At 46.5% G+C, this 70,232-nt stretch overlaps 2 protein-coding genes across 4 annotated transcripts; one reads left to right on the top strand and one right to left on the bottom strand.

Annotated features, from left to right (window-relative positions):
* The first annotated feature begins 14,045 nt into the window (after positions 1 to 14,045).
* Positions 14,046 to 51,721, top strand: Cmtm4 (CKLF like MARVEL transmembrane domain containing 4). The gene is made up of 4 exons (XM_055620944.1): positions 14,046 to 14,298; positions 47,605 to 47,781; positions 49,109 to 49,207; positions 50,865 to 51,721. The coding sequence occupies exons 1-4, from the start codon at positions 14,113 to 14,115 to the stop codon at positions 51,027 to 51,029; spliced, it is 627 nt and encodes a 208-aa protein (XP_055476919.1). The 5' UTR covers positions 14,046 to 14,112; the 3' UTR covers positions 51,030 to 51,721.
* A 6,174-nt stretch (positions 51,722 to 57,895) lies between these two features.
* Cmtm3 (CKLF like MARVEL transmembrane domain containing 3) lies at positions 57,896 to 65,742 on the bottom strand. 3 transcript variants are annotated; one of them, XM_055620946.1, is made up of 6 exons: positions 65,680 to 65,742; positions 65,016 to 65,225; positions 62,287 to 62,442; positions 61,286 to 61,417; positions 60,782 to 60,902; positions 57,896 to 59,409 (listed from the first exon to the last, which is right to left on the bottom strand). In XM_055620946.1, exons 2-6 carry the CDS (start codon positions 65,160 to 65,162, stop codon positions 59,375 to 59,377), a joined length of 591 nt encoding a protein of 196 aa, XP_055476921.1. In that variant the 5' UTR covers positions 65,163 to 65,225; positions 65,680 to 65,742; the 3' UTR covers positions 57,896 to 59,374. The 3 variants fall into 3 exon arrangements, with proteins under 3 accessions (XP_055476921.1, XP_055476920.1, XP_055476922.1); XM_055620945.1 differs by lacking the exon at positions 65,680 to 65,742 and adding an exon at positions 65,467 to 65,479; XM_055620947.1 differs by lacking the exon at positions 65,680 to 65,742 and adding an exon at positions 65,467 to 65,479 and having other exon boundaries at positions 61,286 to 61,381.
* Positions 65,743 to 70,232: the final 4,490 nt, after the last annotated feature.

Below are 70,232 nucleotides of genomic sequence, written 5' to 3'. Positions count from 1 at the left end.
GCAGGTGCAGAGTCATTTCCGGCAGGTGAGAGTCAAACAGCCTGGCTTCGCGTGTCAGCCACTGTGAAAGGACAAAAGCACCCTCCTGCAGGACGTCAGAGCTGAAACAGGACAAGACAGGCAAAGCTGTGAAGGTTGACCAGGCTCAGGATGTGATGATTAATATTGACTGTCCTTTGAGGAGATCTAGTATCACTTAGGAGACAAGCCTCTGCGAGCCTGTAAGGGATTATCTTAATTATGTTAACTGAGATGGGATAACTCATCCAGTTCCCTGGGCTGGCATTCAGGATTTCATAAAAAAGAAATCTGCCAGGGTATGCTGACAACATGTCTTTAATTATAGCACTCAGGAGGCAGAGGCAAGGAAATCTATGAATTTTGAGGTCAACCTGGTCTGCAATATGAGTTCCAGGCCAACCAGGACCCAGTCTCAAAAACAAAGGGCTGGGAGTGTGGATACAGAGATGGCTCAGCAGTTAAGAGTCATGGCTGCTCTCCTGGAGGACCTGGTTCGATTCCCAGCACCCACATGGCAGCTCATAACCATCTATAACTCTAGTTCCAGGGGATTCAACACCCTCTTCTGGCTTCTGTGGGTTCTAGGCATGCATGTGGTATGCTTACCTAAATGAAGCCAAAACACCTATACACATGATAAAATAATAAAGAGATTTAAAAAAAAAAAAAAAAAAAAGAAAGAAAGAAAGAAAGCCAATCGCTCAATCATCTTTCTCTGTTTACTGACTGTGGGTGCAACATCTCAGGTGCCTCAAACTCCTCCTGCTAGTCATTATTCACCACAATGGACTGTAGATGATGGACTACCAGCCCTTCAATTATAAGTTGAAATAAATCCTCTCTTCCCTAACTTGCTCTTGTTTGGGCTATTCACATGGTTGTATTGCTATCAGGTATGGGTGTGTGGACCAGAGAGGAGTGACTCAGCCACGTGACAGTCTACCGATGGATGGGCACCTATATAAAGATTGAGGGTAGTAGTGTGGCTGGGAGAACGTGGCATATAAGGACACTGGACCAGACAATTCACGAAGAATGATCAGGGATTTCTTTCAGTGCTAGAGGAGGGAGGAAGGATGGGCGGGATAATCAAAAGACAGCACACTGCAGTGAACCCTGGGGTGTTAGATGGGAACAAGAAGAGCCAATGTAACCCAGTTTTCTTGCTGTTTGCTGGGGATTTTGTTTTGTTTTCCAGACAGGGTTTCTCTGTGTAGCCTTGGATATTTTGGACTGTGTAGACCAGACCAGGCTGGCTTTGAATTCACAGAGATCCACCTGCCTCTGCCTCTGCCTCCCTGAATGCTGGGATTACAGGCGTGTGCCACCATGCCCAGCATGAACTCAGTTTTCAATACTCAGGCAGAAAGGCAATTAGACAAAAGTGTGGCCCTATCTTAACATCCTGTGCTGAAAGGGCCTGGAAGGAGCAGCAGAGGCCATATATACCAAGCAAGGCAGCTGCTTCAGCATACACAAGGCCCTGGGTTCAGTTCCCAGAACAAGGAAAAGGGAGGAAGAAAGAAGAAATATGGAGGGAGGAAAAGAGAAGAATAAAAGGAGGAAAGGAAATTCCAAGTTTTCCCCAAGAAATAGGGAAGGAGGAAAGGAGGAAAAGAGAAGAAGAAATAGAAGGAGGAAAGGAAATTCCAAGTTTTCACTACTCTAAGGGGCAGTTGTAGTAGCTTTGGATTTGCAAAGATTTTTGAGCCAGTTGATTCCCTTGGCCCCCTTAGTCCCCAGAGCATCATACGCTCTGTGGAGTGCTGAGAATCTGCCCCTAGCATGAGTCCAATGTACATGACAGTTTGAGAACCTCTACATTCTAGAGAAGACCACCAGGGTAGGATTCTTACCAGCTCAGTCCAGGTCCAGTACCAAGCCAGTCATTGCTGTGGAAGGGTCTTTTTGTTTCTTCCTGGGTGGGCCTCACTGTTCCAGAACGCCGGGAGCATTGCCGTTAGCAACAGTATCGGATGCTGAGCGAAATCACCATGACTGCACAGTTAGTCCCCAAAGCTGGTTCTCATGCAAAAGCCTGCTGGTCCCAGCAGCCCACAGCCCAGCGCCTGGCACATGGAGTGAGTCATCAGTAGATGCTGGGTTGTGGGTGTCGCCTGCTGGTTACCTCAATAGCTTCCTAAGGTTCCCATGGCTACATTAGTCACCATTTGGCCCAGTGGGACACCAGTCTTGGGGATGAGTGAAGTCAGTTTGCCCTTTTCCTTGTGGTCACACTTCTGGCCTTTGCCCAGAAGGAAGAGAAGAATGGCAACCATGAGAATTCCTCTGCCAGCACCAAATACCAGCAAGGTATGGAGGTGCCCAGGAACACAAAGTGAGGTCGGTCTCCCAAAGGTGGGATGCCATTGGAGGCTGATGAGGGGTGAAGATGAATTGGTTTGAGTTATCCTTGGTCACTGAAGGAATGTCAAACTGGAAAATCCCGGCAAGCACTATTTTTAGAGAAGACTCGGAAAGCATTTTTCTATCCAAAGGGACTTTTTTTTTTTTTTTTAACAGAAAAAGCAGTTAACTCTAACCCTTAAACCAACCACTCCTGCCTGGAAGTCTCCAGACCCTGGCCCCTCCCCTAGTCATGTGGGAATGTTGCTGGAGGAATGTGCCACTGCCACAGAGGAGACTTTAATCTCTCAGATACAAAGATGGCTACCCTCCTCCTTTGAAAGGCCTTTGGAAAGCAGAATCCTTTTTCCTCATCTGCCTGGTTCATGCTTGATGCTGGTAATTGTGTTTTGAAGTCCCCCTTCCCCCCTTCTGGTGGTGGAACTCTATCCTGGAGCTTTGTGCAAGCATTTCTACCACTGAGACTCCATCTATGTTTCATTTTGAGAAACATAGTTTCCCTAGCTGCCTTTGAACTCACTCTGCCTCAAGCTTGTCATCTTACTGTCTCGGCCTCCTAAGAAGATTACAGGCCTGTGCCCCAGACAGTTTAATAATAAATGTTTTTTTTTTTCAAAAAAGAATTTAATTATTTGCATGTGTGTCTGTGGGAGTGTGTGCACTTGAGTGCAGGTGTCCTTGGCACTTGTAACTCCCCTTGTAACTGGAGTTACAGATGGTTGTGAGTTACCTTACAAGTGCAACAAGAATTGAGTTTGAGTCTTCTGCAAGGGCAGTATGTACTCTCCTTTTTTTCTTTCTTCCTTCTCTCATATATTACATCATGACTGCAGACTTCTTTTTTTTTTCTGAGACAGAATCTTGTTATATGTTTCAAGCTGATTTCAAACTCACAGTCATCCTCCTGCCTTAGTATCACAAGTAACTAGGATTATAGCTGTGCTTCACCATGCCAGCTTTAATAACATTTTTTTTTTTTTTTTGCAGGCCAGCCTTGTCTACAAAGTGATTTCTAGGACAGCCAGGGCTACACACAAAGAAACCTATATATCTTTGAAAAACCAAAGATAGATAGATAGATAGATAGATAGATAGATAGATAGATAGATAGATAGATAGATAAAAGATTTCTTTTTACTTTATGGCTTGCCTGCCTAGATATATGCCTATGCACCATATCTGTGCCTGGTGCCTTCAGAAGTCGAAGAGGGCATTAGATCTATCTCCTGGAACTGGAGTTACAGACAGTTGTTAGCTGCCATGTGGGTACTGGGAACTGAACCTGAGTCCTCTGCGAGGGCAGCCAGTGCTCTTAACCACTGAGTTGCCCCTCTAGTCTCTTTAACGACAGTCTTCTCATCCTGTACTTTATTCTTGAAACCTACTTGCCACTAGTCTGTATTTTTCTTCAGAAGCTGAAGTCTCTCGAGGCTCCTGCTGCTTTATGGAGTTCAACATGGTAGGTGATATCAGCTGCCTCCTCAAAGCCATAGGGACACCTCTCCTGCCTCCAACACTCACAAGGATGTGGCAGGGCATGGCCTGGGCAAGAAAAGAAGAGGGAGGCTCTTACCTCACCATGGTCCAGCACTCCCTCAAAGACAGGATTCATGGGGGGTCAGAATCTAGGTGAGTATTTTGTTTCATGGAATTTGGAATCTAAACTTGTAGATTTGGTGATTTGAAGCAGAGAAGGTTATGAATTCTGATGCTCGAGGAAGCTGTGTGGCTGTGTGTGTGTGTGTGTGTGTGTGTGTGTGTGTGTGTGTGTGTGTGTAGAGATACAGTAAGGAATTCCAAAGTCCCAGATTTAGAGGTAGTCACCTTTGAAAGGACTTAAGCAAGAAGCTGAGGGGGCTTGAGACAACACCAGGCTTGATCTAGGAGAACTGAAGCATTGCTTTCAGTAAGGGTGCTATGGGGTGACCAAGGTCTGCAGTTAGCTGAGTGAAGAGGAAAAGGTGAATGATTAAGAGATTGTTCAGGCTCTCACTGCTTGAATGGAGGAAGACTTACCGCTCCCCCACTTGTAAGGCATGGGTGTGATATCCTCTCTCTCTCCCTCACTCTTCTCTCTCCCTCCCTCCCTCCCTCCCTCTCAGTTCCATCTTGGTTATTCTGAGCAGTTCATTCTAGATCCACTGATAGAATAAGATAGGAGCCTGCTTTCTGGCAGGATCTTCCCTCCCTCTGGCAGCTTGGAATAAAGTAGCATCTGGGTTCTTCATCAGCCTCATCCGAATCTGCTTACACTGAGTCAGCCCTAGACTTGTGGATCAGTCCCTGCAACAGGGACCTATCCAAGTGCTGCCTGCTTCTCCATCAGTTACTAGCCGACACACAGAGGCACACACAGAGGCACAGCTACTGCTAGGGACTCCTGATGTATTACAATCCGCCACTGAAGATGGGATCATAATACCAGGTTTTGTCTACTATTTAAGGATCTGTGTGGGATTCCCAACAACACCCCTCGGAAGTCTGTGAACTTCTGTTAAAAATCAGAAGAGAAAAATTTGAGTCTGTCTCTGGAACTAAAAATAAACTTAGGCGAGTGTCCAGGAACAGAGCACAGTTAATAAGTACTGGAGAAAAGCCTCCAGTTTTGCTTCTGCTCTAGCCATCTCCTGTATGGAAGCCAGAGAGAGTCCCAAGAGGCAGGCCACTGGGCTGCTCTAGTGCCAAACACTCTTCCGATTGGAGCCCACCCTCTGACTTCCCTCAAAAGGTCCGTGCTGAGGTTCACCTTCTAGCCTCATCTGATTGTCCTCCCTTCGAGTCTGCACTCGCTCCCCACCTATATCTTTCTATAATTATCTTTTTTCTTTCTCTCTCCTTCCTTCCTTTCTTTTTCTTTTTCTTCCTCCTTCCCTCCCTTCCTTCCTCCTCCTCCTTTTCTTCTTTTGTTTTTTGATTTTTGATTTTTGTTTTTTGATTTTTTTTTTTTTTTTTTTTTTTTTTTTAGAGACAGGGTTTCTCTGTGTTGCCCTGGCTGTCCTGGAACTCTCTTTGTAGATCAGGCTGGCCTCAAACTCACAGATATCCATCTGCCTTCACTTTCCAAGTGCTGGGATTAAAGGCATGTGCCTCCACACCTGGCAATTGCATTTATTTTCATTTTTTTAAGATTTGTTTTATGTGTGAGTGTTTTGCCTGCAGGTGTGTGCATGTGTATCACGCGGCATGCCTGATGCTTGTGGAGACCAGAAGAGGGCATTAGATGCTGAAGTTGCCGATGGTTGTGAGCCAGCCCATGGATGCTGGGAATCAAATCTGGGCTGCTCTGCAAGAGCCAATAGTGCTCCTTTCGCTGCTGATTTTGTGTCCAGCCCTTGTTTATTTGTTTATGTGTCCATCAAAAGACATCTCACTGGCGCTGGCCCTCCTTTCACCATTAAATCCCAGTCATCAGGTTTGGCAGCAAGCACCCTTATTTGCTGAGCCATCTTGCCAGCCCTCTCTGGATCTCACTGTGTATCCCTGGCTGGATTAGAACTTGCCTTGTAGACCATTCTGTCCCTGAACCCTCAGACCTCTGTCTCTGCATCTCCAGGTGCTGGGATTAAAGGTGGCCATCATCATGCTCACCCTCTCTGGTTTTTGTTTGTTTGTTTGTTTTGTTTTTGTTTTTGTTTTTGTTTTTGAGACAAGGCTTGAACTGGTTCTTCCTCCCAGGAGTTGGAATTGTAGGTATGCTCCACTATACCCTGCCACACTCTAGACTGTCTCCAGGGCACTTTGCTTTGTCTCATTTCTGAGCCTTTTCGTATATTCTTCTCTTTGTCCAAATGCTTTTCCACCAGCTCTCATAGATGCTCATATTTCAGATCTCAGCTGAAAGTAGCACCAGGATGTGAAGTCCTTTTGGTGGTGATGCATAGAGCTTCGTGAGCATCCTTCTCTGCCAGCATTCAACACACACCCTCCTGTACTCATTAGCCACAATACCTGCTCTCCCTGTCCCTGTTGACAGAGACTTTGCTTCATTTATGACCAATCTGCAAGAATGGAACCTGGAGCCTTGGGCATACTAGGCAAACTCTCCACCACTGAGCTGCATCCAGCCACTGAGGTGGCTTTTAAACAGTTGCTTTTAATTCCACATTATATGTGCACTTGGTTGAGAGTATGAAATAGCTCTATTAATACAAGGACTGTCACCCCATGACATTTCCTGTTCCCAGGGGGCACAACTCTTTAAATTGTAACTGATTCATCTTTATGTTTCTTCGACCAAGGGGCTGGAAGTGATCCTTTCACTGTTCTGAGCATTGGGGGAAGGAGAGTGCTTCAAAATAAAACACTCATGCTCTTCAGTTCTTGAAAATGTAACTGAATGACCATTTTATGTTGTTGTTTTTTTTCCTGTCTCCATTTCCTGTGTTCTAAGTTCATGAAAGTTTTTTCCTTGGACTTTGTCTCTACGTCATATTATTTACTATTCAAAAGCATTATGTATTGATACATATAAACCATAAATATAACATATAAAAATACAATTTATCTCACTCCTTTGAAGTGTGTCATTCAATGACACTAAGTACACTGATAATGTATATGATCATCACCACTATCTAGTTCTAGAACTTTCTCATCATTCAACTGGAAACTCCATAGCTAATAAATAATTGTTCCCTGTTGGCCATTGCTTAGTCCCTTGCAAATAATTACTCTGCTTTTTCTTCCTATGGGTTTGGCTATTCTGAATATTTCATACACATAAGATAATGCACTATGTGGTCTTTTGGATCTGGCTACTTTCACTTAGCATGTTTTTAAAGTTCATCCAAGTTTTAGCAAATGTCAGGTGTTCGTTTGTTTGTTTGCTTTTTTTTTTTTTTTTTTTTTGGAAACAAAGTCTCACTCTCTGTGTTCCTCTATCTCCTGAAACTCTCTATGTAAACCAGGCTGGCTTCAAACCCCTGCCTCTGCTTCTCAAGTGCTGGGATTAAAGATGTACACCACCGTGCCTGGCTTTTTAAATGACAAATTCTTCATCATGTAGTGATGCTATATTTTGTTGAAATGCTAATGGACACGGGTTCACCACCTTCTGACTCCTATAGTCATTGCTGCCATAAACACTGCAAGTTTTACTGCAGCACCTGCTGTTGATTGTTTCAAGTATTTACCCAAGAGTGAAACTGCCACACAATGTCTGTGTGTGTGTGGGGGGGGGGGAGTTGTTGCTGCTGCTGCTGCTGCTGCTGATAGTATGGTGTATGTACGCACATACCAAGGCACATGTATGGAGGTCACAGGACAACTTTCAGGAGTTGGTTCTCTACTTTTACCATGTGGGACTCTCTTGTGAGAGTGTTGGTGTCTTAAAAAACTCAGTTATGTTGTGTAAACATGTTTTTGTTTTAATCCCAGGTGTGGTATAAGGGGCTGCCTCAGACTCTCCACAGGAGCTGAGTATTTGCCTCAAGTGCGCTTTAGTAGAGCTGTGATTCTGCCAGCTAAAGATAGTTCAATTCTGGAGACTCTAGTAAGGGTATAAAAGGACCTGAGCCCCAAGAAAGGAGGCATGGCTGGTGCTCCTGCTGATTCCTGCTCCTGCTGCTGTTGCTGGCTTGCCAAGTGGTCAGGAGAAGAGACGAAAAGAAATTGGAGATATCCTGATGAAATGAGGATTGGACTTGCCCCAAGGCACTCAACGGCCCAAATCACCTAAGTAGTCTAAAAAGATTTCAACTAAGATTTTAATGCCCCCTCTCCCTACTAACCTTCTGTCCCTACCTGGTGTTGGGGTGTTGGAAGGGATTCGGGTGGCAAAGGGTGGTAGATATAAGAATAAAATAGCCTAAACCAGTATGCCTACAGGACTCTGAGCTCAAACTCAGTTTATCAGGCTTGGTGGCTGGTGCTTTTACGGGTTGAGCCATCACATTGACCCTGTTTTTGTTTGGGGGGTTGGTTTTGTCTGTTTATTCGTTATTGGTTTTTTTTTTTTTTTTTTTTTAAGACAATGTCTCTCTGCCTAGACCTGGCTGTCCTGGAATTTGCTTGTAGACCAGGATGGCCTGGAGCTCACAGAGATCCACCTGCCTCTTCCTCATAGGTTCAGGATTAAAGGCATGTGCTACCACACCAGAATGCTTTAGTTTTTTAGATTTATCTTAATTTTGTATGTGTTTCAGTGTTTTGCCTGTGTATATGTATGCACAGCATGTCATCCCTGGTGACTGCAGAGATCTGAGAGGTTATCAGATTTCCTAAATCCGGAGTTACAGATAGTTGGCAATCATCCTGTGGGTTCTGGGAACCAAACTTAGGCCCTCTGGAAGAAAAATAAGTTTTCTTAACTAAGAAGCCATCTCTCCAGTACCTGTTTGTTTGTTGGGGAGGTTTATGAATATGTGTGGGTTTGTTCACATGAGTGCAGCGTCCTGCGGAGTCCAGCAGAGGGCATCAAATCCCCTGGACTGGTGTTCTAAGCGTTTGTGGGCCCCTCCCTACTGTATGGGTATAGGGGTGCTAGAAACTGAACTTTGGATCCTCTAGGAACCATCCCTGCTCTTGGCTGCTGAGACATCTCTCCTGCCTCTTTGGTTTGTTTCTGAGAGGAAGTCTCACTATTTCCTCCAGCTTGTCTTGAATTCATGGTCTCTAGAAATTCTTGTGTCTCAGCTTGCCAGATAGCTGGGCTTCCCAGCATGCTCCTAGTTCTATGAAAGTTCTATGTAATTGTTTGGAGAATTGCTAATCTGTTCGTTATGGTGGCTGCATCATTTTCTGTTCCTACCAGTGGTATGTGTGGTCCCAATTTTTCATAATCTCACTGGTCTTCTTGATAGGGCCTTATTCTATAGAACTCAATATGTAGCCGAGGCTAGCCTAGGACCTCATGGCCATACTTTAGCCTCAACCTCTGAGTGCCTGATCATATGTATGTATGTATATACACACATATATATGTATATATATACATACATATATATGTATATTTATAAATTATATATATACTTTGTCCAGTTCTGCTTTTCTTAATTTTGTTATCCTTGCAAGGATGAAATGGTTTTGATTTGCATTTTCTTTATACATAATGACACTGAGTATCTTTTCATGAGTTTGTCCAAGGTTTTTCACTCTTAAAATTCTCTTTTGTAGGCCTTCTTTCCTTCCTTCCTTCCTTCCTTCCTTCCTTCCTTCCTTCCTTCCTTCCTTCCTTCTTTCCTTCCTTCCTCTTTCTTTCTTTCTTTCTTTCTTTCTTTCTTTCTTTCTTTCTTTCTTTCTTTCTCTCTCTCTCTCCCTCCCTCCCTCCCTCCCTCCCTCCCTCTCTTTCTTTCTTTCTTTCTTTCTTTCTTTCTTTCTTTCTTTCTTTCTTTCCTTCACTTTGAGATTCTCCTGCCTCATCCTCCTCAGTGCTTGGGACTATAAATATTTGTCACCATGCCCTTCTTGGCACTGTCTTCTTTTAATTTTAATTTTTTGAGACAAGTTCTCACACTGACCTCTGGCTATCCTAGAGTCTCTAAGTATCTCATATTGGCTTGCAAAGCAGTGGTCTCTTGAGTGCTGGGTGGGGTAACAGGTACAAGCCACTACCACACCCAAATTTTTTTTTTTTTTTTTGTGATATTAGTAGACCCCTGTCCCAGAACTAGGTATGAAGACAAGGCTGACTTTAAACTAGTGGTTCTCAAATTGTGGATTGCGACCCCCAGTTGTGAGGTCTTGTATCAGATCTTTGCATTACGATTCATAATGGTAGCAAAACTACAGTTATAAAGTAGCAACAAAATAATTTTATGGTTGAGGGTCGTGACAACATAAAGAACTGTATTAAAGGTTGCAGCATTAGGAAAGTTGGGAACAACTGGTTCAAGGCTTAAACTGAGGCAATACTCCTGCCGATGCATCCTGAGTGAAAAATTATAGGCACCCTATCTGTGTCTAATCTTTTATGATTACAAATTTCCTCTGCAAATATTTATGATACATGTTATGTTTTCATATACACAAATATAATATGTTTATAAAATGGCACATACACATTTTAATAACTTATTATTTTGCAGACATCACTTAGTTCATTGCTTAGTCCAAACACACACGTAAACATGTAATCATATGCTTTACATGTCTTCTTGCCAAGAAATAAGAAGGTGATTTTTCTTGTTTCAACTTCTGTTACATGATTGGTGTTCCTTAAATGTTCAGTGGCCTTTAGCCATCATATTTCAAAGCTAATTGGTCCTCTAGAGCTCATGTGAAGGTCTGTAGCTTAGGTAATATTTCTCAGCTATCAACTCAGTACTGGGGAGAAATGGCCAGCTGTATCTAGAGGGACCTTTATTGCCAATCTCTGTAGGTCTTCCTTCTTGGCTATCTAAACTGTCTAGATAAGAGTTGAGGTCTTGGGCCAGGCACTGTGGCACATGTCTGTAATCCCAGCACTCTGGGAGGGAGAGACAGGCAGATATCTGTGAGTTCGAGGCCAGCCTGGTCTACAAATCAGATTCAGGACAACCAAGGCTACACAGAGAAACCCTGTCTCAGGAAAAATAAAAGAGTTGCAGTCTTAGCTTTCATGATCTCTTGCGAAAGAAGCCTGGGACTCTCTACATTTAATAAGCAAACTTTCACCTAATTCACCCTAATTTTCAGCAAGGTACCCTGGCTTGCCCCTTACTGTGCCTAGTCATCTCTGTTTAAGAGATGCCTACCCCCAATGCCAGTGATGCTTCATAGCTTGCCATGCTAGTCTGATGACCTGAGTTTGAGTTCGGATCCCCACAATCCACATATAAGACAGACATACCAGGAGCACAGGTGTCTGTAATCCTGGCATGACCCTAAAGCCTTCTACTGGAAATGGGAGGTGCAGACAGGAGAACTGGCCAGAAGCTGTTGAGCCGTGTAGCCTGGTGTTCGCATTAGCGAACAATGAAAGAAATTTTGTCTCAAACAAGGTGGAAAGTGAGGTCTAACCCCTGAGGTTGACCTGGACATTTGTGTTGTGGGCCGAGCACCTGAACTCTCACACACATCTCCTAGATAAATGATATTTATTTATTTGGTTTTTCGAGACAGGGTTTCTCTGTAGCTCTGGCTATCCTGGATTCGCTTTATAGACCAGGCTGGCTTCGAACTCACAGAGAGCTGCCTGCCTCTGCCCCCCTGAGTGCTGGGGTTAAAGGCATGCGCCGCCACACCTGGCGTAAATGATTTTTTTTTAAAGGGACCCTCTTGAACCTCTTTTACTTGGACCCGCTATCACGGGCCACATTCCCACCACAACGGTGAAGACAGCGGCCGAGCTTATTGAGAAGTGCCTCACAGGCCGGCAGCAATGTCCACACCAAGTGCGTGCACACATATCACTGTTATTCCCTGCAAGATGCTGCACAGGAATCTAGCAGCTGTGCCACACATAAGCAGGTTCAGAGAGGTTCCTCCGTCTTGCTCCTGGAGCAGGAGAGAATGGACAGAATTTGTTCCCGAGGCCCCAGTCCTGCACCGTGGAGAAGGTAGATGCTGACACCAGGAAAAGGCTGACGCTTCTGGTCTTTGGCAGTCCCTCCGACCTGCAGGCCATTCAGCAGTGGGCATGAATTTGAAAATACCATCTTTTCTGCCATGCTGTAATATTTTCAATAAACCTGGAGATAATACTCTCTCTCTCAAAGACTACAACTTGTCTTAAGGGGTATGGAAGAGGATCCAGGGATCCTTTAATACTTTTTCAAAGCTTTTAATGGATCGCCTTGTAGTTTTCCTGCTGTCACCCCTACTTCTAGCCTTTTCTGGCCCCCCTGAGCCTTTGGTTCTGATATGTAATCTGGGCTGCATTTCAGCCTTTCCCACTGGCAGCTTGGAGCTCTGTTCTCTTAGAGGTGCTGTATCAGTTACTGCTGTCCAGCTTCCAGTATTTCGCTGTCATTGTCTCCTTTCCCATTCTTTGTCTCTGTGGTTTCATGGGCTCCTGTAGCTGCCCTTTCAGCAGGAGTTTAAGAGAGAGTTGTTTGCCTTCAAATTCTAAAAAGGCTGTTGTTACATTTATTCTTGGTGTGGCGGGACTCTGGTGCGTGTTTTTGGAGGTCAGAGGACCACTTGCAAGAATTGGTTCTCTTCATTCACCTTGTGGGTCACAGGAACTAAACAGAAGTGACCCACTTGGTGGCAAGTACCTCTACCCACCCAGCATCCCTGTCCTCAATTCTTAGCATATTGCTTAACTTACAGTCAGTCAAATAATTTAAGTATTGAAGCTATTGTCCTTTCATCTTTGGAAAAAGTCTGAATCTGTGTTTTGTTTTACTCAGTGAATATTTGCGTGCTCTTGGACAAGCCACTTCTACTCTGGTACTTTTGTCTCTGCTTGTGTAAAACAGGAATGATTATAACACCTCATCCAGTACCTTCCCCAGGGCCCGGAGCAGAGAAAGCTCTGTATTCAGAGTGCTGAAAGGTTCAATGTCAAAGTGACAATTCTTAGAAAGTCAGTGTTTTACTTAAGCTTAAAATTAGTCTTCACACTTGAATGACAAATTGGCCTATAATTAATGCCTCCAGGGCAAAATTTGTGTTTCATCTAGCTTGATACTTAGAGGTAGCAAAATCTTTTCTTAGCCAAGATAGGAAACTAGAATTAGTTGCCAAGGACCTACTGTGTGCTCATGCCCCTTCCTACGCCAGGCCACTGGGTCCCAAATTGACACAGAGGTTGTTCCTCTGGCATAGAATTGGCCTGTCTCAGGGTGCCCAGGGCGGGAAGGCACACACACGCACCCTGTTTTGTCTCACACAGCTGTAGTCAGGTCCAGTTTGTACCAGGCACAGTGCCTGGTAGTAGGCAGAATTAGCCGATCTTTATTACATTTATTTATTCAGCGTGTGTAGCGGGGTGGGCATGTGGCGGTCAGAGGGCCAATTCGAGGGACTAGGTTCTTTGCATCATGTGGGTCTCGGGATCAAACTCGGGTCATTAAGTTTGGTGGCAAGCGCCTTTACCCATCGAGCCAACTCACCCTTCAGAATAGCCTATCTCTGTTTTAAAGATTTATTTTCTGTATTTATGTGTCCGTGTGTCTGTGTGCGTGTTTGGGAGGATATGAGCACGTGAATGCAGGTGCCAGCCAAGGCCTGAAGAGGATGTCGAATTCTCTGTGAGCCACAGGAACGCGCTTTACCAATCATCTCTCTAGCCCCAGTCCTAGTTTTCACTGGGAAGTCCTCCAGAATACCTGCTGACGATCCCACTTTCTCTAAATCAGACTCTGAAGCTGCGGGCGGAGAAGGCAGCTGTGACTTCTTGGTCAGCCTTTCCCCCCTTTCCCCCTCTCCCGCTCCACTAGGCCTTTCCTTGCCAGGGCAGCCAGAGACCACCCGGATGCCAGGCGGGATGCCCAGCAGGTGAGGGCGTGGCGGGGGCGTGACTAAGGCTCTCCGCCGGCTCCGCCCAGCCCGCAACGCCCTCCTCTCCCCGACGACCCCCGCCCCCAGCCCTCAGGGCCCCGCCCCTCCCCGCGCCGGCCGCAGTCTCCGCCCCCTCCGGGCCGGCGCGCGGCTCCCGCCTCCTTCCCTCGGCGCCCGCTCCCGCCTCCCTCCCTTTCCGCTGCCGAGGCGGCGGGAGCCGAGCCCCAGCGGACCGAGCCGCGGGAGCAGAGGCGGCAGCGGCGGCGGCGGCGGCGGGGCAGTCAGGCGCCGGCGATGCGGCGGCCGCTCTGAGCCCGCCCGCTCCAGGCGCCGGGGGAACCGGCCGCGCGGGGCGGCAGCATGCGGGGCGGCGAGGAGCTGGACGGCTTCGAGGGCGAGGCCTCGAGCACCTCCATGATCTCGGGCGCCAGCAGCCCGTACCAGCCCACCACCGAGCCGGTGAGCCAGCGCCGCGGGCTGGCCGGCCTGCGCTGCGACCCCGACTACCTGCGCGGAGCGCTCGGCCGCCTCAAGGTCGCCCAAGTGGTAGGTGCCGGGCGGGGCTCCAGGTACGGGCGGGCGGGTCGGCGGCCTAGCCCGCGCCTTCCTTCCCCGCACCCGGCCACGGGGGACAGGCCCGGCGGGCCAGAGCCAGGTCCGGGCTGCGCGGCCCCCGCCCCACGCACCCTGTACTCCAAGGTCCTCGGGCTGTGGTCCCTGCCCCTCTGGGGACCACGCCCTCGGCCAGAGGCTGCCCTGTGCGGCTCCGAAGCCTCAGGGGTGCCAGGTTCTTGCACACCTGCTCCGGGGCCTACCTGTTCCCTCCCCGCTTCATCGGCGAGGTTGGTGCGCAGAGCCGGTTGCGAGGGCCGTGCTATCCCCCTAACTACTACTGTGCTTAGCAACTTGTAGCAGGTTTTCCGGTTCGCGAAACCCCCAGACGGTCCTCTGCTAACCGAGGCTGGGGGCTGTGGCATGGTTTCCTCCCTGGCGCCTAGCAGGGTGCCCAGCAGATGGTGGACGCTCAATAAATATTTGTTGAATGGAGGCATGTAGCCCAGATGCAGTGGGGGAGTCCAGATTACCCACAAAGCCTCCAGTCTTTACTGCGGACGGACGTTTGCTTCCTCCTTAGCATCCCGTAGTCCTCGACTCAGCACTGGTGGCTTGTTGGGACTGCCCAATTGGTACCCAGAGTTAAGTCACTCTGGGAGGGCGGCCAGTTTGGGAGGTAGCAGATACGGGAGAACTTTCTGTTGGACTTAGGCATCATAGAGCACATTTTTTAGGATCCACAATTTTTTTTTTTTTTTCTTAACCCCCAGAGTGTTTGGTTCAGGGACTTGTGGATTCTGTTGCTGTTTTGTGGTTTTGTAGCAGGTCTGTCTGGGTAGTGGTTTAACTCTATTGTGGAAAGGGCATGGTCCAGCTGAGAAAAACCTTTGTATCCCTCCTCCTCCCTGTCACAGGTAGCCTTCCACTGGGGCCTCAAAACTTTATAGACTTCTCAGCCAGACAGAAGCTGTTTGCACAGAACTGCAACATACTTGCGCTTTCTTTCCAGGAGCATTGGTCCAATTGTGCTTATTAGCTGAGTGCATCTATTAACCTTTCTTGGGAGAAATATCATGTGTGAACACTGTTTAAATAAAAGTCCCCGTGTTTGGAGGGTTTTCTCTGTGGGTGGAAGGCTTGGTCTTCTGCTACATAGTTTTGAAGGGCTTTAATGAGAAATAAGTGGGGTAGAAGTTATCTATCTTTAAATTTTAAACCGATCTTAATCCAGTAATCTGGAATGTTCTCAAGGATGTATTTTGTTTCTGTGTTAGGTGTTGCTGCTAGCAAAGAGAATGTAGGTGTGTGGAGAAGTATGTAATCCTCTTTTTAAAAGAGGCAGCTAGCTAGCTAATGTTTGAGAACAGTGCAGATAATCAAAAGGGCAGGGCTGAACATGGAGCCTGGTGGACTACGAGGCCTAGTAAGGACCTTGCTTATTTTACTCAGTAGGCCTTCGGAAGTAGATAGAACTTGCTTCTGGTGAACTCTTAACTTGCCCCGCAGAACGGAGACGGAGTGGTTTGTGTTGAGTGTTGCTTATCAGCTCACTGCTTGGACTTTGCCATCTCCATGAGTAGGAGCAGGAGCAGGAGCCAACCATGTCTACCCCTCTAGAAAGGTGGTGTGGTTGTGTGGTAGGACTTGCTTTTCATGTGGTAGGTCTTTAGGGGCCAGCCTTTAAAATGTGCACTGGCAAGTGAAGGAAAGGCCCCTTGAATGACGTGGCAGTCAGATGGCCCCACGCCTTTGGCTTCTCAGCTTTGCTAAACGTTAGGGCTTTTAGGGCGACCCACCTTCCCTCAAGAAAACAGATTCCAAGAAATTAGACTTTAAACTTAAACTGGAAAACAAACAAGACCTTATGAGGGTGCTTCTAGGATGTGCACGGCTCAGACGCCAACCAGGGAGAAGAGCAAGTACTAATTCTTTGACGTCAGTAAAATTTGCCTTCTAAAAGGCGTAGTATGTGTAGACACGACCTGTAGAGCCTTGCTTTTCCCACACTGGGTCCAGCATTGCTAACCGCCCTAGGCCTCTACACAATCGGGAGACTCAGACCTTCTGCCACTTAATTAGGTTTTAATAGGATTCCCCAGGCGATCCTCATGCGCATATTGACTTAGTGTCACACTGGAGGCTGGAGAGATGGCTTGCTAATTAGGATCCATTGTTATTCTTACAGAGGACTTGGGTTCAGTTCCTAGCACCCAGGGCTGGTTCCCACAGCTGCTTGTAAGTCTAGCTCTAGGGGATCTGATGCCATCTCCTGGCCTCAGTGCTACATTGGTGTCATATACTCATGCAGACCCACATAAATTAAAAAAAATAAATAAATCTTAAAAAAAAAAATTCCAGAAAACTGGTAGTGGGCTACTAGGACTTGTCTCTGTCGATGGGCAGAAGACTTCCTCCCTTAAAAGAGGGAGGGAGTAAACTTTACCCTAGGCCTTTGATTTTGAAATCTCTAAACCCGCCCTAACTCTTTGCTCAGTAATAATAGCATATGAGGGAAAATGACTTGATTGAGCGTTTTAGGAATTGTAAGAATTAAGGAGTTAGCTGGGTGCAGTGGTGAACACCTGTAATCTCAGCACTGGGAGGCAGAGGCAGGCAGATCTTTGTGAGTTTGAGGGCCGCCTGGTACCAAGAGAATCCAGGACAGCCAAGGTTACACAGAGAAACCTTGTCTCCAAAAAACAAAAACAAACAAACAAACAAAGAATTAATAGCTTAAAGTAACCTGAGGTGCTTTCTTAGCTGATTCAGAAGCAACTATGAGTATTTGCATTTCAGGGTTGGATATTGTAACGTTTTTTACTTGGCAGTTTGTAACCTCAAGCCAGTCAACACAGTCGGTGATTGTTTTATTGTACTCTTGAGCTGTGTGGGATGTGATGGTAAAACAGACAAAAAACCCAACCTGGATTTTTGCTAAAGCCAAACGGGAACACAAAGAAACTATATGTAGCATAAAACGCCACATTTACACAGCTTCAACTCTGATAAACCCTGGCTGTAGCTACTGCTTGGAGCCTATGTCTCAGATCCCACACTTACACTAGAAGGTCTGGGCCAGTTGAGGTTTAGTTGCCATAGACTCTGGTGTCCTCTCTTTTGGGGAGCTGGTCTAAAGACCAGGCACCAGGGCTGGGGAGATAGCTGGCAGTAGAACCTTGCCTCACAAGTCTGAGGATGTGTTTAGTTCTTAGCACGCATGTAAAAAGCTGAGTATGGTAGCCTGTGCTTGTAAACCCAGCACCGGAGAGGCAGAGACAGGCAAACTGGAGCTTGCTGTCGGCCTTGATGGGCAAGCTCTAGCTCTCAGTGAACGTACCTGTGGAGGTCAGAGGCTGACTCTGGAGTTGGTTCTCTCCTCTACCCTTATGTGGGCTCCCAGGATGGAACGAAGATCATCAGGCTTGCATCATCAGGTAGAAAGCACCTTTACTTACTGATCCGTATCACCAGGCCCAGGCTCACCCTTTCTAATAAATGCTGACAGGAAACTTGAACAAAAAGGGAACTTCATTCTGGAATAGACTGACTGTGAGCTAACTTCCTACCTGATGCAAAGGAACAAATGCTTTCCCCAGGGGGTCAGGCAGTGATGGCTGCTCTTCATTCATATTTAACACATACCAAAAGCTCTAACTGGTGCAAACAAGGATGGATGGATGGAAGGATGGATGATGGATGGGTAGGTGGATGGATGAATGGGGTGATTGGGTGGATAGGGTCAGTGGGTGTGGATGGATGGGTGTTGGGGTGGGTGGATATAGACTGGAACTTATGTGTAGGTGGCATGAACAACTCTGTAGATAATTATCTGGCAAGACGCTAGAATTAATAAGTGAATTGACAAGGTTATCATATGTAAGATCAACATGTAAAAATCAACCATATTTCTGTATTCTAGCAATACATTACTAGAAATTCAAATTAGAAAAGCCTGGTGTAGGAGTTGGAGCAATGGGTCAGTGGTTAAGAACGCTGAATGCTCTTCTTTAGGACCCGGTTCGATTCCTAGAATCCACATGACAGTTCACGTATGCCTGGTTTAGTGGCTCACACCTGTAAGCCCAATATTTGGAGGCTGAGATGGGAAAGTTACCATAAGTTTGATGCTAGCCTGTACTGAAGAATAAAACTGTCCAACTGTCTTACCAGAAAGAATAAGGAGGAAGAAAAAGAGGAGGAAAAGAAGAAGAAGAAAAGAAAAATAATAAAACAGTTGCTAGCTCTGAAAAGAATGAAATACTTGGAAATCTATCAAAATATGTAGATGTTCACTCTGAAAACTATAAATCACTGGAGAAAGAAATTATAGGTGACCTACATAAATGGACAGACACTGCATAATGGCTGAAAGATGTAGTCTTAACACATTCCAAAAACTCAGCAAGGTTTTTTTCTTTGTTTTGTTTTTTTGGTTTTTTAGAGACAGGGTTTCTCTGTGTAGCCCTGGCTGTTCTGGCCCGGGTGGCCTCAAACTCAGAGGTCTACCTGCCTCTGCCTCCCCGAGTGCTGGGATTAAAGGCTTGTGCCAGCACCACCGGGCTCGGCAAAATTTTTATGTAGAGAAAAGCTGGATCTAGAATTCATGTGGAAAGTCAGTGGCTCCACAGGTGTGGCTGGGAGAGGTGTTTGAGTGTTGGGCAGGGTGGGAGGAAGTTTCCTCAGGGAATGGACTTTGTGTCTCTTATCAGTCACGAGTCTTAGGAGTTACTTTTCAAGTCTCACCACTGCAGATCTGCAAAGCCCTGGGCTCATTGTCACTCCTGTTTGAGAATCCTGTGGTCCGAATGCTACTTCCCCATCCCCGTGATCTAATGCTAATTGTTAAGCAGAACAGAGCCTTAGCAGGGTGAGGTACTCACTTCTCAGCACCGGGCAGTCTGAGGCAAGAGAATAAGGAGTTTGAGGATAGCCTGGGCTAAAAAAAAAATATTGAAAAGATTAAGGTTTAGGAAGTCCTGAGAGCTTAGTCCTCAGGGATGGTGTCAGTATCTTTGTAAGAACGGATAAAGGTTGCCCTCTCCATTTTATGTGGGTGCACAGAAGATGCCAACTGTAGGAAATGGGCTGTCACCAGAAGCAAAATCTGCTGATGCCTTCATCTAGGACTTTGCTAGTTCCAGAGCAGTAAGCAATACATTCTTACTGTTTTTATCTTAGCCAGTCTAGGGTACTTTGTTATAGTAATATGATTAGACTAAGACAGCTTTATCTTTCTTTCTCTGGGTCAGAGAAACGGGTGGCTGAGGCCGTGAGTGGCAGGGAGACATTTTTTGCTATATATTACCCTGTGTGAAGATTGTTCAGTCAGCAAAGCACTTGCGTGCAGGCGTGGAAGCTTGAGTTTTAAATGGCTCCCCAGAAGCCACTTAAAAACAAAATGAAATAAAAACCGGGGTGTGGTGCTGTGCACTGGTAATCCCGGCACTCAGGAGGTGCTCATCCCTGGGGCTCCCTGACTTGCCAGCCTAATCTGCAGGTTTCGGGCCAGTGAGAGACCCTCAGAAACTATGTGGGCAGTGTGGAAGGAATGACACCCCAGGTTGACCTCTGGCCTCCACACACAAATGCACACACATCTACACAAATATGAGTAGCTGTTGGCATACAGCTCCACACAAACATTTAAAAACTAACTGGCACCAGCTCTACCACAGTGCAGATCAATTTTAAAGCTGACATATCAGCCATAATCTGTAGTTTTCCCTTTACCCTCCTTTTTAATTTGACGGCCCTTGGGGAGAATGACGTGGATAATACTGAACACTTGAACAAACTTGAAGCTTACATTTTTTTTTCAATACATTTTCTTGAAAGGTGCGGTGGCTCACACCTTTAATTCTAGCACTCAGGAGGTAGAGGCAGGCAGATCTGAGTTTGAGACCAGCCAGGTCTACATAGCAAGTTCCAGGGTGGCCAAGGGCTACAAGAACAAAATACATTTTCCTATAAAATTATAGCTGGTGCTACTTAAGCTAATGGAAAACTTGTATTTGAAAGGAATCTTATCCTTTAAATTATATATATATCTACATATACTTAATCTACCTATTTATCATCTATCCTTTTGGTTTGTTTTATTTATTTATTTATTTATTTATTTATTTATTTATTTATATATTTTTTTTTGAGACAGTCCTTCCTAGACTTGCTTTGTAGAACAGGTTGGTGTTGAACTCACAGCCATCTACTGCCTCTGCCTCCCTGAGTGCTGGGATCACAGGGATGGGCCACCATGCTTGGCTAATAATAATAAAAACTCTGTAACTTTATTTAAGTGATTTGTTTTGTTTTGGTGCTAGGATTAAAGGTGTTCACCACCATGTCCAGCAAACTAACTTTAGAGGCTATTAGAAAAAAAAAAAATCATCATCTTAGTGTGAAAGACTCAGATGGACAGAATCTTAGAAAGTGAGTGTGTGTGTGTGTGTGTGTGTGTGTGTAGGTAAGGCTTACCAATGTGGCTAGTTTGGTTAGAGTTTGCTCTGGGATCTCCTCTGCCCTCTCTTTTTCCCTTCCTAGTGCAGGGATCACAGGTGGATTGCCCGCCCACCTGGCATTTACATGGTAGGCAAGCCACTCTACCCTGCTCTGGCTGGCATTTACATGTTAAGGACCCAAACTCTAGTCCGCATGCTTGCCTTTTACCCACTGACCCATTGTCCCCGTCCTGGGATTTTTGTTTCTGAAAGGTTGCTAAGCACCTCAGGAGCAAGTCGGCAGTGCTGGTTTCTAGGGTTTTCATTGTTTTCTTGTTAGTTTGACCACATCGTAAACGTCCTCATGGGTAGCCTGGACGCTTCTTTTGAATTGTTGTTACTGGTTTTGCTGTAGTTAAATTTCCAGGGGTGCAGTTACTACGTCCATCGAAGGGCAGTTTCTAAACATTGCAAAACCAGGCTTGTTTAACACGTCTCATAACATATGTGAGGTCTCTGTGTGTCCCTGGTCTCCACTGTGCTTATCCACACAGACAGAGACTGGCAGCGGTGAGGCCTGCAAGTCCTTATGGCTTCCCCGGGTTGCCAGGCGCCATCAATTCTTTCATGACAGCCCTGGAGGAGCTGTGTTCCTAACTAGACATGCCTACAGTTCTCAGTCCCCGGAGGAGGAACAAGGGTGGGCTTTGTGAGCACCTTCTCTCTCCCCAGGTGCGTCCCTCTCCTGCTCAAATGACTGCGGCTGTATGGTTGGAGTATGTCGCCAAAGTTGATGTGTTCCGGCTTTTGTTTCTTAGCGCCATAGTGTGGGGAGGTGGAGTCTGGTGGGGAGTGTTTGGATCCTGGGTGCAGAACACCATGAATAGGTTACTGCTTCTTTCCAGTGAGATCTCTGCTCAGAGACTAGATTAGTTTCTGTGAGAACTGGTTGTTGCAAAGAGAAGCTACATACTGCCCCCCACCCCATCTCCTACACAAGTCTGCTTATCCCTTCTTCCCACCAGGATGGTAGCATGAGGGGTTAAAGTCAGAATGAGGGGCTGAACACTAATTATATTTTCAGGTCTAGTATGATATAAACCAAAGCATAATGAGGTACTTCCCCCCCCCCCCCCCCCCCCCCCGCTTTGACTGGAGTTTTTCTAATATTGATTATTTTGTGTTGATAGGGAGGGAGCCTTGGTTCTTTGTTATTGACTTGGAGGTGTGTTAGGGGTAGAGCTCAGGGCCTCATGCATTTGCTAAGGGAATAAGGCTGAGCTACAGCCCTGCCCTTCCTCAGCATTTTGATTCGCATCCTTCTACCTCAGGCTTGGCACTTGGGGTTTACTACTCTGCCGTTATTCCCTCTGTGAAAACTGCCCTGTTGGCTCTGTTCTTCAGATTACTGCTTGAGAGCCCTTCTCCTCCCTCCTGGCCCCTGAGGACAGCCCCACTCCGTGTCCCCACTCAACCTGCTGAAATCCTTGTCAGCTCTATGAGAATAAGTTTTTGTTTTAAGTGTTTTGTTGTGGTCCTGGTGCCTGGCACATCATGAGGCACTGGATAAGCAGATAGATATACATATTTGTGTGATGAGAGAGAGAGAGAGAAAAAAAAAACCTGAGGATTATTACTCAGCATAGCTTATAAGGTCAAGGTATTTAAAAACAAGGAATTTGTAAGGGGAAATTAATGTATCTTCATAAACTGCCAGACTGTGTTTTAAGTGGAAACTTAGGGAGAAAGCATGGAAATAAATGCATTCTAATGGCTTTTTCTTTTTCAAACGTTTTTTGTGAAGAGTGTCTACTGCTCCTGGGAAACTGAAGCTTTTGCTTAGAAGACAGATTTTTGTAAAAGTGGGGGAAACCATAGGAAGCTTTGCCAAGCTGTTTGCTTAGAGAAGTGTAAAATGAAAACCAGAGCTCCTGTAATTATTATTGGAGTTGTCTGCTTTCTGATAACTGTGTTTAGAAAGGGAGCTTCAAATGCCAGGCTGGGGTCCTTTGGTACCCCTTGGGGTTGAGTGGATGCTTGCAGCCAAAATTGAAGGTTCAGAGTCATGATGGCTCTTAGAAAACCTTCTTATTAAAAGCAAAAAATTAGCTCCAGCGGCCTGGGGAGTGCCATAGGCAGTGATATAGTCCAGAGTTTGTCTCAGGAGGCTGGAGTTGTGGCTCAGTGGTACAGTGCTTTCCTAACATGAGCAAGGCCCTGGCTTCCATTCTTAGTGACATACGCACATGCACAAATACATATGCATGCCCTTCACAGGTGTGAAGGGACCATTAACAAACACCTAAGATTGTCGGAGGTTCACCACACTATGGCTAGTTCTGCGTAATTTCTTTACTGCCATCTCAGTTTGATGATGGGGCCCAATAGAAGCCTTCATTTTTGTGGTTTTCCATTGATTCCAGTGTAGCTATGAAAAACAGTGTAAGGCTCAAAGATTTCAGTGCCAGTGGGAAAGACAGAGAGGTGTGGAGGGAGGGAGGGAAGGAGAGAGAGAGAGAAGCAAGCAAGCTGGCAAGTTAGCCAGACCTGGGCCAAGGGCTCTTCTTGCAGAAACCTTTCATCTGTGCACACCCAGGGGTTTGTGAATGTGTATTACTTGAGAGTTAGACCTGTGTGTTGTGGCAGAAGCAGCTCAGGTGGTAAGGGCTTGCTTGTCACACAAGCTGGATGGCCTGAGTTCAATTCTAGGGTTTTACTTTGAAGGAAAGACTGAAATTTTGAAAGCTGTCCTGTGACCTCTAGAATGAGAGCTATGGCACACACACACACACGGAGCAACAGTAAACAATATAACTTCAAAAGAATTTTATAATCTAGTTGCTCTTATGGGCATCAGGGGTCAAATCCCAGGCCTCCTGCATGCCAGGCCAGTGCTTTACAGTTGAGGTCCATATCCAGTCCACTATCTTTGCCTCCTTAAAGCTCCACTGAGATTGCTGGTAAGGAGGACAAGGGAAAACAGACTCCATTAACCTCCCTGTCCTTGATGGCCAGAGAATCAGGGACCTCTGGAGCCTAAACCTCAGCCTAAATCCTGCCGTTACACACTTTCCATGCCTTTTCTGAATTGAGATTGTTAGTTTTAAAGATTTTTTTTTTTTTTTAAGATGGTGGTTACAAAATATAGGCAGTTCTATTAGCGAGGAAACCAGTAAGATGTTATTTCCCACGTCTTCTTCCACAAGTGAATTATCATAGATGGTGAGACCACTCTGGCTTTTTGTCAGAAATCATTTTCAGTTAAACAAATTAGCTACATACAATCTAACCAATCATAAAGTAGCTCCAAGTGCAAGTTCCATAGAACTGGATAATTTAGAAACTCAATTCTGACAAGATTTAGTTTTTCATTTCAAAACTGTGTCAGTTTTGTCCTGAGATATTGTGAGGGCTATGCTTTTACCCATACTCATTAGGCTCTTCAGATTCCATCCATCCCTTGTCTCTTTCCTCCAGCCTGAAGCATTGCCCCTACATAGCTTGTCTGCTGGACTAGCATCCTTCATGGTCTTGAGCTCCCCACTATAGATTTTCTGTTTATCCCTGGTCACTTTAATTCATAAGTTAGATGCTCACTGCTGTGCATAAGCCTGTGCCCTTAGAGCCTTAGCCTGACCTTGTTGGGCCTGAGTAACCTGAGGGAGACCTAAACAGTCAGGAGTCCAGATGAGTGGTTATCTGCCACCAGAGTTCCACCAAAGGCTGAGCAGAAGGAGCCAGGCCTGGCACTCAGCTGTGGGCAGTGCTTGGTAAACGTTAGCCATTATTGTGACCTCCATGGCTCCTGCCTCAACCGACCCAGTTCTGACCTAGCTTCTTTTCCTTTCAAGTTCCCTCTGTATAAAGTTCCTAGTTCCTGCTCAGTGGCATTAGTGACACACTGCTGCTGAATGTCCCCCATCCCAACCTGTCAGGCCTGCAGGTGAATGGGTGAGGCAGGGACCTGTATCTTCAGAAATTTCTGCCAGCTCTCCAGGCCCAGCCCTCCCCTACTGGTTTTCATTTCTTGACTGATGACCTGTATCCTGTGATGTCCTATGATAAAGCACTAGCTTGAATTGTATATTTCTTTCTCTCTCTGTTGGTAGCTGGGCTTTCTGGACAATAAAGTGTACCCATGATTTGCTGGTGAGTTATGCACAGCCACATGGCAGAGGTAGCATTTTTTCTGTTCATTGTCCTTATGGGGAACCCCTGACTGCTTGGCAAGTTTCGTCTCCTCGGTTGTTAAAAGTCTGAAAAAGTCCCAAGTCCAGGAAGAAAAGATATACCTGATTCATGCTGACCCCAGCAGCATGATACCATATGTTCAGGGTGACTCTACAGTTAGAATCGCTGAGTCACAGGAGCAGCTGTGTGTGCCCCTTCCTGTGTGTGCTTACGGGTGAGGAATCTGGCTCCCCCCCCCCTTGCCAGATGTGGGACAGTTGGGTAAATTTTGATAGGGCCCTTGCACCATACAAGGCATGTGCTCTACTCTCCCACCCATCTAAACCTCCCAGCCTCCTCCTTATCTTAATTATCCATGATATGATTGTGGGGAAGACTGATGAATTACAGTCTTGGGTATTTTTAGCATAGTAGCTTAGGAAGCACCATACATGAGAGGTCAAGTCTTGTCTGTGATGTTCTGTGTAAAGGGCTGGCATTGAACTAGCCCAGTAGAGGACTGCCTTGGATGTGAATGTCTAGGAACAGGGAGCGTGGAAGGTTCCAGGGTTTGGACTGCAGTAACTCCTTGCTATTTGTAGGCAGATTTTACTTTTTTTTTTTTTTCCCTCTTCTATGCTAGTAAAGCAAAAGCATACTAGTGAGGCAGAAAACATCTATATTCCTCATAGAATATGTTTGTGGAATTGAAGCTGGGGAAATGAATAAATTGTTGTCCATGGCTGTGTGTGGGTCTTGAAGTGTGGGCTGGTGGGCTGGGGAGGAGGTTTTGGTAGTATAGCCAGGGTGGTCCTACACATGTCCCCTGTGTCACCTTCACTACATATCTGGGAAAGCCTCAGCTGTCGGTCTGGACTCTGGAGGCCCAAGGGCTGCTAGGCTAGGAGCCCACAAAGAATGAGTGATTGCCAGGAAGTCCCAGGGGAGTCCGTAGGACCAGGGGTTTGTCAAAACACCTATGTTCCATTTGTAGTTCCATAGGTAGCTTGCAGGATTTGTTTTGTTTTTAAATGACCAGATCAGCATAACTGAAGAGTTTTAAAAAAGGAAAAAAAAGAAAAGAAAATTTAACAAATGCAGAATCTAGCCAGACTGGTTCAGCTGTCTCATTCTCAACATCCTGCTGTAAGTAGCTATTGCTACTTACAATAAAATAAAAGTTGGGCATGTTGTGCATTACATGCTTCGTTTGCCTGAGGATGAAGGAAGGCTGAGGGCAGCTTGCATGCTCTGGTCACCCTGGCACTAGGTGGCATCTGCTGGGAGGAAGGGCTGCCTGTTGTCTCGAGGGGTTGTGCTTTTGTTTGCTTATTCCTTCTGAGACAGAGTCTCAGTATGTAGCTCAGGCTGGCCCCCAGTTCTAAATACTCCTGCCTCAGCACCCTGAGTATTGGGATTACAGACTTGCTATGCCTACCTTTCCCATCTGTTTTCCATTGGCTTACAGGTTCTGTAGGGAGCAGTGATGTCAAGCACTCTACCAACAGCTTGTTTCTTTGTCTGTTTTTCCTTTAGCAGCTTCTGTCTTACTTATCTAATAGGGAGATTTATTATACAGACATAGCTTGGGCATGGTGTTAAGCCAGGAAAGTAAGTTCTTAACTAAACAAAGATGTAAACTGTAGGTATCTTCCAGATATGCTATTTAAAACAGATTTATTTTGAATTAATAAACATCTGGCACCTTGCAGCATTTTCTTGGCTCTGTGCAGATGCTAGTGCATTCAGTTGACCACAGAATGTTCCTGTTGTTGAAATGAAAACATTCAGTGCCATCCCCTCCCCCCTTTTTGGGGAGACAGGGTCTTTCCATGTAATCCTGGAGCTTGTCAGGCTGGCCTGAAACTCAAGGAGATCCTCCTGCCTCTCTGCCTCCTCCTGAGTGCTGGGATTAAAGGTGTTTTTTCTGTTACTCTTTTTGTTGTTGTTTTTGTTTTTTATGTTTTTTTTTAAAGATTTGTTTATTTTTTATGTATATGAATGCTCTATATGCATGTACACCTGCATGCCAGAAGAGGGCATCAGATCCCAGTATAGATGGTCATGAGCCACCATGTTGTTGCTTGGAATTGAACTCAGGACCTCTCTAAGAGTAGACAGTGCTCTTAACCATTGAGCCATCTCTCTAGCCCCTTTCTGTTACTCTTAAACCTAAGTTGTGGGGTGGGATGTAGCTTAGTGGTAGAGCTCTTGCCTAGTGTGCACAAAGCACTGGGTTCAATCCCTGGTACCCTATCAAGAAATCCCTAAGTTATCAGAACATTTGTTGAAAAAAAATCAATGTTATGTCATAAGTAGTAGAGTGGGTATAAACAGATTATAAAATTTCCACTTGAGTGTGTATAAGGAGCTCCTTCCTTTCCTGCCGTGTTCCCCTCTATTTTGCTGTTTCCTAGGCTAGCCTTGAACTCTTGGACTCAAGCAATCCTGTCTCAGCCTCCCAAATAGTTGGAGCCCCAGGGGTTAACCCTACCTTTGTGGGTCACCAGGCTGTTTTGAGGTTACACTCAGTGTGGCTGGCCTGTGCTGCTCAGGTACACGCACACTTGTTGGTTACAGGCTTCAGTGGAGGAAACACTCACAGGGTCTTGTGGCAGGAGTTGAGCCACTGCTCATTCTTTCTGTAGGACTCATTTCTTCTCTCTGACTGCATGGTCAAGAGCACCATGTGTCTCCTGAGCTCCAGGGGCCCATATCTCCCTTCAGCACATTGGATGATGCATTTGATAGAGGTCTCAGCTCTGCCCATCTTTGCTCTGGTCTGAGGGCACAAGATACTTCATTCTCTGCCAGCCTGGCCAGCTTCTGGAAGATGTCCATCCCAGGCTTGTGTGGTGGAGGCTTCTGAGGACTGCTGTGGACTGAGAACGTAGAGGCAAGGCTAAGGGCCTGTGTCACTGTGGTGGTACTGATCGTCTTAGGTAGCTGAGGGCTGGCTACCATCAGCCTGAAAGTGTCTTGTGAGAGTATTAAGGATTGACGGAAGGTGCTGTTCTTAGGAAGGTGCCACTTGCTGTCAACCCAGCAGGGGAGAATGCTATGTTTTTAAGTGAGTGTAATGAACTCAGGGAGGATTCTGGGAAACCTTGCTGCCTTGGCTTGTTGCAGAAGGAGCACAGCCTTGCTCGGAATGCTGTATTAAGAGGCCCGTGGAGCAAAGCACGTTTGCAGCATGAGGCTTTGTTCAGTGGAGGGCAGTGTGCAGAGTGTGCCCCGCTCTCATATGTGTTTCCCATTTTACAGACAACTCTGAAAGCTCAGAGGAATGGAAGAGGAACGGTTAGGTAGAGTTTAGGCGTCCCAGTTTTTTAACTCTACCTGTAATGTGCCGTGATAGGTGATGCATTTTAAATGTTTGGCCCTGGCTGTCTGCCATCCCCCGCACTAACCTGCTCTTGGTGGCTAAATCCCAATGAGCACGAGGCCGGCTCTCTTTAGATCTGGCTGTGTCAAGTCAGAGTTGCCTGGCCAGCCTGGGTATGGGATCTACCCCTTCGTGTGTAACCTGTCAGGGTCAAGGTCCTGAGCATGACACATTGTGTGAGGAGTCACTCCTTCTGGGGTGAATGAATAAATGACAGGCTCCAGAAGGGGTGAGGGAATGTGTGGGTCACTGGCCTTACTGCTGCTGTCTTCCACACACCTCTTCAGCTTTGCTGCTCTCCAGCTCCTCCCAGGTACCTGCCTCACTCCAGCTGCCTTTGCTGCTTGCCTGACTGCTCATCCTCTGTGTTCTGGGCTCCCTAGGTTACTGCTTGAAGCCACTCCAGTTTCTCCTGTGCTGCTCCAGCCTCACATCTGGTGAAGCGTCTCTAGGGATCCGCGGCTGCACAGGGCTGACAAGGTTCCTTCATGTCAGGGGCCTCAGAGTCGAGCGAGTTTGTATTAGGAGTAGCACACTGTACCCAGCTATAAACCACATAGTAGGAAGACAGTCTCTCTCTCTCTCTCTCTCTTTTCCAAGACAGGGTTTCTGTGTGTAGCTTTGGCTGTTCTACACTTTTGCTAGACTAGGCTAGCCTTGAACTCATAGAGATCCACTTGCCTCTGCCTCCCTGAGTGCTGGGATTACAGGTGTGTGCGCCTGGCTGAAAACAACCTCTTAAAGGATTTGTGTCTTTAAAAAAATCAGGCTAATGTAGAAAAAGATGTTTTTAAAGTAAAAATGGCCAGTTTTCTCAGCTTTCAAGGATGGCCTCCTCAAGGCGTGTATTGTCTTAGCCTTATTCTTGTGTGCAGGTTACTGGGATGAGATACTACAGATACTGTGTTATAACTTATCCGTGGATATGACACAGCCTGAAAATAAATTTACATTATTTCTCTCAAGAACTCTCCATTGATAGCCTGGCCCAGTGGCACACACCTGTAATCACAGCACTCGGGTAGGCAGAGGCAGGCGGATCTCTGTGAGTTCAAGGCCAGCCTGGTATATAGAGTGAGTGAAGGACAGCCAAGGGCTACACAAGAGACGCTGCCACAAACAAACAAACTCTTTCTGTGGAGCTGGCTGGGGAGCTGGCTCTGTGGGTAATGTGCCTGCTGTGACTGCATTCACAGAGCAGCCAGGACACAGTAGCATACCTCTAACTCTGGGCCCGGGGACGGGTGGATTGCTAACTCATTGGCCACCTAGTCTAGCTGAGCTGATGGGAGACCCTTTCCCAAAAAATGAAGGGGAAGGATGATTGAGGAAAGACACTGGATGTGGATGGTGACCTCCACGTGTGCTGACCACACGTGTGCACTCATACATGAGCATACAGCCACACGAACACTTCCATACAACAGACACGCACACACAGAATTTCCTATTGAAATTCAGAATGTATGTAGCAGCGACCCCAGCTGTATGTATTGACTCTGTTTCACACATATATGTATATACTAATATGCATATATATATATATATATATATATATATATATATATATATATATATAATACAATTTCTCCTCTGGAGCTGGGCAGTGGTAGCACATGCCCTTAATCCCAGCACTTGGGAGGCAGAGGCAGGCAGAACTCTGAATTCAAGGCCAACCTGGTCTACAGAGTGAGTTCCAGGACAACCAAGGCTACACAGAGAAACCTTGATTGGAAAGCAATAAATAAATAATTTTTTTTTCTCCCACTGTGGTTTTTATCTTTCATTCTGTGGATTCCTTTGCGTGGAAGCTTTATGTCTTGATATAGTACTGATTCTCTATGTGAACTTGTGTTTGCTGAACTCTTGGTGTCTTAGTCAAGAAGCCATTAGCAAATCCAGTCTCATGAAGCTTCTACAGTCCCTCCTAAGGGTTTAATAGTGCTAGTTTATGCCGGGGCCTTTACCCCTCAGCATGTCTGCATTCTTGCTGATTGACTGTTTACTGGCTGAAAGCAATTATGAAAGAAAGAATGTTATTGTGTTTGTTAGCGTCCTCCCCTGTGGTAACTTCAGGGCCCTGTTGTATGCACATTTGAGATCGCTCTGTCTTAGCAAGTTGGGCCTTTTGTTGTAATGCAGCATCCCCTTTTCTTCATGGCAATTTTCAGTGTGAAGTGTTTTGTTTTGGTTTTTTTTGTCTGATGTTAAGAGAGTCAATAGAAAGCCTAGGACTCACGTTTATATAAATGCTAGCAGCATCTGGTCTCTTCACAGTTCCCTTTTGCTTCCCCAGATTCACAGAAAACGTACCACAGAGAGTTAAAATTTTGTACTTAGCTATCAGGCATATTTTTTTTAAAAAGGAGGATTATGAATTACTTACTCAGGTGTTTTAATTTGTATTTATTTATTGTTGTTTTTTTTTATTTGTATTTTTTTGAGACAAGGTCACTATGTAGCACTGTGCAGACCAGGCTGGCCTCAAGCTCATGGATTTCTGTCTGCCACTGCCTCCCTAGGGTGGTATTAAAGGTATGTGCCACCAAACCTGGCACTTGGACTTTTTTGAGATACGGTGTCATTGGGCCTCGTCTGGGCTCTACATGAGCTCTGAGACTTGTGCATATCTGTACACACTTGTGCATATCTGTAAAAAAAGAAACCATTTCTGAAGGGTCCCTTTCCGAGAGCTGTAGGCGCCTACATCTGCTGCTCAGTGCCTGGGGTCTGAATACAAGAAATGAGGGAATAGCGTCCTGACTTTTCTTGTCTGTGGATACTGGTGGGAAAATTGTCCCTGACTGCTGGCTTGGTCCTCTTAAACTTACTTCCAGATTCCTGCTCTGAAAACCTGTTCCCAGGCAGCAGTCAGTGGGGAGGCAGACTGCCGTTGGACATGCTTCATTAACTGAACTGGAATGTCCAAGTTGTGATAATTGGATCCTGTCTAATTTGTTTTTATTGTGTGTAATTGACAGTTTGTTGGCTTGCTTTGCCTTGTGGTGCTGTGATTTTTTTTTTGTTGATGTTGTTATTTTGTTTTTATAGTAAGCAAATGTTTTACATATCACTCTTGGATGGGTGTGGCTTGTGCTAGGAATCATGAAAAATAATATCTTAATAAGGCTGGAGTTTAATGTTAATATCTGTATATTAATGAATGGGTTTCCACGGTGAAAATCAAGCTTTCTAGAGAGGACTGGTGACCCCTCCCTGAGTCTCCCTACCAGAAACAATCTTGTTCCTGCTGTAAGTTCTGGAAGTGATGCAGATCATCAGGCCTGTTTTCACTTGGCTGCCCTGCCCTCCCCTGCCACATACTTTTGCTGCTGAATCTTTGAACCTTCAGCTCATGCAGGCCAGAGTTCAGTGGCTCCCAGGAGGCTGCTGGGGCCAGGTGCTTGTGACTTCTCCTGTTGGGTGTTTCAGATCTCCGATCCATAAATAGTGCAGGCGACAGGCCAGTTCTGCAGGTTTTCTCTAATGGTTTTTAGAAATGTCTGTGGCCTCACCTGAGCCTGTGCTTCGGGCTGACACTGATTATAACTCATTAGAGATGTCCTGTTACCTGTGGACATGGTTTAGTGGTTGTGTCATAGGTGTTCTGTTGGTTGCTGGATCAGCCATTGCTCAGCCGTCTTACTGTCGGGCAGAGCAGGGAAGCAGCTGGACATACTTCCAGGAACAGGGCACAGGTGGAGGCTCCCGTTGGTTCGAAGCAGGTGACTGGAGAGGAGCCAAGTCCCAGGGTGGTGTGTGCTGAGTGCTTTGAGGACTCAGAGAAGCCTGGAGCCACGGAAGGACATTCCCCAAAGGAGCCCTCAACTTTGTAACTCCTTTTAAATTTACTATGTTAAAGAAGTCTTATAAGTAATACCATTCAATTTTTAAAAAAAAGAAAAAGAAAAAATACCAGTAAGGCAGAAGACAGATTTCCTGGAACGTCACTAATCTTAGATGAGCACTTGGCTATCATGTGCAGAGCCTTTTGTCTATTTGTGTGTTTAGGCATGTGCTGGAGATAGGACCCTGGGCCTCAGTGCATGCTAAATATACATTCTATCACTGAGCTGTTGAAACTCCCTCAGTTTCAGCTGACCCTGCCAATCATTAATTCTGCGTCCACATGGCTTTGCTTTCCCCACAGCCTAAATATTATCATCTCACTTGGAGCCTTATAAATATGGCCTTATCCACTTAGTATGGGATTAATCCTTGTTACAAGGGTTGGCAATCCATTCCTCTTTCCTGCTGAGTAGCCATCTATTTGATGGCTTCACCATCACTTGCTTATCTATTTACTGAAGAGCATTTGGGTTGTCTGTAGATTTGGGTGGTCATGAATACTCGTATAACAGGTGTGTGTGGTTATAATTTTTATTTCTCTGGGGGTAATATTGAGGAGACAGCCAGGCCATATGCTATGAGTATGTTTACCTTCATGAGAAGCTACCAAACCGTTTCCAGAGGCTGCGCCGTTTTGCCTCCTTCTTAGCGTGAGTCACAGTCACCTGGAATCCTGGCCATCACCTGGTGCCTTTAGAGTTGGAGACACTGGAGTTAGCAGATTCGAAGAGCTGGATCGGTGGCTTGAACTTGCATTTCCCTCATGGTTGATCAGTGTTGGGGATGATGTGCTTATGTCACCTGCATTTTTTTTGGAGTAGGGACATGTGTCACTACATATGAGTGGCGGTCAGAAGCAGCATGCGAGCATCTCTCCTACCCTGTAGGTAATTAAAAAAAAACATTTTGGCTTTTTAAAATGTATTTTGTAAGAGTTTTGTCTGCGGGCACGTGTGTGTACTGCATGTGTGCCTGGTGCCTGCAGGAGTCAGGAGGCGGGAACTGGAGTTACAGACGGTTCTGAACCACATGTGTGAGCTGGGAACTGAACCTGCTCCTCTGCAGCCACCCAGCCATCTTGTGATATTTTAAAGCAGATCTCAGATGTTGTAACCCTAAGTGGACATGTCTGCCAGCTGAGAACCTTTCCAACAGCTGCAGTGTCTGTAGCACTCTTAAAGTAGTAACTCCTTCATGTCATCTACTAACTGACATATTCCTACTTTGTGCCTCTTAAGTACCATTTTGCTTTGTCTGAATTAGGATCCGAACAAGACCCATTTGTTTTTGTGTTTTGTTTTTTTTTTTTCTTGTTTGTTTGGTTTGTTTTTTGTTTTTTTAAAAGTTATTTTGACTGGGTGTGATGGCACATGCCCTTAATTCCAGCATTTATGCAGAGGCATGGCAGACTGGATCTTTGTGAGTTCAAGGCCAGCCTGATTTGCATAGTGAGTTTGGATCCCTTGGTTCTGGAATTGCAGGTGGTTTTTAGTGCCTACCTGATATGGGTACCGGACATTGAACCTGAGTGCTGTAAGAGCAGGAACCACTCCGTCATCTCTCCCGCCCCTATTTCTTAGTCGCCGGCTGTAGCAGCTCCCGTCTTTGGCATTGCATCAGGGGAGGGACAGCATAGGGGGCAGTTAGAAGACCACTTTGGGTTGGATCTCACTTCTGTGGAGCCACGGTCACTTGTTTGCTGCCCAGTGTCTGGGGAGTCTCACTGCACTTGGCGTCTGTGGCTTCAGATACGGGCCTTCACACTTGCAGAGCAAATGTCCCCCAGACACCTTGGTGCCAATCCTTCATTGATGAAATGCGGCCACTCATCAAGTGTATGTCCCACATATTGGTGATGGGTGGAGTCCCCTTCCTGCATGATTTTCCCCTGTTCTTCATTTGTCACCTCCTCTGACCTGGTAAACGCTAGGGCACGGAGAGCTGTGTGCATGCTCTCACTTGTGTGTGTCCCACTGCAGCCATGGCAACAGGCAGCAGTAACCGCTGTCTCATGCGTAGTGAGAACAATACTGACTATTCGATGACTGGTAGATTTTTTTAAGATCCCCGCAACCCTTTACATAAGGGCTTGCGCAGCCGTTGGTGGTCATGGCCCCGTTAGTTGTTTCACATGGGCATGAGAGCAGTTTCGTTTTCTTTTGTTTCTCTGTCTAGCCCTGGCTTCTGTGGAACTCGCTCTGTAGACCAGGCTGGCCTCAATCGCACAGAGAGGCCTGCCTCTGCATCCTGAGTGCTGGGATTAAAGGCTTTCACCACCATGCCTGGCGAGAGGAGGTTTGACATTATCTGTTGATATGTTTGGTTGTCACGCCTGTAAATAGATGGACAGTAGCACTCCTTCTGGGGCCAGGCCCGGGCTGCTGCTGAGTATCATACTGCAATCAAGATGCCTTTGCAACAAAGAATGATCCAGTCTAATTTGTCAGCAGGGTTAAGTTTGGGAAACCTTGTTCTGGAACATAACCCATGCTATATGAGGAATTTGGAAGGTTCCCAGTGACCAAGTGTGTAATTAGAGCAAGGACTATTTATGGGAACTGAAACCAGGAGGCTGAGGCAGGCAGGTTTCTGAGTTGGAGGCCAGCCAGGGCTATCTAGTGAGACGCTGTCTTCAAACAAAGACATACCATACTTTAGTGTGCTAAAGACAAGAGCATTTTCTGATATAATTGTGGAATAATTGCCCAAATGAGGAAGCTGACACTGATGGGTTAGTGTTTGTGATTCTGTAGACTTCATTCCTGCTCCCCTGATTGTCTCAAAGCTCCTTCTTAAAAGGAAGTCTTGACTTGAATGTTGAGTTTAGCATCATGTCCCTTTAATCTCCTTGTTTCTGGAATAGTTTGTCAGCTCTTGTGTTTCATGCCGTTGACATTTGGAAAGATACAGGCCAGTTATTTTGTAGAATGGCCCTCAATTTGGGTTTGTTGACGTTTTCTGCTGTTTGGATTCTGGTCACTTTGTGGTGCTGTCAGGAAGACCACAGAAATGATGACGCATTCCCTTTAGTGATCCCAGCCTTCTGAAAGTGACGGCTGCCAGGCCTCCCTACTGCCAAGCTGTGCCTTTCTTATGTTCTTAATAATATTTTTTATGGAGGATACTGTTAGACTCTGTAAGTCTTTCTTAAACTTTCATGTGTTTGAATGGCACATAATCATTCTTACTCAAATCAAGTATTTTTGTGATGGCTGCCAGAAGGTAATTTTAATCTACCCTTTTTTCCATTCCATGTGAGTTGAATTTTGACTATAAGGAAGAATCCGGAACTTGGATCCAGCACACTCGTCTCTCAAATGCTGGGCTTACAGGCATATGCCAGTTCCCTCATATCTTTACTGGTATCTACCTAAACCCATGAGCTTTATTCCTAAACTTAATACTTTGTTTGGTGCTGGGGACCGTATCACTGAGCTGAACTCCCAGCCCCCATTATGTTTTTTGAAGTGCAAATTGTCTCAGATTTGGCCAGTGTAAGTTCTCATGTTCTCTTCTTTCTCTGTGCACAGGATGTGCAGGACATTTCGGCTCTCCTACCACAGTCCTCGGATGGTCAGGAAGCTCTGGTTCCTTTAAATACATAAATTAAAAAAAAAAAAAAAGATAGTATTTAGAGACGAAGTTTTGGCTATGCCCCTCACACTGTGCCTAGCTTTCTCCCTCTCCCTTGTCCTCCCTCCCTTTCTCTCTCCCACTCTCCCTTCTTCCTTCTTTCTGCTTCAGATCAGTTTCACTGAGAAACCTTTGTTCTCTGTGATAGGAAAGAATATTAAAGATATCAGTTCCAGTGCTCCCGAGGACTGCAAAGCATTCATGTGACTGGGTTTGACTTCAGCTCTGCTGGTAATGAGATGTAGGGCAGGTTGCTAGACATCTTTGCCTCATTTTCCTTAGTAATAAGGTAGAACTTAAAAACTGATTGGCCAGCAAGATGGTCTAGTGGGTAAAGACAGTTGCTGTCAATCCTGATCACCTGCTGCGTGGCTTGTCCACTGACATCCCTGCTTCCTGTGCTGCTGCTAGCCCTCTCCCCCATAAGTAAGTAAGTAAGTAAATAAAATGTTTTAGAAAAATTAAAACCACTATAACCCTCACAGGTTCTTGTTGGTCACCAGCTTAGCTGAATAAAACATGAGCTCCAAGTTAGTGAAAGACCCTGTCTGTAGGAAATAAGGCAGCAATCAATAGAGGGCACCTGACATCTTCCTGGGTTCTGCACATGTATGCATACACACACATATCATAATCTTGGGAATGTGTCTCAATGACTGAATGCAAGCCTACCATGTGGGAGGCCCTGGGTTTAGACCCCAATACTGAAAAAAAACAAATAAAAACAAAAGCCCCAAGAACACCAAGAAGCTTCTGTTTGGAAGAGGCAAATGGTTGCACATTCAACTAGGAATTTTATGGTCTATGAATTAGACCATAGTCAAAAACAGTCGACTGATCCTGAGTTTTGAAGCACTGATAAAGAGTAAATTAAAGAGGACAGTGTTTCTGAGTGCTCATTTCAGCATAGTGCACGGCCCCTGCAGAAGCTGGACTTTACTAAGGCTGCAATGTCAAACAGCGCTGAATGGTAGGCAAGAGGTCAAAGTCTTGCATACAGAGGCTTCATGCTCAGCAGGCTGCTAGCTGGAACCCTTCCTCAGTGGATCAGGCAGAGATGCTGGAGCCACAAGGGCAATGGGGGGGCGATAGTAAGCTGGGCTTAGCCTCGACATACATGCACCTCTTAGAACAGTTCACTGTTTACCAGAGTCTAGCTTACATGTGACACTGCCTGCTGACTTCTGGTCAGTGAGCAAAGCAGTGTCCTGTTTTCACTTGGTTAAGGAGCGTGCCAGAGCTGGTGGGGTGACATTGGATATTTGGGATTACGTAGGAAAGAAAGAGGGGAGACTTTGCTTTCAGATCCTATACGGATGATGGATGCTACCTTCTGAGCTTTTAGCCTCACCCATGAAGAAGCTGGGACCACAAGAAGGAGGCGGTGGGAAGGACTCCCATGTCAACATCTCTGAACATGCTCAGCAGGTCTGGTTTGAAGGCATTTTGCTTTCTGTGTCCTCTGCAAGTGTGTTGTTTTGCTCCACTACTAATCTAAACGGTCTGGAAATGTAGCTTTTGGGGCAGAGTGGCATTTGCCATAAAACTCTGTGGGTATTCTCTTGGCAAGAAAGATGCTCACCGCCCTGTGGCTCTCTGAAATTGTGTGCAACTATATCGTCAGACCACAGAAGATCTTCCAGGTTTCCTTTCAAAAACAAGAAAGAATATTTAGCATAACACTCTTTGTATTCTCTAAGGAGTTGAATATCCCAAAATAAGCCTGTTGTAACTTGCTGAGACTGCTCCCCTGTGGCCAGCCTTATTGACAAGCAGCTCACGGGCTGAATGTGTACGCCAGTGCTTGCTCGTGCTACAAGTATGGATGGCTACATTTAAAAAGTAATGCATTTTTTAAAGCTCCGCTTTTATGGCTCTAGGAGACCAACGCTAAATTTATTTATATAGTGGAACCTGCCTTGAAAAGCCTGTCACAATACTGGTTGAGTTGGCTTTGGTGGCAAGTAATAGCTTCCTAGGTCACTAGCCGCCTGCATCCTTCTTAATGCGCCTTGAATGCCCTGAGCCTTTGGCAGCTTCTCTTTTTTGTCCTCATCTCCATCTTAATAATAAGGAACTCATTTGCTTCTGCCTTTTGGCTCTTTTGCTCTGCTAATTGCTACTGATTAATTGCTTCTCTCTCTCTTTCTGTCTCTCTCTCTCTCTCTCTCTCTCTCTGTGTGTGTGTGTGTGTGTTTGTTGGGAAGATTAAGGCCTAGGGGACCATCCCAACTCTTTAAAGAGCAGATGCTTGGCCTTTCATGCAGTTTACTGGTTTCTTCTCTTTTTGTTTTTTTCCTCTTTTCTTTCTGTTGTTGTTTGTGTCTGTTTTGAGATGGGGTTTCAATTGCATCTTAAGGTGGCTTGAAACTCACTATGTAGGCTAGGCTTACCTTGAACTTGAAATTTTTTTGCCTCAGCCTGCCCAGAGCTGGCAGTTCAGATGAGCACCACATTGACCAGCACCCTTTCATTTGTTTTTGTTTGTTTGTTTTTGAGACAGGCTTTCTTTGTGTAGCCTCTGGAACTTATGTGTCATGGAACTTGCTCTGCATATCAGGCTGTCCTTGAACTCAGAGATCTTCCTGCTTCTGCCGTCCTATTGCTGGGATTAAAGGTGTGTGCCACTACACTAGGCCTCCTTTGCAACTCTGTTTGCTTATGTTTGTTTGTATGTTTATTTTTAGATTTATTTATTTTATTCATGAGTGCTTGATCTACATGTACGCCTGACTTGCATGCCAGAAAAGGGCATCATATTCCATTACAGATGGTTGTGAGTCACCATGTGGTTGCCAGGAATTGAACTTGGAACCTCTGGAAGTGCTCTTAACCACTGAGCCATCTCTCCAGCCCCAACCTTTGCAATGCTTAAATCCATATATTTGGCACTTTTTATTTACCTGGAGAATAATGGAGAACCCAGACTTAACCTGTGGAAATAATGATTGCAGGTTAACTATCTTTCACTTGCTGTAAGCTCCATTGTTTTGGAACCAAAAAAATACCCGCTGGCTATGCTTCTGTCCGAGCGGTGGAGAGAACACTGTTACAGATCTGCCTTCCTCAGGAGACAGTCTCCATAAGACGGAACTACACATGGATTTTCTATCTTAGAAAAACAGAGGCTTCTGCACAAAGCAATTGCCAACTGGACAGGATCCTGGCAGACAAGCCTCTGGGTGTGTTTATGAGGAGGTTCTAGATAGGTTAATTGAGGTGGGCCCCCCTAAGTGTGGGTGGCCCCATTCCATGGGCTGGACAGCAGCAGCATCCTTCTCTCTGCTTCCTGACTGAATGCCATGTGACCAGCCATCTCCACTTGATGTACCATGAGCCAAAGCAAAGCCTTGTTTCCTTACCTTGCTTTTGTTAGGTATTTTGTGAGTCATAGCAAAGGTAAAGCTAATGCTGTGAGCTGATGGTGGCCTGTGTTGAGAATACAGGCTATGTTTACTCTCAAAGAGGCCTCTTCCTGAGAGAGGTGTAATGAAGTACAAGTGGGCAGCCTTCAAACCTGATCCTCCGCCTCCTGGGTGTTGAGATGATGGGTGCATGCCACCTCAGCTGGGAACAGTTGAATTCTGAGCATGATAGAATTACCTCCACTTGCTTCTGAAGCCCATGTAGATGCTGCTGCTGGTGGTGCTGGTGGTGTGTGTGTTCACTCATTGCCATCCTGCTGGCTTAGTAGGTTTCTGTGCTTCACTGTAAATTGTGCATGAGCTGACAGGTTGAGTGCTAACCAGTACATGCTGCTTGTGTTTTTCCTTTATACACTGCTACATAGTTTTAGTAAGCATGCTGAGAGGGGTGGCGGGTGTTCAAGACACACAATCCAAGGATCAGATAGAGGAAAGCAGGCCTGACTGCGCATTTCAGAACTGTGATGATGCTGATGGGCTGTGAGCACCTCAAGACCAGGGCTGTAGTTAAGGTGGATATGGCCTTGGGCTTAGCCTGAGAAATCCCAGAGCTGTGTGGCCACAGTGTGTGAGTTTTGGGAGTTCCTTCACAGCTGCAGGGCCTGTGTGGCACTGTGATCACAGCCGCAGTGTCCTGGTATATAAATCAGTTCCCAGCAGGGAGTCATTTTAGCATCTTAGGCTTCTTGTGTAGAGTAGGACTTTAAAAAATGTTGCAAGTGCTATAATTTTTGTGGGCTTATATCTCACGTTGTGATTAATCAGATCCTTTGAAAAGCTGACCGGATAGCTTTCTAAATAGTCTAAATAGAATTTAGACTATTCTTGCAGGTACCTCAGAAGGTGGTAGGGCCAGTGTCTTCCATGGCGGTTTTTGCCATCGGGCTTGAGAGGGAATGGGCCTGGCCTTTTGCTGTGGGCACACTTGGTCAGCTTGAGGTACATTGGTAGGTGGGAAATGGGTATCTGTGTGTCATCAAGCAGGCTCTGGAGAGGATGGACTCTTCCGATAAAGAAATTGAATCAACATAGATACACAGAACAGCTCTCATTTTCCATTAAAGTTTTTTGTTTCATTTTAAAATATTCATGAATGGTTTCACAGTGAATAAGGATTGGTTCTAGGAGGCCATTATTTAGCTCATAAGTAAACCAATTTTTAAAAAAGTATTAGGACCAAGAATGGTGTTCATTGGTAGAGTGCTTGCCTAGATTAATCTCCAGTAGTGTGGGTAGCACATGCTTATAATTCCAGCACTCAGGAGGTAGAGGTAGGAGGATTCAGAAATCAAGGCCATCTTTGGCTTTATAGTGAGTTTAAGGCTAGCCTGGACTACATGAGACCCTGTCTTCATGAAAAAAAAAAAAAAAGTGTTCATACATAGAACATCATTTTTTTTAATTAAAAAACACACTGTTTGGAAAATAAAAGTTGAAAGCAATAAAAAGCAGGGAAAGGTATCACTTGTCTGTAATTCCAACACTTGAAAAGCCAAGGCTAGAGAATCTTGAATCAGAGGCCAGCCTGAGGTACATAGTAAGAGACTGTCTCAAACCAACCGAACAACCCAGCAACAAAAACAACAGCAACCATTGACCTATCCATAGTCTACCACGTAGTCGAACTGTTTGCTAACCGCACGTCCCGAGCACAGGGTTTATAGGCATGTGCTGCCAGGCTCAGTTCTGTGCAGAATGGGAGAACGTACCCAGCCCAGCATGCCAGGCAAGCACTCTATCAACTGAGCTGCATCTCCAACCCTGCACACTGTCTTTAAAAAATACCCAGTTACTATAGGTTAAATGTTAGTGACCGCTAAGAACCAGTATTTTCTTATTTTATTGTAGATCTCCCTTAAGCTTAAGGGCATGCAACCTACCTTTTATGTGTGTGTAGTTGTATGTACCTGTAATCATGTCTCTGACATATGAACACATTGTAAGTGTATGAATGTGAATTCTAAGTGCATATCTTTACCCACACATTCATACACCACATAAGTGTTTAAAATAATAAAAGAAAAGTCTTTGGTTCTCTCGTCCCTCAGTCAGTCCCACTCCATCAAAGTCTGTTTTTCACTGCTTAACATGAATGTTTCAGTGTATGTAAGAATGCTTGTGAATAGACACCTTCATACGTGTGAGATTTACTGTCAGTATAATGTGTTAAATTTTATTTCCTATTGTGTACATGAATGTGTGTGATGGGGTATATGAGTGTGGTCACACGAGTACCAGGGGATAGATGTGGTGGTCGGAGGACATCTTTTGGGGGTGAGTTCTCTCCTTCCACCAGGGGGTCGTGGAATCAAATTTGCAAGGCAAGTGTTTTTAACCTGCTGAAACATCTCACTGATTTTTTTTTTTTTTTTTTTTAATAGGATAGCCCAGGCTGGCTTCCATTTTGTGATCCCCTTCTTCTACCTATTCCTCATATCCTATTGATTCACCACCAAACTTAGTTTTGTTTGTTTGTAACCTAGGCTGGTCTCAGACTAGCTATGTAACTGAGGATAACCTTGAACTCTTCATCTTCCTGCCTCTGTCTCCTAGATGCTGGGATTACAGACATGCTCCACCTCACTCAGCTTTGTTACTTTCCTAGGTATCCCCTGGATGTCTTTTACCATTAGCACATGTAATCCCACCCACTTCTCTGCCTCAAGCTCCTTACTGCTCTGAGACTTCGCTGTGTGTGTTGAGGAGAGGAAGGGCCCTGTTACATTGACTGATGGATGGATATATGTAGGAGTCATCAGAACACTGGTTTCTTCTGGCTGTTTGTGAGTTGGAGGTAGCCTGTGTACCATCTTACTGAGGAATGTTGGGCTGCTGGTTCAGAATCTGTGGAAACCCCGAGGTGCAGCCTAGCAGGTGGAGGCACAGATTGGCACCCTCTCACACACGCTCGCTCTTTGTGATACTGCTGTAGGACTATGCCCCTCACGCCTGGTTTCCACCCGGAAGGAGAGTGGCTGCAGAGTAGGCTTGCGGCTATCTGAACTATGTTTTGGAGTATACCCCTAAGACAAGAGACTCCATATCTCAGGTTCCAAGCACAGCAAGAGTCTCCTAATGCTTGGGATGGGCAGCAGAACATCCCACGCAATTTGATGGCTCCACAGTATTCAGGCCCTATTTGTCCTCCACTACTCACATGCTTTCTAGTGGGCATAGAGGATGCATAACCATTTTTGAGAAAGACAGCTAACCTCAAATTCAATACGACCCTCACTTCCAACTTCCAGTTAGCTATACCCCTTGAATGTCTCTGCTGTTCCCTTATCATTTGCCACAAGGAGCATTGTTTGGAATGGAAGGAGGTGGCATTCTGAGTGGATTGCAATTAAAATAGCTTGCTTTCATAGGCTTTGCGAAAGCACAGCCATGTGAGTGCATTGCTGGGATCCCTTCCAGGACTTTGCAAGGGGCAGAAGCAAGTGAGGCACTCTGAAGCAGTCCTTCATCTTCTAGAATAAACCTGCAGCTCCACCATGTGCCGGCACAGAAGAGAGCTGTTTGTCCGGGGGAAGCCCTTAACAGTTACATTCAGAGCCTTCTCACCATTTTGAAAGCATTATTAGAGCTGGCAACATGGCTCTGGGTAAAGGTGCTTGCTGCCAACATGATGACCTGAGTTCAGTCCCCAGGTCTCACATGGTAGGAGAACCAATTCCAACAATTTGTCTTCCTCTCCCTGGCAAATGCTCACACATGCGCACGCATACACATGCATACACACACATACACACACATACACACACACACACACACCCCACAAACATGAATGTAATAAAACTTAAAAAAAATTAAAGTATTAATATAACTTGACCAGCTAGGCCTTCCCCTTTTCTCCCTTCCTCTGTTTTGATGTTGACAGGCATAGCTACGGGTAGTAGAGACCTGACAACCTTGTCAACATCAACTTAACCAATCAACTTTGAAAATATCCTGTCACCTGTTAGGTCCTACATAGGAATGGCAGCCAGATCCTTCTGAGGAGCAAAAGCTGTAGCTTTCCTCATTTATATTTCATACCTGTCATAGCTTTTAGATGTGTAAGGTTTTACATCTGCAAGATTGGTGCCACTCCAGCGGCTTAATTCTTTTGTTGTTTTGCTATTGGGGGCCTCCCAGCTCAACTGGCTGCATCTTTACCTCCTTCTTGTTGGCTAATAGATGGCTTTACTCCACAGGCGATGATTATATGCCACGTGCTGGAAGACATTTTGACATTTTCTGTGCCTATTCCCATCCCGTCCTCACTCCCAAAAATACACTGCCAATAATGGCAGAATTTTAGAAAAAAAAATTTTTTTTTTTTTTTTTTTGAGACAGGGTTTCTTTGTGTAGCCTTGGCTGTCCTGGACCCTGTACATCAGGCTGGCCTTGAACTCACAAAGGTCCTCCTGCCTCTGCCTCCCTGAGTGCTGAGATTAAAGGCATGTGCTACCACCATCTGGCTTAAAAAAATCATCTAAAAAGCTTTTCATTAGGGATAGTTTAAGTTATGCTAGGTATAGAGTCTTTACATGCAAATACTGTTTAATCATTAAAAATGTTTCTCTTTATTTAGAAATACCTGTGGATACTATTAAGAAAGAGTAGGCTAAAAAAAAGTAACATTTATAATACATGTGTTCTGTGTATGTATTTTAACATTAAAAAAAATATGTTTTGAGTTGGAGGGGATGTCTCAGTGGTTAAGAGCATTGGCTGCTCTCTCAGAAGATGCAGGTTCAATTCCCAGCACCCACTTGGTAGCTTATAATTGTCTGTAACTCCAGTTCCAGGGGATCTGATACCCGCTTTTGGCCTTCCCAGGCACCAGGCACACATGTAGTATGTAGAGATACATGCAGGCAAAAATACCCATGTGCATAAAAAAAGATAAAAATTTTTGAATTATAAGTTAAATGTTTTTGTGTATACCCGCATGAGCCTATGTGTAGCACCTATGGGTAAGCCCTCAGAAACCAGGCAGTGTTGGATCCCCTGAAGCTGGAGTCCTAGGCAGTTGTGAGCCACCTGATGTGAGTGTTGGGAACCAAACAGACCCTGGGTCATATACAAGAACAGTAACCACTCTCAACTGTTGAGCTACCTCGCCAGTCTCTGTAACATGCTTTTATTCCCTTATGGATTATTATTGTTCCTAGAAACTACTTTGTATGATTTTTTTTTGTATTTGAAACACACTGATGTGTATATAGCAGTCAGCTTTCACTTTGAACAGGAGGAATTAATAGGAGGATGTAGAGGAAGGAAGGAAGAACTGCAGAGACCAGGCTATGAATGCTGGCCCTGCCTCCTGCTCCCTGTTTACCTCATAAGACTTGTTTTCTCATCTGTAATATCGGCTAATGCCTATACTGAACGTGTTGTGTTAATGGAAACCAATGAAAATGCCCATATAGTTCTTGATTCTTGTTAACTAGTTAGTAGCAGGTACTGCTTGCTAATATGAATATCAATGTATTATTTCTGGATAACTAATTACTCCCCGAGCCTTGTGGCCTGAGACAATGGTCCTTTGTTTTCTCCCAGCGTCTTCTTGAGAAGGAATTCTAGAGTGGAGTGGGTTAGCTGAGGCTTTGTGCTCCTAGACAAGGTGTTGGCTTCCAGGGTGGCTTTTCACCTGGCTATCAGCAGAAAGCTTTAGGTTTTAGCTCTCTCTGTAGCTATGACCTACTGCAGCTCATTGTCCCCAGAGGGAGTAACCCCAGAGTGAGAAAGGATAAGGCAGCCTCCACAGTGGCTTTTTTGATATGAAAATCAAATAACTGTGAAATCAAGTAACAGCTCAGCCCTCTGTTTAGTGCTGCAGGCACAAGAATATCAGGGAAATATGGATGATTGGAGGTTAGATCCCATGTTCCTGTTGGCCTCTGGCAACCTGAGATCTAAGTATAGATTGCCTGGTTCTTTCTGCCATAGCTGTGTGTGAGTGCGCAGGCCTAGCCCTAGCCCTAGCCCTAGGCACCCCAGCTTTTCTTCCAGCCTTATGTCATTTCAGCCTTATGTCCCAAACGAAAGTCATGACTCTCCCCATCCATTTCTTCCAGTGTCATTCTGTCAGCCACTCAGGCAAAAACTCAAGAATTATGTTGGTCTTGTTTCTTTTCACATCTCATCACCAAATCCCATGGGCTTTTCCCTGAATGTATGTCCAGAATTCATCCTGCTCACCCTCTGGGCTGTCACCTCCTTGGTCTGTGCTACTCACCCCTTCATGTTATCTCAGAGGCTCTCCTCCTGTTCTAGAGCCTCTGCAGAGCTCCTCTCTGTGCTCTCTTCTCCCTACAGGAGCCTTATATCATATTGTGCCTAAGTAGTATTTGCCAGGTACTGAAAGAAAGAGCCACAGGACTACTGCATTCCCAAATCTTGGCTCTGTGCATCTAGCCTTCCTTCCTGGGCATCTCTCTGATGCTCACCATACTTCAGCCCCGAAGGATTTGTTCCAGACAGCTTCCCCTTTTGGGCCTCCTTTTGCTTCCCCCAGCCCTTTGCAGCCAAGCCTCCCACGGCCACACAAGTCTGCAGCTTCTACAAGCTACCCGCTGCTATCTTTAATCACCTCCAGTGCTTTACTCTTTCTCCTTTCTTATCACCAAATTAGCTTCCCTTTTTAACTTCTGAACATTTATTAGGCTACAAGCAGGGGATTCTTGTCTGTTGTATTCATTGCTGCAATGAATGGCCTTTGTATACCCTTGAATCATTTTTATTTTAAGAATGCAGGAATTATCTTTCTACACAAATGTGGCCCAAGTTAGGGAACCAGAAACATTTTGAAACTCATCAGTATGCTGTGTTATTTCTTGTCCAAGATTATTTAGATTTGATCACAGGGGCGAAAAAAGAAAAACATCATTTTTGAGTTTCCCTTTTGTGAGTGAACCGAGTTGATGAAAGTTAGATATGCAATTCAGAGGGAAAATTAAGGTCTGTGCTGTGGAGAGTTAGAAGTATGTGCTTAGATGTCCATCTTAATTTATTTTGTTTCATTTCTGTTGGACTAAGAAAACTTGTATCAATCATGTGAAATGCTGGGGTTCTGAAAGGTGTGATTTTGGAATGACTCAAGTTTTTTGGTTTTCTATCTAAGAGAAAAATCCCCTTTCTCTTAGCCATTTTTAAAATAGAATAAATTTTTATAGTCACTGTAGCCATCCTGCTACACAATAGATCTCTTGGGTGAATTTTGTATCCCTTAACTAACAAGCCTGTATCCTGTGTTGTTGCCCTGAAATAGCAAAGCAAGCTGATCATGCATGTTAGGAAAAGGTGGCTTTGGCAATGGGAAAGACAGGGCCAACCTTCTTATTACCGTGGCTGGGGCAAGGGGCTGTCTGACAAATTCAGAAAGGATAGCTGTGGCTCACCAAACCCCCTGTTGGCTCTGTGCACATTACCGTGCTTAGTGCCATAGGAGGTGGCCTGACGCTGCTGTCAAACACCTAGACAGTGTAAGAGCAGAGTAACATCAGGTCTGGCAGGGAAAACCACAGGGAGGGCTTGGGGAAGAAGGATTTTCAGGAAGGTTGGAAAGGTGTGAATGAGACTTGAGGAGAGAAGGGTAAGCGCTGAGCTTCCCATTTTGAACCATCCCAAGGGAATGCAGCACTGCTGGCTCTGGAGGACCTTGGAACAGCTTGCCTCTGCTTCCTTGACCAGTGTCTCAGTGTGGGGCTGGATCTGGTAGAGGATTGACATGGACACCTATGTGAATAGAGGCTTGGAGCCCAAGGCTCATCAGTCATTAGGCACCCTTGCTTGGAGGGCCTTTAACACAGCCTGGGACCCCCTTCTCCTGGACTCTAGATGTCCATATGGTCATGTCCACTGGTATCTATTTAGTTTTATGATCTCTGAACTTTTGGATACAATGCTAGAATGTTACTTTAGCTTTTCAGAAGAAGTCGCTTTTATTGAAAGATATAAAACATTTTTAAAGTAAACTGCCAGCCCACCTATTGATGAAATCCAGTGACCCACATTCCAAAAGCACACAAGCTAATGAAGATGGACTTTTTGTCTTTAACATGTGATAGCCAGCTTATCTTTAGGGACATTAAAAGGGTAGCTAACACATTGCAGAGATAATTCCTTTCTTCCTTCTTCCAGAGGGCCTATGGCTCCCAAGAGAGGCCACACCATGCCTGGCTGGTTTCATTATAGCAGTGGAGGGGGACTTCACTGTTTTCTTTAGGAACTAAGCCTTCTGTTCCGATTCCTCTACCTGTTTCTGCCTGTGAGTTGAAGCAGGTCATGTTTCTGTCCATCACACTGAGGAGAACCCTCCTGCCGTTCAGGTGTATTTGACACAGCAGGTATGCCTGTCCCTAGATGTGTACTAAGTGTATACATGCATGTGTTTCTAATTTTCTTCTAGATTCTGGCCCTGATTGCATTTATCTGCATCGAGACCATCATGGAGTGCTCCCCATGCGAAGGCCTCTACTTTTTCGAGTTTGTAAGCTGCAGTGCATTTGTGGTGACTGGGGTCTTGCTGATTCTCTTCAGCCTCAACCTTTATGTAAGGATCCCCCAGATCAACTGGAACCTGACAGTGAGTATATGCTGCCTGTCTACTTGCGAGAGGATTGGCTGCTGCTGGACTCTCATGGAAAATCGGAATCTCTCGTGTCATGTTTAGTTCTAGCTCGTTTTGGTGCTTAAACATTCCCTCATAACCCAGCTGTGACAACTTTAGTTTCCTTATACAAGCAAAGTGAATCCTAACTCAATTCATAATAGAATTGAGTTGGTCCTTTCAAGGATGTCATTTATATTTACACTCATCTGGAGGATTGGTTATGTTGCTATTTGCAGAATATGGGAAAGAAAACAGAATTAATACATTTGCATATTTTTCAGATTAGACCTAAGAACTGTTTATAAAAATATTGACTCTTTTGGTTGTAACAGTTCACATCTGTGAGCCTAGCACTTTGGAGACAGCATTACCACTATCTCCAAGGCCTTCCAGAAGGAATTCTAGACTTAGCAGGGTAACATAATAAGACCTTGTCCTAAAAAACAAAACAATCCCAAAACAACCAAAATATTGATTCTGAAAGAATTAACAATATGAGTGAAAATGCCAGTAACTTGTAAACCTCAAGGGGATCGTCAGGTGCAGAGCCACTGAAGGCTGCAGGTTTGACCAGAGGGTCTGCAGTGGGCATGCCACTGTTTTGGGTTCTTAGCCCTGTTTGGACCCTCTTGTCAATTAGCCTGAGATGCTCAGAAATGGTCAGTACCGGTGACATAGAAGCTTGAAAGTCTGGTAAGAAAATGTGTTTTCATGTTTTAGGATGCCACACAAGAGAGAGAATAATGGGAGGTTGCCCCAGTTTCAGTACCTTTGGGTTTTTGGGAAGTTTGACCTAACCCAAATGATATGAGAACTTTTTTTTTTTAAAGTGATACTGAGCCAGGGATGCTGATGCACATCTTTAATCCCAGCACTTGGGGGAAGAGGTAGGCAGATCTCTGAGTCAAGGCCAGCCTGTTCTACATAGCAAGCTCCAGGCCAGCTAAGGATCTGTATCGAGACCTTATCTCAAAAAGTAGAATAAAGTAAAAAGATGATGCTAGAAGGCTGTGGGTAGCTCAGTGGTGGCTTGTATACATAAAGGACGTGGTTTAATGCCCAGCACTGCAAACAAATAAATTAACCCAAACTCTGGATGGTATGCAGGGTTGCCAGTTTTGGGTGGTCTTTAAGTCAAGACTTGGTAATGCCACAGGAAACGGAGTGTTGTGAACCATCACTGCTCAATTCCTGTGACACTGAGACTGATGTCTGGAGGACCCAGAAATGGCTTCACGGGCCTAGTTGGAAAGTTCTTTGGTTGCTTTGCACATGACTCTACTTTTCCATTTTTCTTTAGGATTTGGTCAACACTGGACTCAGCACTTTCTTTTTCTTTATTGCCTCAATTGTATTGGCTGCTTTAAACCACAAAACCGGAGCGGAAATTGCTGCTGTGGTAAGCAGACTGGATTGGCTCAAATCAGGCTGAGTTTTCACCTTCTGAGACTTGCCCTCCTCTGTTCCCTGGCCTGTGGCCTATTTATTTCCTCTCCTTTAGTGTGTCCTATCCTGACCTTGGGGTTCCAAGAGATGAGGGGTGGAGGTCAGATACTAGAAAGGGCTCACTTTCCATGCTCTGTTTCCGCCTTGCTGTTGACTTATAAAGAACATGTGCCACTTTTGTGGGGGGTGGGGGAGGGTAAGAGGGTAAGAACTACTGAAATGGAGGTTCAGCAGATAAAAGGTACTTGCTGCCAAGCCTGATGACCTAAGTCCCATCCCCAGGTCTCACATGGGAGGAAAGAACTGGCTCCTACAAATAGCCCTCTTATATCCACCTCTGTGTCATGGCACACCCCCCAACACACAAAATTGTAAATGTAATAAGCAATTTTTTGAAAACTACAAAACTGACTGCTCTTCCCACACAATCAGGATTCCGTCAAGCTTGACTAAATAATTAAACCTCACTTCACGTCCTGGTACTGCCCCGGTGAGAGGCAGGAGGAGGCTGCAGTGCTGCAGAACACGGGCTCTGTGGCTTGACGTAGGGTTTGTGTGAAACTACCCTTTCTATGTCATATTTTGTCTATATTATATTTTTGCTTGTGGTTCCAGTGCCCTTGAATTGCATGTAATAAAAGAGATAATTTTGCCATATAAACATAAAAACAGGCCAGGCATGGTGGTACATGCCTGTAATCTCAACAGTCAGTTGAGATTTGAGCCAACAGTTAAATTTGACATTATGGTTTACATAGAGAGTTTGAAATCAGCCAGGCCTACATAGTGAGACCCTCAAAATAATATAATAATGATTATATTAATAAAAATTAAAAAAATAATGGGCTGGAGGGCTGGCTTAGTGGGTAAAGTGCTTGCCATGTAGGCGGAGACTCTGAGTTTAGATCACCAGAACCCACGTAAAGCTGGACATGGTAACAAGTATATCCATAATCCCAGTGGGCCTAAAGCAAGATGAGGAGAAGGAAATTCCCAGAAGCCCATGGGGTCAGCTATGTGTCGTAATACAAGAGGTCAGGACTGGAAGAGCCAGGGGGTTCTTGAACAGTTCCCTAGTAGGTATTGAATCCAGCTGATTAGATCCACTCTCCCCTTTTTTTTTTTTTTTTTTTTTTCCATTCCCAGGTAGGCAGCTAGTACACTGAAGGCAAGAAACCTTGTCTTACACAAAAAAAAGGACTGACACCCAAGGTTGTTCTCTTCCTCTACATGACACCCACTGCTCCCACAGAGAGGAGAGGGGGAAGAGAGAGGGAGGGAGGGGATGAAAGGAGAGAGAGAGAGAGAATCTTAGGAAAGAAAGGAAGGAAGGAAGGAAGGAAGGAAGGAAGGAAGGAAGGAAGGAAGGAAGGAAGGAAGGAAGGAAATAAATAGATTTAAAAGGTTTCAAAAAGCCTCTACAGTTGTCTTCATGCCAGGCTGGGTTTTCTTCAGTCACGTGGCTGGAGCTTCAGCCAGATAACAGCTCCACATTGAACAGGGCTGGTGATCTGATATTGCTGGAAGGGTCTGCGCACAGCTTGGGTCCCTATGACAACACTCAGTTTCAGGGCACATGCTTAAGGGTAAACTGTGGCTGTGTATTTTAGATATTTGGCTTCTTGGCAACAGCGGCCTATGCGGTGAGCACGTTCCTGGCTGTGCAGAAATGGAGAGTCAGCCTCCGCCAGCAGAGCGCTAATGACTACATCCGAGCTCGAACTGAATCTAGAGATGTGGACAGCCGCCCTGAGATCCAGCGCCTGGACACATGAAAACTTTCTGGAGTCCTCCCAACTGCCCTGATGCCCATTCTTCTAATCAAGTTTCTTTTCCTCTCAGCACGTCAGATTTTTGTGTGATCCAGTTGAATTTTGTCCTGTTTGGTAAAAATTCACTTTGGGAAAGGTTACCTAGAGTGGCCCAGTGACTGATCTGTGGTGGGCTAAAGAGGCCCAGGTCCTCCGGCATTGGATGCCTGTGGGAGTAGCCAACTTCACTGACTGCTCCAGGTTTTAACTGTCTGTCTCAGAACACACGGTCTCTTCCTGACTCTGAGCCATCCTGTCATGTGTATTTGTGATGATTCAAAACCTGATTAAATAGCATTGAGAAGAAAACTATGTCACAAGACAGAGGTGCAGGGATGGAGCAGCCAGGGAGGTTTTTGGACAGCCTCCTAGCGGGCTGGGGTGGGTGTTGAGTCTGTTCAGTCCATCCTCCTGTCTTCTGTTCCCAGGGCATCTAGGCAGCCAGCATGGCCTGGGTGGGCCTCTGAGGGGTAGGGGCTTGGCAGATGGATGTGCTTCTGTAACTTCCTTGTCAGGCTTGCATGTTACATGGACAGGAAAAGCTAGTGTCCTATGGGACAGCTCCATGGACCACTGACTCAAAGAACAGTGACCGTTTGTCTCCTACCCTGCTGAGAAATCACTTGATTCTTTGTCAAATAAATCACCTTCCTGTGGTCCATATTCACTTTCTGGGGTAGGGGACCACCGTGTTTGCCAGTGTCCTGCCTACTTTACGTATCTTGAGGCTGAGTTGCAGTGTCAGCACTTTCCCTTCTTGGGTGAAAGCTGCAGAAGAAACAGTCCTTCCAGAAGCCCAGGCACTTGCCCACTTGCCGGCCTCATGGATCACAAGATCACGTGTGTATGTGTGTGTAATGGCACACTCAAATTCACACTGCTATTGTATGGACACATCTGATTTTTTGAGTATCCGAGACAAGCTCTAAAGTGATTCGGAGTCAGTTTATCTAGGATTTGAAAATACTTGAATTTGTACCAGGACACGACACGTCCTTCCGTAGATGTTCCATGAGGCACTGCTGTCACTCTGGGCTCCTGAGTGTCCTCACTATGAATACCAGTCCTGGAACATGCTAGGAATCCTAGGTATGTGTGGCTTTTGGATTGGTTCTTGATAAACTGAAAATTATTTTTGAAGTGAATCAGTTCAATAGGCCCCTAAGATGCTGTAATTTTGTTGTTGTTATTAGAGACTAATTCTATCTTTTTTGGAAAGTTATTTTAACATGTCAGGTTCTCATTCTGAACTGTTGATGTTTACAAACCATGTTGTAGCTCTAATATTTTGTATGTCGCCTCACCCAGGAGAAGGCATGGCTGGCGGGGAGGCCTTGCGGTAATAGAGCCCCCACTGTCTCCTACCGAGAACTAGTCACAGCCTGAGCAGTGTCCTTTGTATTCACAATCCAGAAGCAGGTGGCAAGACTGGGGGAGGAGAGTTGGGCGCTCCCACAAGCCATGGCTCTGCATCATTCAGGGAAGAGCAGTGTTGTATGGTTGAATAGCAAGGAGGTGCTATTGTCACACACCACTGCAGGGCTGGAGAGTCCACAGGAAGCAGGAGCAGGCTGTATTGGGGGCAGGGTGGTGGAGTACTAGGGGCAGGCCCCCTAACCCCGACATCCAGTGTGATCCAGTTCTGCCGAAGTTCAGGTTGGCAGTAGTCCAGGTCACACGTTCAGAGGATGGCCCAGCGAGTCTGGTCTAACCCCCGTTCCTGCTTCCTCCTCCAGAGGGCAGCCTGCGTGTGGCTGCCCTGGCCCCCGCTCCTGATGGAGAGCTTTCTGTCCTTGGTGTCAGTCCATACACCTTGTGCTTCCTCGATCTTGAGCCTGTTGCGTGTCGTGATGAGTGGCAGTGGATGACATCTGGATTTTTATGTTAGTTTTACATGCTTTTATTTCCCATTTGCTGAGTATGTCTACATAATCATAAGAAAAAAGAATCCCCTTTAAAGTAGGGTCACAAAGACTGGGCCTGCATCAAATGGGGCCCGCTTGGAAGGACCACCCTGAGTTCCATCATGTTACTGGGCCTTAGGAAAAGGCCACCATTGAAGTGAGTCAAAAAAGAGAAGCATTCAGACATGATTACTGCTCATTCTTCCAAGTCGTTTCAATAAAACCATTTTATCGTGGAGAAAGGAGGCCTTCTGAGGAAGTGTTGTCAGCTGAAAGAAATAATGCTGAGACCCACTGAGACGTGAATACTGAGATATGTTACAAAATGGTGGTGTCCTAGGGCTCGAGAGACCTGAGAGTAATTTGCATCTTAGTGACAGAATCTTTGTAATTATTTATGTTCTGGTAACTATTTAATATCCATTGTGCTATGAAGCTTTCCCGAGGCTTTTGTATATATATTTCCTTTGTACTATTTAACTAGCTCCCATAGAGCCAGAAGTGGTTTGTAAACGTTCTAATAGCGTGATGCGCTCACAGCCCCTCTGACCTGTACAGCAGCGTGGTGAGGAAAAGCCATGAAGGGAATATGTTTGCCTGCAGTGAATGCAAAGACACCTGTGTTTTTCCTGTTGTGTCTCTGTACAAACAGAAGATAATCTCTGCAAATTGGAAAAAAAAAAAGCATATTTTTTTGCGTTTATTAAGTCTACTATGGACCAATGTCACTTAGGTTTGGGGCATTTTAAGTCAACCTTAGCTTTCTTCATTTCCTGATGGGATGGAACTGACTTTTCCAGGTAGAGCAAAACTTAAAGGAAAATGGAGTTTTTGGGAAGATCTGGTGTGTTCATAGAGATGTGGGGTTGAAGCCTTCCCGTGTTTGGTAGTTTTGATGGATATAAACACCGACATCTTTGGAGAAAGTGTATTTTGGCAATGTTTCTCTGGACTGGGTGTCATCCACACTACTCTCCTCTACCCCTACCCCCTACCAAAGGCCTAGAGGACAAGGTAAGCCCTCTTTCTTTTTGAATGGAGAGACTGCAGTCAAGAAACCCTAAAGATACTTATTGGGCTCTAGAAAAGACAAGCAGTGATGTAGTAAGTTCTTTTCAGAGAAGTTCTGTGTGAAGTAGATAGCCACATAGATTACGTTTGTCTCCAAAAAAAGCAAGAATGCAGTAAGCCGCCTACACCCAATACTCACATCTTTGTTAGCAATATGCTAAAACCCCAGATCAGGCAGACCTGGGCATAGCAAAACCAGCAAGGACCAGCCACACACTGAGCCCTTGGCTCTGGGAGAAGACTCACAGCCACGGGCAGGCTGTGCACACCTGGTTTCCACCTGTACTGTACACTTGTGAAGAGTTTAGTGGCTCAGTGGAAAACATTTCTTCTCTCTTAAGTTTTTCTCTATCTTTTTGAAAGTTTTTCTAGTGATTCAGCCAGTCTTAGAAGAAGTGAAAGTTCAACTGTCTTGTCCTTGCATGTATGTGAATTCTTGCCTGCTGTGAATGAGTCCTGGCTAGCCCTGTGTGTGACACAAACTCACATTGTGGATTTGCATGTACTATTTGAGGAAACCCTCTGCCTGTTTGTAAGGTGGCCTGAGGATTCACCCTTGCCCATGTCAGATTCTCTGTGGGTCAGTCTGAAGAGCACAGAGACTTGTGTCCAATTTAGTGATGATGTAGGTGATTCCTACTCTGCCATCTGTGTTCAGGGCACACACTAGTTCCATGGTGAGTGTGCCCCTGCCCAGCAGCCTTATTTTGAAGATGTCATCTACAGAGCGATAGAGACATTCAGCAGATAGCAGAAAGGGCAGTGGCTGGGGGCATGCACTTCCTGGGCAGAGAATTGTTGGCTGTTTCTCATAAGCAGGGGGAAAAAAAAGGCTGTGTGTGAAGTTTGCAGGTACATTTCAGGCCCACATGAAGTTGCAGAGTCTGGTGTTCCTTTGCACCTGCAGGAACAGCTAGGAAGAGTTTGGAAGACACACGAAGTTTCTATGCGAGAGGCCTGGGGGCGGGAGAGCAGGGAGGCTGCGGCGGCGGCAGTGGGGGCAACATGGATGTCACTTGTTATGTTCATAGCCCCTGCTGCCCTGGAAATGTGCCCTACCTTCCCCCTCTTCAGAAGAGTGAGGTCCTGTGCTCCCAGATGGACCTGGGGGCAAGGGCTGAATGTTGGAGACCACCGCCCCTCAGTGCTGGTATCTGCTCTGGGTCTAAGCAGGCAACACATCTGCCTCAGGTGGGCACCAGGCAGGATGCAGACCTAACAGACCCCCTCTCCTGGCTTTGATAGTTTCCCTGACTCCTTAAAATCTTGTTTCGCTCTTCACAGCAGACATCTTTAAAATAATTAGATTCTTACGGTTGAGAAAGTAATTTGAAATTATTTGACTTATATGTTTGTGTAGACATTGTCTCTGAAAGAAATTACCATCGTGTTAGATTGAGAATTTTCTTCTAAAAGGGGATATTCCATTGGATTTCATGCTAGTCATTATTGATTGGATATAAGTTCTCAGGCTTTGGGATTTTTTTTTTTCCCTTTCTAGTTTTCTCCTATTCCCAAAAGGAAAGAAAAAGCGAGTGAGCCTAAGAGGAAAAGAGGTGGAGAGGACACAAGTCCATTGAGCTCAAAGCACTAGCCACTTGCCTAGAATCAAATTTAATTATAGATTCTTGAACAATGCATATGTGTCATCAGTCTACCTTGTCACCCCTTTTATTCTGGTACTTTAATTCGAGTGAGCCTTTGGTTAGGGCATAATATCGTTTGGACTGTGGCGAGCTAGCGGGACTTGTTTGGTGTAATTGTGGTAACATGTCTGGAGCCACGTTCCGAGTGGTTAGTTTGTTCGTGTTCTTTCATAATTGTGTCTGAAAAGAGAGATGCTGCTACTACTCCAGTAGGAAGTACCTAGCCCCTCCTTTTTCATCAGAAAATCTGCCCAAGGGATCTGCCAGGAGAGAGGACAGTGAAGACCTGTGCTCACTCCAACCCCAAGGCAGGGCTGGGCCTGACTGACGCTGCTTCCTTCCATTGACCCTGCTTTCCTTCCTTCTCCCCACCCCCAGAACTGATTTAGCAAGTTTCAAAACACTTCCCCCTTTCCGGGGCACTAAAGAATACACCGATTCAGGGCTTAAAGAATTGGCTAGGCCAAGGGCTAGCGAGGGCGAGAGTGAGGGCATGTTGTAGCCTAGGCCCACTTGTTCCCAACTCATTCATCCCTGTCTTGTTTGAAAAATAATTAAAATCACAATGAAACTGATCCATTGGCCCCAAATCATTGCTTTTTAGTAACTTGATTTTGTTTGACACGATTCCATCTGGAAGAATGCTAGGGAGTGAAGCTGTCTGTGTATGTTGAAGTTTGTAGAAGTTTAGGAAACCATGAAAGAAACACTATTTATTAGTCTATCTGGTTTTTGTTTTTTTTGTTTTAAGTAGGCAATTCTGCCTTTGTATATTTTATGACAAATAATCACTTCACCTTTGGTGCCTTCCATGTGTCATATAAGCACTCTTGTCAATCATGGAATGGGAGGGGCGGGGTATATACCTTTAGTTAAAACAGATAACACTATTTTTGTAGCATGATTGTGTCCTTCCCATATTGCTTTTCACAGTATCAGTCTTGACATTTGGGGTAGTTTCCTCTTAAACTTCCTATGTATTTTTCAAAACAAAACACCCTCCAGCAAGTCTTGTCCTTTGCACCGTGTTCTCCCCTCACTGCACTTCTGCTGATTTAGTCCGAGAGTCAGAGGATATTTCTGAAAAAAGCCATGTCCTTGTAATTCTGTTTGGCATTGCTCGACTCTGTTAGGCTGGAAGAGCTGCTGCTCACCAACAGTAAGAAGGAAGTGGTTCTGTTTTTCACAAGTATCACCTCTGCTCTGCCTTCCCCCCTGCTGGGTCTGACATGAAGAGCTTGTGTTTGGCTCCCTGCCCTCCCACCCCAGCCAGTATCAGACTGTTCACCGGCGTGTCTCTGAGGACAGACTGGTGTCCCGGAAGCACCTCAGCCTTGCTCCGGGACTCATCCAACTTGGATTCAGGTAGGGTTGCAGATGCCCTTGGTGGGTTTCTCAGTGGCCCGAGTGCAGTAGGTGCCCTGCTGTGGAGGGCTGGGTGAAGCCAGGGCACAGGGTGACTTAGCCACCCACGCTGTTCTCCTGACCCTGCACCTTGGAGTTGTCTGGAAAAACTCACTGAGCCATTGCCAAGTAAAGGTACGGATGCTCTGAGACATGAACTTGTAGCTCTTGGTTTTTGTCCTTTTGAAGAGGCAAACATCTAATTCTGTGACGAGTTATGAGGTGGTTGAAGGACAGCTTTCTGCCAGGATGGGCCCCTGGCACTTCATTTAATGAGTGACACTTTGGGGAGGCAATGTTCATAGTTAAACTTTGTTTCTCAAGTCCAGTTTTCCTTGAGGCAGGGTCTTGCTAGGTAGTCCTGGCTGGCTTCTTAACTTATAGCAATCCTCCTGCCTCTTTTTTCCTGGGATACAGAAGTGTGCTACTATGCCCAGCTAAAGCTTTTCTTTTTGGCAGTTTATAGACATGCTATGGGCATCTCAAGGTAAAGGCCATTGATCAAACCTTGGTTTGTGTTGTTTGAAGTACTGGATTTCACATCCCGGCCCATCTGACATGGCCACCCCTGACTCCTGGGTTTGACCTTGTACATTTCAAATGCTGTGGGAGTCACAGTTTTTACTCCCGTTGATTTGCCCCTGACAGCAGACAGAGCCTCACACTGCCCTCAGTCTCCCCATTTTCCTTTGAAGGACCAATTTTTCATGGTACTTGTCTTGATTGTTTTCATAGTGTTCAAAACTGTATTTTTGTATGTAGAGGAAAATAATTTTCTCAACACTAATCACTAATGAATACTGTATTGTCATGAAGGAGTTGTTTAATAAATGGACATATAAAAAATGCTTTAGTCTCTTCTGTCTCTCCAAAGGCTTTGGATTCCACTTCTGCAACAAGCTTGCTCTTTGGGGGAGCCACAAGCCACAGGCTGAAAGCAGACCGTAGAAGTGCCAACTGGCCAGGCTACAGAGCACTGCACAGCCTCTGCCTCTGCCTCTGCCCATCCACACGTTTTCAGTGACAGTGACCAGAATGCTGACTAGGATCCTTGTGGCAGCTGAGCTGAGGGCCCTTGCTCTACTAGTTTCCAAACCACTAAGCCCCAGGTTTTGGCTACTACCAGACACCAACTTAACTAGGGTGTGCTTACCTTTACCACCTTGGCTGCAGGACTGAGCAAAGGCACCAGCAGAGGGTGCACGCCGCCACCCTGATGCTCACTGAAGAGTAACTACTGCCTTCCCATGATGCGGGAGCGGATACGCACACACTCACTGTGTCTGCCTGTATTGAAACAGGCAGTAACTGCCCGGTGTTTCTGCAGGCAGTGGGTGGGTTTCTCAGTCAGGCACACTCCAAGCATGTAGTCAGTTTGTTTTAATCTATTGTGGCATTCTTACAGGGAGGGGATTCACATGCAAGATAATAAGGTTACAAATGCCCAAAGCATGGACCCAGAAGTCTGGCTTATTTTGGGGGCCTCTTGGGTCACAGAAAATGCCATTCATTACATTGCTTTTGTATTAAAAAAAATATTTAAAAAAAAGTTAGAAAACACCGATAAAGACACATAGAAAGTATCAGCCCCCAAGTAAACAAAGAGAAGGCCCACGTCACTACGGACCTGCCCAAGTGTCCAGAGGAAACACTGTCTTTTAGCGTCCCCAGGAGGAGAGTGACTGGGCCTGCCCAGCCACTTGTGACTTGGTCACTGCCACTGTACTGGTTGGCCCCAATAAACAAATCTTTGGGCTCTTTTCTGAAAAGGTCTCAGACCCATAATGGAAGACTAGGTTGGCTACCTAGGTTTTTCTCTGCTTCACAGTGAGGAGGGAAACTTCTTGAACAAAAATTCCTGAAAGTCATTTTAACAAAGTGCAGGTGTGAACAGGAGCACTCCACACAGAGCCCACTGGGGCTGGTGGCCCAGCCTGCTTAAGGTTTTGTTAGTCCTTGTTAGTGAAAGGCCCCAGCCTGCCCCGTGCTGCCACATGAACTGCAGTGATTGGCTCCGTTTCAGCTGGGCTTCTGTGTGGGCGGCGAGCTTAAAGGGCTCCAGGTCTTCAGGGCAGAATCAGAAGGTAGGATATTCACCGTGCGGGTCAGCAGTGCCAAGCCAACACAGCCAGGTGTGAAAGTGAGGCCTCAGGAGTGTAATCTCCAGAGCCTGGCTCCTCAGTCTGCTCTCCCCTGGGCATCCCCTGCTATGCTCCTGGAGCCCCATCAGGAAAGTATGGGTGGAGGGGCCGAATGGCTCTGGTCGCCAGGTGTAGACAGGCCTTCAGTCAGAGTCTGAGTCCGAGTTGGAATTCTCTTCTGAAAGGAAAGCAGAGGGTGCTGGCACCAGTTTCTGGGTAGGGGGAGGCACCAATCAACTGCCAGCAGAAGCCCTGGGCCCAGCCTCTCCCACATGAGTGGCAGGCCAGGCCTTGGGGCACAAGTGGGGTAGAGCAGGTACTTCTACTCAACCCAAAGCCCAGATGCTTCCTTCCCAGGGAGTCTAGGCATGCCCAGAACATCTTCTCACCTGAGGAGGTCAGAGCTGTACACCAGCACCCTCTTCTCTATCTCAATTCAGCAAGACAAGGCAAGGACAAGGAATTAGTTGTCCTTGAACTAAAATACACTGGAAAATGGGGCAAGCCTTTTTTTTTTTTTTTCTTGTAAAGCTACTTTATGGGCTTAGCTGTTTATAAAGATTCTGTATTCTAGTGTCTGTCCCTAGTACTAGTAGCTGTTTTTTGCTTGTTACCTCCCTCCCCTGGACCTGTTTCTCCCCACCCATCCATTAGCCAGGGATGTACAAGTAGGACAAGTTTGCTATATTCATATTCAACATACAGGCCAAAACCACTTTTATTGTGAAAATAACTATTTTACATTAAAACCACACAGTATTCAAAATGCATGTTCATGGACATGTATGCTCTGATCCCTTAGCTGGCTGACCAGCATTTGCTGCAGGTCCTAAAGGTTTGAAGACAACATGCAAGAGCATTTATCTCACAGACCGGAAATAAGTTTGGAATTTTTTTTTTAAGCAGCGTAGGACAGTGTCTAATGCTCCCATTGGGAAGCCAGTGGCCTCTAAATCTAACTAGGTCCTACTTGAGACTCTAGTACTTTACGGGGAAGATCCTACAGCTAAGACCCGCCCTAACAACTCTGTCTAGCGACAGTATTATTGGCCTGTTCCAGAGAATTACCTGGCCCAGACACACTTTCTTTGGAAAAAAAAAAAGCAAAAACAGAATGAGTTTGAGACCAGCCTGGGCTACAAAGTGAGTTCTAGGCCAGCTGGAGCTCTACAGAGTGAGATCCTGTTTCAAAAACAAAACTCACCCCAAACAAAATCCAGGACAAACCGTGCCTGTGTTTGCCTGGGTGCTGTGGGCTTCCAAGCCGGAAAGGAGAGGGGAAGAAGGGGTCTAGTGGGTTAGTCTCAGATGGATTCATAGTGTGAACAGCCGCCCTGGGGCCATATCAGAGAGCCTCGAAGGGCCAGAGGTGGAGGCATACACTCACTCTCCCCTCCTGCTAAATTTACTGAGGCCCTAGAAGACTACCCTTGACGGGACAATGAAGGGGTATGACAGCTAGGTGGAAAACACTTCCCACTTTCCCTACAGCTATCCTGAAAGTGATCAGCTGGGTTCTTTGTCAGAAACCGCACAGGGTGGCCACTCACCTTCTGTCCTATGCGCTGTGGTCTCGTTCCCAGAGTCTCCTTGCTTGAGGAATTTGGCCACTTCATTAAAGATCAAGTAGAAGTCAATTGCGAACACAATTGTGGCAAAAAAGCCAAAAACCTGTGGGATACGTGCATGGCATATGACAAAGAATACAGACAGGATGGACAGGACCTCTGGGTTTAGAGATAAGGAGACTGGGCGTAAGCAAAGAGCACTGAGAAAAATGTCCCAGCAAGGACTGACGGGCAGGCCTAGCCCTTCTGTGGTATGGCAAATAGGGGAAATGGACTGTGAACCTGGTAGGCAGCTGCCTGAAGTCAGGGCACAGTCGATTTCTAATTAGACCGGAATGCCACAGACCCACACAGGCACCAAGGGCCTAAGCAGGGGCAGGATCTGTTCAGGTCCCACTGTGGAAGTGGGTGCCAAGCAGGAAGATCTGGAGCATCAGGGAAAGGACACTGTTGGTATTTCCACCAAGGGGTAGGGCAGCCACTTACGCCAGCTGCTTTGTAAGCCCCGTCTGAATATTTGGCAACAGCGGTGATGGAGATGACGAAGTATATGAGGGCAGCGGTGACACAGCGCAGGAAGTCCTGAGGAGAGAGGGGTGTGTCCACACCTCTGGCCTCCTGCAATGGGCACAAGCATGTGGACCCAACGTATCCAGCCCCAGTACCCATGGAGTTCCTGTCCTGGCTCCTCCTGCACTCTGGTCCTGATCTATTTCCCACATGTCTTTTGTCCTGCAGGCCTCCAGCAGCTTACCCTGTCCCTGGTCCAGCTAGATTTTCTCTGCCCCGTGGGTAGCAAATAGGGTGTAGACTAGGCTGCACATCGCTTTGCAGTTTGGTCCATTTGACAGAAGTAGGAAGTGGAGAACATCTAGCCTTCTAAGAATCCTGGCTTTGTCACAGTGAGCTCCATTTATGACCATAGTCTTTGCTTACTCCCTAAGGTGGCACCTATCGCCATGTGGTTACATGGACACTGGAGATTGAAAGTTGAGACAGCAGGGTTCAAGCCCAGTTTTTGTTGCCTCTTTTCTCTGATGCATTTTATCCTTTTAAAGGCACTCTCTCAGGATTGCAAGGTACTCAGGTGATCAAACAAAGCCAGGTGCCAGACGACTAGAGTATAGGAAGTCCCATGAGTCCTCAGTTACCTTGCCCTGCTAGAAATGACTTGAATGTCTCTGGCTGAGGCACATTCCTCCTCCAAGGCCAGAGCAACAGCTCCACCTAGTGGTTAGGAGTCATCCTTAGGTGCCCAGGGCCGCCCCCCCGCCCCCCCCCCCAGCTTCAGGAGGCGGCTAGCACTTAGTGGTTCCTACTGTCCCAGTGCAGGTAGGCAGGGATGGAGGCGTGATGGTCCTGAATTATCTGAAGCTTTCAAGCTGCTCACCATTGTTGGAGACAGTAGGGCCGAAATGTGGAATCCCAGAGTCCTCCGGTGACAGCCAACCCTTTCCTCTTGACCCCCACCCCGACTCCATCCTTACCATCATGGGCCAGCATAAACCCTGCCACTTGTCATTCAGCTGCATGGCGTCAGCAAAGAGGAAGTAAACCGCTAACAGGAACTCCAGGAGAGGCACCGTGAGGAAGGCAGATGCTGAGGACGCCACATAGCAGATGAAGGCAATGAATGAAAGACCCTGCAGAAGAGCAGGGAGACTCAAACCCTCTTGCCACCCCTAGTCCAGAGCATAACCATGAGTCCCATTATACCTTTGCTGAATCCCTGCTAGGACCCCTCATCTTGAAGCCTCGGCCTCCCTTGTAGGCCACTTGGTGGGGCTACTTAGCTCTTTTCTTGGCTCTACGACAGAACATATAGCCAACTCAGCTGTGTCCACAAGGGGGCAAGCCGGAGCTAAAATCTACTGCTTCCAAAAACTCACACCCAACACCTAAGCTGCATACTTTTCATGAACACTCTAACTTCCTTAGCGATGATATGCATGCTCAAGTGGTTGAGGTTGAAATGTACTGACATCTGCAGTTGAGTTTGCATGTATGAAGGCACAGGGGAGCTTTGATGGACACAGGCGATGAAGCAGGCCCAGCTGTGTCCCCCCCCCCCCCCCGTACAGAGGTGTTGACAGAGACCTTTTGCCGTTCTTGAATCTACAAATCTTCAATAAAACAACAACAAGGCTGGTGATGGAGCTCAGCTGGTAGAGTTGTTTGCCCAATCCACACAGAGCTCTGGGTTCTAGCCCAAGCACTGGATGAAACAGGCATGGTGGTACAAGCCTGTAATACTCACACTTGGAAGGCGGAGCAGGACGATCAGAGGTTCAGAGTAATCCTCAGCTTTATTTAGAAAGTTTTAGGCAGCCTGGGATACATGAAACTCCACCTCAACAAAATCTTAACTCTCTTGGAGAGAGCACTGACACTAGGCCCCTGCTGCACCATTCACAGTCTGGATGAAAGGTGCGTTGGCTGCACTGTATCTACCAGAAGCCTGAAGGCGTGGAGGATGCTAAGCTGCTAGTTAGCACTGCAGACTTTGTGCATGGCAGGGCAACAACAAGAAGAGAATAGGCCAGTGGCTTTTCAAGCCTGGTTCTTGCTAGGGTTTCTGGACTTCTCTGCAACTTAACATTCATAGGCTGCTCACGGCCTATCTTCAAAAGGAGCAGACTTAGTGTCACCCAGCTAATAGGGCAACAGAATCTGTACTTGGGCGTTGGAGGCCTTCATCTTCCTTGGCTTACATCTGTCTCTATGGCTGGGCTTGAGTCTACCCATGGCTTGGTAGTTTAAAGGGCAGCAAGAGGAAACTCAGACGACCTGCAGGAAGTACCATGGCTGCTTCAGACAAATGAACTCACCTTAGGGATCCCACTTGCACCCCTTGCCCCACACATGTCATGGGGGAAGCTGGGCTTCCCTTGGGCAAAAAGAAGACTCAGAGAAAGGCTTTTTGAGGTTGCCATCAGCTCCCGTTGTATCTCCTTGCCAAAGGTTGTTCTTATGCCTCTCCTCTTTCTGTTCCCATTCTCAGGAAAGTCTGATTCTGGTGACACCCCCCCACCCACCCACACACTTTGGTTCCTATTTTCTCATTCCCCAATTCCAGATGGCTGATTCCCCTAGCTTCCCATCCATGTCAGACCCTACTTGCATGGGACCAAGAGGAGTAAGGACTGAGGTGGCTCCCCTATACCCCTTTCCCTTCTTATTTTCCTAGGCCTGGATTTCAGGCACCTAGCTAGGACAAGAACAGCTTCTGAGTTCTGGCTGGCATTCACTCCTTCTCCATGAAGGGTGCTGGGTAGACAAGGATTAAAATTGGTGGCAAATAGAGTCAACAACCCCCCCCCCCCCACCAGCCCAGCCGCCGTCCCCAGTGGTTTCCAGAGTGGGCTCTAGGTCCGATTGGTACTTCATTTAGGAACAAAGTATTAGTGGTGACCTCGGGGTTGAAGCCATGTGTCCTGGGGTACAAGGGAGAAGTCCTAGGTAGAAGTCCTCATATCTATTCTCAAGGCCCCTCGATTGAGTGAGTCACCATTCAACTTTTCGAGATGCAGTTAAAGACACTTTCTGTCTCTCCCATCCCCCCACTCTTAAGTGGGAACAGGTCATCTATCAAGTTGCTAGCAACAAGTGGCTGTCACCATGAGCTGTTTCCTCCTTCCATCGTCCCTCCTCCTGCCCCTCTCCTCATCTCCATAGGCCCTTTGCCAGTTCCCGCCCCACACTCGATGATGCAGAAAAGTTGGGAGGACAAAGGAGACCTTCCTAGCCGGGTGGGGACAATCGGGAAGGAGGAAGGAGCACAGCTGGGGAGGGAGGAAGAAGGGGATGAAGTCACCCCGCTGGCTTGCCACCCTGAGACAGTGGTCTGCCTGCACCTTCACTGTGGCCCCGGCCGCACCCACTCCCTGGGGGCTTGCCCCACTCCTCAGGATCCGCACCCCAAGGGCGGCTGAGGGAGATGGGAGAAGGTGCAGAGGCCAGAAAGAGGGCAAAAGTCCTGCGGGACTGGAGAGGGCGGAGGTGCTGAGCTGGTCCCCAAACCTGTGATCTCTGGTCCCTTTCGAGGGCCTCGTGGTCAGGAGAAGACAGGAAGAGCACAGCTCGGGCCTGACTCTGACTCGTGCTCAGCTCCAGAGAAGCCTTTGCAAGCTCGGGGGCGTTGGGCTGGAGGTGCAGGGCCCCGGGGCTGGGGGCGCGGGAACTGGGCTCCGGGCACCCGGAGAGCCTTCGCACTCACCGACTCGGCCAGCAGGAGGCGGCCTTTGAGAGAGCAGAGGAAGGCGCGTGCGGGCAACAGGGCGCGGAGCCCTGGCACCGTCCGGCCACTTCGGGGGCCGTCCGCGGATTCTGGATCGGGCTCCGGTTCTGAGTCCGGGGGCCACATAGCGGCTCTACCTCGTCGAACCTCACTGCCTCACCCAGCGCCCTGGAGGGAAGCGGAAACCCGCTGTGCGGAAGAAGAAAAAGTGGAGTTAAGACTAGGCCCAGGACTCATCCTCCGCTGCCCCGCCCCCACTCCCCCATCCCCACCCACAACTGCCCCTAGAACCCTGTCCCGCCCTTCTTCCCTCCTTCAATTCTCCAGCCCTCCTCCCCCAGTCATTCTGTCCGATCCCTCCTCCCCTCCCATGCCCATCCCCACTTCCCCCACTGCTCCTTTGACTCTGCCCTGTCGATATCCCGCTTACTCCTCACTGCCCCTCAAACTTAGTCCAGACCATCTTTGCTCGCCTTCTATCTTTCCGCTTACATCCTCCACCCCCTCACAACCCCTACAATCCTCCCCGGCCCCTTGTCCTTCCATTCTTAGTTCCTCCTTGGATCCTGTTCCACCCACCAACTGCGGGCGCACCCCCATAGTCTCTTGGACCCTGCCCTGCCCACTTTCCCCACTCATTGACCTTCGAACCACAATGCCCCTCCGACCATTCCTACTCCTCTATCGTCTGATCACAACCCCTCCCCCATCTCGGCTCCACTACTACCTCCCCGCCCCATTTCCTTCTTACCCCCACCCCCATCGCCGCCTCTCACAGCCTCCTTTCCCTTGCCCCGCCTATCTTCTGCCCCAGTCTCCCACCCCTTCTCATGCTGCCTTCTAGGACCCACCTTCCTACTTCCCCTACTCACTATTTACGCTCCTAAGACCTCCTGAGATTCTGTACCCAGGTCCTCCTAGCACCTCCGGACCCCAGCTGCCCGTTCTGCTCTGTGTGGCCTGCGCTGGCCTGGAGTGTTCTTGTATCCTTTGTCTCTCAACCCATCCTGGATGACACAGGCTCACTTACTATGGGCTCCGAGCGCTCTGGAGCGCCGCCCGACCACCTGTCCCTGCTCAGCGTTTCTGCTAAGCTCAAACTTTCTGCCCTAAGTGTCAGTCACCTTCCAGGAGCCTAGAAAACTCCAGGGTAGGGACCCCTCCACCGAGTCCTCTCCTGGCTTGGCTCTAAACATGCTAGGTCAGCTCTTTCAAAGCGCTTTCCCCCCTCTTGGCTCCACTCAGAGTTTCCGTGCTACTTCCCCGGCCACCCTCCCTCTGGTCCTTAGCCCGTTTTCCTTCTTCTCCGGTTGGAGTTTTCCCACTATTTTCCTAGCCACATTCCCCGTCAGTCCTCAACTAGGCCGTCCTCCTTCCGGGCCTCTTTTGTTAGCTGCCTGAAGCTGGGTTCCCCTGTGCTGGACTAACCCAGAGATCTAAGAAGCGTCCGTGTCCTCCCTCACCATAAGACCACCGCCGCCGCCGCCGTACTCCTGCCATCACTGAGGCTCACACTCCTGAACACTCGTGGGGCTCGTTAAGTGGCCTCTGCTCTCTTCCTTGTCAGCCAGCCTAAATCGCTGGTTATGCTCCCTTCTACTGACCCCTCACGAAAACTGATGCTTCGTCTTGCCTCGGGTCCTTTGTACATATGCCTTCTACCTGTGTGTGTGTGTGTGTGTGTGTGTGTGTGTGTGTGTGCGTGCGCACAGTCATGTCTGGGTGCTGACAGAGACCAGGGGTCCACACTATTTTTTAGACAGTATCTCATTGAACTTGGAGCACATGGGATTTTCATAAAACTTACTTGGCCAATGAGCCTCGGATATTGTTTCTGCCTTCCCAGAACTAGGATTGCCTCTATGTGGGATCCAACTGAGATTCGAAGGAGGTCCGACTCAGTCCTCACGCAGCAAGCACCTTATTGCATGAGCGGTCTTTCCGGCTTTCACGTCTACCGTATTACCTTTTGAAGGCTTGCTCCACAGACGATTTCTCCAGGGAGCCATTCCCTACATTTCTTTGTCCATTCAGAAGTGGTGCAAGAAACCCAGGATGTGAAGAAGCTTTAGCAGCTTAGGATAGGAGGCAGCCTGCACCAGGTAGTCCTAAATAAGTTGAATGCCTGGCAGGGCTGGAGAGACGGCTCGCTCTTAAGAGCACCTGCTGCTCTTTCAAAGGTTCAGTTCCCAGCAACCATATGGCAGCTTGTAACTATCTGACACCCACTTCTGGCCTCTCTGGGTACTGCATGACATGGTACATGGAATCATTCAGACGTTAAAATTAAAAAAATAAAAACAGGGCTGAAGAGATGGCTCAGTAGTTTAACACTAGGCTCCCAATCCATGATAGTAAATAAATACAAATAAAAAAGAGTTCTGGGATGCATTGGCTGGTTTATAGGACAGCCAACTGTCATTAAAATGAAAGGAGGCATTGGTCAGAGGCTGTCTCGGACAGGACTTGGGAGACCCTGGTACCCAGATTTCGCTTGCATGTGAGGGTTCCAATAGAAGGGCCCACTTCTGTTCTGTGTTGTTAAAAATGTGGCTGTATATTGAAAATCAATGATAAAGAAATGGACCAGAGATTTGAACAGGTAACTTACCAAAGGAAAATGTTTAATAAATTAGCATATTGAAAAGGGGGTGGCCTCGGGCTGGAGGTGGTTGGTTCAGCTGTTAGGAGTGACTGCTGCTCAAAACTGGGGGCTAGAGCTCCAATTCCAGTGCTCATGTAACAACCAGACATCTCTCCTGGTATTTTTAACTCCGGCTATGAGTGGGGTAGAGACCAGAGGCTCACTAGGGCTTGTTGGCTTCCAACCTCAGGAATAAACTGATATCCCTACATTCAGAGAGACCCTGCCTCAAAGAATAGGTGAGGTGAGATAGAAGAGAAGACTAGAAGCCCCCTTCTGGCCTCCACGTACAGAGGCACACCCCGCACACACACACCTGTGCCGCACTCACACATACACATAGCTATGTATTATGCATGTTTATTTTATCCATTTTAATAGAATTTCATATGCCTTTGCCCCCCTTCTCTACCCCTTTTACCCCTTATCCCTCCCAATGCCCTTCAACCCCCCAACACTAGGTAGGAGAAAAAGAAGGTTAGTGGGAAGCAGGGGCAAAGTTTTCTCTGGCTACTTCTGGCTAGTTAAGAGTCTTCAGGTTCTTTGGGGCAATACGAATCTCAGTCATCAGAGTATCTAGCAGTCCAGCAAACCGGCCACAGCAAACATAGCAGAAGGAGCAACCAGCAACAACACAGGAAGCAAAAAGGGAGAGCAGCGGTCCTCTTCTTTCTCAGAGTCGTTCAGTGCTTGCTGTCCTGGCTCTGATATTTATACTCTCTCTGAGTCCTCAGAGTTCCACTAACTGCATCTGGCAAGGATGACGCCTCTCTCTGAGCCGCAGGAGGCAGTTATCAGCTGTTGATAAACTGAGTCAGCCCCATATCCCACACTTGGGATTAAAATAAAAAACATAATTGCATAATGTAACTGAGTTTTTTTCTTTTTTTTATTTGTGTATATATATATATGCGCCAGGGCTTTTGACGTCCTTAGTTTGTGACACTATTTTGAAGACTGTGAAGCCTTTAAAATCACTGAGGCACGATTGGAAGAGGGCCACTAGGGGCCAGTCTTTGAAGGTTGTAAACACCCCCTTGGTTTTAACCGCTGTGCTCTCTTGCCACATGCTGCTGCTGCCATGGCTTCTTCAGCAACAGCCTGAAGTCTCTCAGAAACCAGAGCCAAACAAACCTTCCCTCCTTTTAAGTTCCTTTTGTCAAGTATTCCGGTTGCAGTAACGCAAAGGCATGACTAAGCATAAAGGCATACAAGCAAAGGAGACACAAATACTGCCTGCTAACATGGCTAAAAGGTATGTGTGTGTGGACGGACACTACCAAGAACAGGCGAACATGAGGAGCAGCTGGAGCTAAAAGGTATGTGTGTGTGGACGGACACTACCAAGAACAGGCGAACATGAGGAGCAGCTGGAATTGTACCAAAAAGGAGCGAGACGTCCATCAAAGGTTGTTTTTTTTTTTTTTTTTTCCATTTTTGCATCTATGTGTATGGAGTATGCACGCGTGTGGGTGCACATGTGTACATTCATCTGGAGGTGGACATCAAGAGCTGCACCAGTTATTTTCCACTCACTGAGGCAGGGTCTCTCACTTTAACCTTATATCGGCTCCTCACGCCCACTCAAGCAGCAGTGAAAGCCCTGCCTTGACTCCCTTGGTAAACTTTGTATACTTTTCAGGGAAGTGTCCAGGCCCTGCCTGAAGAACATTGGCATCCAGGCCAGTCTGCTTCAAGTTTTGTCTCTGGGATCTCCCTACATCTTTCCCTGGGTGGCCCCTCTTCAGCTCTTCAGCTCTCCTCGGTGCCCCCCCTCCCTGAAAAGTGGGGCTTGGATCTTCAGGCTGTGCTGCTGGCCTCTCGACACCTCCAGACAGCAACACCTCAGGACTCTAGAGTGGCTGAGGCTAAATCTCCACAGTCAGGGGACCTGAGCTCAAATATCTGGAGAAACTGAGAAACTGAAGCCACAGAAAAAGCAGCAGCACCTGATCCGGCTGCTGCTGTCCAAGTGGAGCTAGTCTGTGACCTCCTGCCCCAACTCTGTGGCAACAATGTATAAACTATCCATTTCTCCAAAGGCAGGGAGCTTTACACACTCTGGCACTGCCAGCCAGGGACCAGGCCCAGGCCCAGGAATCTGACCCCTAGGTATAAATTCACAGTTTAGTTAATTAAGGTTGTTTTGTTTGGCTCAACTGTGTAAAGCCCTTGAGGCATGACTTAATAGGCCCCTACCTTACACCTCTCTGTCAAACTGGTAGTTCCAGCCTCTGTCACACTGGCCATCTCCAACCCCTTAGTGGGACCCTTCCCAGCTTATGCTAGTTTTAGGTGAAAAGTCTGAACAAAAACTTGCCAATCCCTGAGCAGGAGAACCATCAATCCCTAAACTCTCTCAAGCTCAAAACTTGAAATCCCACCAGTCCTCACTATGGAAAGCTCCATCCACTAAAAAATTCTCTTGAAAGGCTGGTTTTACTCAGTTCCCTGCTGTCTTCTCCTGGGAGCAGAGGCAGCCACTCCTGGATTCATCTTTCTTCTCCTAGATTTGTCCCTTCAGTAAATCTCTTTTAAGAGGTTTGCTGCCT

Source organism: Psammomys obesus, unplaced genomic scaffold (genome assembly GCF_907164565.1).
Source record: "Psammomys obesus unplaced genomic scaffold, mPsaObe1.curated_primary_1811, whole genome shotgun sequence".
NCBI lineage: Eukaryota > Metazoa > Chordata > Mammalia > Rodentia > Muridae > Psammomys > Psammomys obesus.
Note: the sequence above shows the minus strand (reverse complement) of the source record. Positions and strands in the feature narration are given on the sequence as shown.

Bases quoted from the DNA above. Each gene is read 5' to 3' on its own strand.
- Cmtm4 (XM_055620944.1), top strand. From the start codon at position 14,113: ATGCGGGGCGGCGAGGAGCTGGACGGCTTCGAGGGCGAGGCCTCGAGC. The intron at 14,299-47,604 runs GTAGGTGCCGGG...ATTTTCTTCTAG, and splicing joins GCCTCAAGGTCGCCCAAGTG to ATTCTGGCCCTGATTGCATT. The intron at 47,782-49,108 runs GTGAGTATATGC...ATTTTTCTTTAG, and splicing joins AGATCAACTGGAACCTGACA to GATTTGGTCAACACTGGACT.
- Cmtm3 (XM_055620946.1), bottom strand. From the start codon at position 65,162: ATGTGGCCCCCGGACTCAGAACCGGAGCCCGATCCAGAATCCGCGGAC. The intron at 61,418-62,286 runs GTAAGGATGGAG...TGCCCATTGCAG, and splicing joins GTTTATGCTGGCCCATGATG to GAGGCCAGAGGTGTGGACAC. The intron at 60,903-61,285 runs GTAAGTGGCTGC...CGTATCCCACAG, and splicing joins GGGCTTACAAAGCAGCTGGC to GTTTTTGGCTTTTTTGCCAC.